We start from the raw sequence: 72,089 nt of genomic DNA on the forward strand, positions 1-72,089 counted from the left end.
CATCATCCATAGAATGCACAAAGGTAAAAAGAGCCTTGAGCCTTTACAACCACTTTAAATATAACTTATTTCCATGATATACTTTATTTTAGATCCAGTGACATCTTTACTTGATCTATATGCAATGCAGGCATATCATTGCTGGCGAGAGCCACCAGCAGGGCGATGTACAAATTTTCCTGAAAACACAAAGCAGTAGTAATGCCCACAAGTGATGCTGAGCCTCCATGTTTGAAAGAACTGAATTCCAATGAATGAAAGGAGTGGGCCAGGGACAAATCAGGCTTGGGAGGAAAGGGCTAGACAACCTGGGGGCCCTCCAGCTGTTGCAGAATTACAAGTCCCATCATGCCTCTGGGAGTAATTGTAACTGCCAGCCTTGCAATGTCTCATGGGAAATGTAGTTCCACAACAGCTGGAGGGCCCCAGGTTGCCTACCCCTTTCCTCCCAAGCCCGATTTGTCCCCGGCCCACTCCTTCATTCATTCATTGATGCTGGACTTCCTCCAGCCAGGAAATACAAGCCAATAAAGCCAGATCTAGGTATTGTTAAATGCAGTTCATGACTCTGACTCCGAGCTGGAATCAGAGTAGTCAGGTACAAGGCAGGAGGGAGTAGCTGGCTGTATGGAAGGTCTGTCCTTGGGTGGTGTCTCAGGCGGAGAGGCGTCTGTATTACGGACAGTCTGTAAAGCAGCGCTCTGGTTCGATATTAGTTCATTGCTCTCCCGCTGCTTCCCGTCAATCTCCTCTGTCGTTTCTTCTTCACATTCAGCCGAGGAAACAATCTTTTCCTTATCATTCCCCTCCTTCGATTCCCTCCGTACCACTCCGAGCGATAATGCCAATGCTACGGGGCTGGGTACGGGGCTGGGTGGAGGTTTAGGTCGGATCTTGAGATTCTTTAAGGAGTTATTTGTTGTCTGGATCTTCACGTCACTTCCCCGAGAAAACCAAGAGCGGCTGGAGATCTCCGAGCGTTTCTTCTGCTGCCTTTTGTCATATGCTGGGAAGTGAAGGAATATTACAATCTCAGTAAACTAATCATCTCTTCCTTATAGCTGGTCACACAACCCAATCACGGCAAAAAAAAGGATAGTTTAGACTTAGGCCGGTGCATTGCCATGAATTGCGATTTGCCATGAAATGTGATGGTCCGCCTCCATCACATCCTATTGGCTCACTCCTGTCACGTGACATATTTAAACGTCATCAGTCTCAGCTAGGCTATCATAGGGAGAGGATCTCCTCTCCCTGTGATAGCTGAAGCTGCACGGAGCTGGTGCTATGCGCATGCGCGAGTCTACGCTATTAGCTCTGTGAGGAGCAGCCTGTGTTGCAGTGAGTGCATTGCTGGTGTAACAATGTATAGAAACAATGATCTCACACACATCTATAGGCTGCCTCTCCCCTCCTCCTGCTCTCAGGCTGTGTGGCCAGCAGCACACACACACCATGGGCAGCCTCCCATCTGCCTGCCCCCCTCTCCTCTCTCTTAGCCCTTTGAAGAGCTGCACGGGGGTTGACCTCCCTGGGTGCGCGAGTAAGCTAAATTTACTACTGCGCATACAGGTCTACGCTAATAGCGTAGACTCGCGCATGCGCATAGCACCAGCTCCGTGCAGCTTCAGCTATCACAGGGAGAGGAGATCCTCTCCCTATGATAGCCTAGCTGAGACTGATGACGTTTAAATATGTCACGTGACAGGAGTGAGCCAATAGGATGTGATGGAGGCGGACCATCGCATTTCATGGCAATGCACCGGCCATAGACGGTTCAAATCTCAGCCGGTTCAGCAGGAATCGGATGAGATTCGAACCGTGTATGAGCAGGCTGAACGTACCAAGTTGATCGATTAACTTGGGTACAACCAGCCTTCTGGATTTTACTTGCGATTATTTTCTAGCAATAGTCACTGTCTTCTCCCGGCAGGATGGCTTTCATTTTCGGGGCACCACTAACATATACGGTAGGTCTTTTCTCCCTTGACTAAATCTTCTAAAGAACAGGTTTATCAACACTCCATTAACTACTTGAGTCCCGGGCAATAATCAAAAGATGGCCTCAAGGTGGCTCTATAAATCCAGGACGACGTCTTTTGACGTCTTCGCGTCCTCCGGCCACTGGGGGGGCGTGCGCGCACCCGGCGCGTCCCCGAGATGCCGATGCGTGTGCCTAGCGGCCGCGATGTCCGCCAGGTACCCGTGATCGGCAATGACAGAGCAGGGACGTGAAGCTCTGTGTGTGTAAACACAGAGCTCCACATCCTGTCAGGGAGAAGAGACTGATGCTGTGTCCCTTGTACATAGGGACACAGCATCGGTCACCTCCCCCAGTCACCACCCTCCCCCCACAGTAAGAATCACTCCCAGGATACACATTTAACCCCTTCCTCGCCCCCTAGTGTTAACCACTTCCCTGCCAGTCACATCTATACAGTAATCATTGCATATTTATAGCACTGTTCACTGTATAAATGTGAATGGTCCCAAACATGTGTCAAAAGTGTCCGCCGCAATAATCGCAGTCCTGACAAAATTCGCAGATCGCCGTATTACTAGTAAAAAAATAAATAAATAAAAATATGTCAGAATTCTATCCCCTATTTTGTAGCCACTATAACTTTTGCGCAAACCAATCACTATACGCTTATTGGGATTTTTTTTTTTTACCAAAAATATGTAGAATACGTATCGGCCTAAACTGAGGAAAAAAAATATATATATATTTTTTTAAATGGGATATTTATTATAGCAAAAAGTAAAAAATATTGTGTTTTTTTTTCAAAATTTTCGCTCTTTTTTTGTTTATAGCGCAAAAAATAAAAACCGCAGAGGTGATCAAATACCACCAAAAGAAAGCTCTATTTGTGGGAAAAAAAGGACGTCAGTTTTGTTTGGGAGGCACGTCGCACGACCGCGCAATTTTAATTTAAAGCGACGCAGTGCTGAAAGCTGAAATTTCGCCTGGGCAGGAAGGGGGTATATGTGCCCAGTAAGCAAGTGGTTAAACAATCTGGGGGTATCTGGGTGCACCCCCCAGTGCTTACACTCCAGGCTGCGGTACTTTAGTAGAGATGCTATCTTCTTATCTTCCTCTGTCTCTGGAAGGAGCTTCAGATCCAAGGAGGCTTTCTTCAGGAACGCCTGGTCCTTCTGTTCCTCCTCCAGAATCTGCTTTTTCTCTTCCTAAGTTGGGAAAACAGAATACATTCAAAAGGAAAGAAGGGAGTGTAACTAAAATTGTAGAATTGGGTACTGGGCTCAATTTCATAAAACTATAAAACCCGCCCCGCACCGCTACCACCCCTGGTCCCTGCAATCGGCTCCATCGAAGTCTATGGGACTTCCTGACTACCAAAAGCATAGTGCAAGGACCGGAACAGCACAAGACAGAAGAAGGAATGAAACTACCAGCATCACTAGTAAAAGACACCGGGGAGGTAAGTGTTACTAACATACACTTATCTCACAAACCTTGGCACAGTGATGATGTTTTCTAGCATTACCATTTAAACAAATTGGATTTCTATCTGCTGGACACAAAACTACAAGTCCCATCATGCCTCTGCCTAGGCTGTCAGTCTTGCTATGCCTCATGGGACTTTCTGCAACAGCTGGATGTCCGCTAATTGCATATCCCTGCAATAGAGTGTCACTTGAGTGACAGCTCTGGTTCAGCCGACATTACATCCAACATGGTGTCACCCAGCAGCAGACTCAGAGCTTTTGGATGTCTACACGTACATAAAACATGTTGAATGCATATATAATTTTAGACGGACGACCATAAGTAAAGCAGAAGTACAGCCACCGCTCGTTTGGTTATACTTCTCCTGTGGATCACAGGAGTGCAGTTCGTTCTGGACTCCTGTGACCTGTTTTTAGCAGACTGGGCTGAAGCCCACCGTCGGCTTATGTCACAGAGCCAGTCCAGGTTTGGGCAAGATCGTGACAATAAAGTTGGGATCCACCCATATGCCTGGAAAAGCACCCAGCTCAACCTCTCAGCCCAAGCCAGCTGCTCCCGCCCCACCCACAGCCGAGCGAGGATGGGGCAGAGCAGAGAGCGGTGACTGACAGTCTCTGCTCATGAAGCTGTCAGAACCGAGCGATCAGCGGTTTCAGATCACTTAGTTCTCAGTCTAATGTAGCATACACACGGTCGGAAATTCCGCCAGCAAAAGTCCGACGTGAGCTTTTGGTTGGAAATTCCGACCGTGTGTATGCTCCATCGGACTTTTGCTGGCAGAATTTCCACCAGCAAAAGTTCGACAGCAGGTTCTCAATCTGTCCGACCGGAAAAATTGTAATCGTCTGTAGCAATTCCGACGTGCAAAATTCCGACACGTGCTCAAAAGCATTGAATTTAATTTTCTCGGCTCGTCGTAGTGTTGTACGTCACCCGCGTTCTTGACAGTCGAAAGTCCAGAGAACTTTTGTGTGACCGTGTGTATGCAAGCCAAGCTTGAGCGGAATTCCGTCGGAAAAACCATCCAAGGTTTTTTCCCGACGGAAAATCCGATCGTGTGTACCAGGCATTAGAGCCGGCGGGGGAACAGATGCAGCATTGGACCAAAAAATAAAATCCATACTTCTCTTTTAAAAGAAATGGTCTCTAAAAACAAGGGCCCAGATTCAAGAAGCTGTTGCGCGGCGCAATAGCTGTTTTGCTCCCGCGTAGCGAATGCCCCTGATTCAGGAACATCGCTACGCGGACTGCAGCCTAGGATATGACAGACATAAGCCTCCTTATGCCTTCATATCTCAGGCTGCATTCTTGCGTTGGCCGCTAGGGGGCGAGGCCATTGTGATCGGCGTATAGTATGCAAATTGCATACTACCACCGATTCACAAAAGTTGCGCGGGCCCTGCGCACGCAAGGTACGGAGTTTCCGTACGGCGACTTTAGCGTAAGGTTGCTCCTGCTAATAGCAGGGGCAGCTAATGCTAAAGTATAGCCGCCCTTCCCGCTCGTGAAATTTAAATTTCACGTCGTTTACGTAAGTGATTCGTGAATGGCGCTGGACGCCATTCACGTTCACTTAGAAGCAAATGACGTCCTTGCGACGTCATTTGCCGCAATGCATGTCGGGAAAGTTTCCCGACGGAGCATGCGCTGTTCGCTCGGCGCGGGAGCGCGCCTAATTTAAATGATTCCCGCCCCCGGCGGGATCATTTACATTAGGCGCCCTTACGCAGGGCTAATTAGCATAGCGCCCGCGCAATTTACGGAGCTACTGCTCCGTGAATCGCGGGCAAATCGAAATATTTGCGTGGGCGCAGAGCAAAAATCGTTGCCCTTTGCCCACGCAAATATTGCGCGAATCTACCTGAATCTGGGCCAAGGCCTGCAAGTCAGAGAGGCTTATTTGCTCAACAAGCAAGTACAATTACCAAAAGCCACAATATTTCTACTTCCAACAAGACTTAACATAGTTACAGAGGCCCAGATTCACAGCCGAGTTACAACGGAGTATCTCAGATAGTCTGTCGTATCTCTGAGAGTATCTATGCGACTGATTCATAGAATCATTTACGCATAGATAGCCCTTAGATCCGACAGGTGTAATTGTTTTACACTGTCGGATCTTAGGATGCAATACCGCGGCCGCCGCTGGGGGGAGTTTGCATCGTAAACCAGCGTCGGGTATGAAAATTAGTAGTTACGGCGATCCACGACGTTTTTTTCGCGTTCGCCACGTCGCTGCTAGTCTAGTTTCCCGTCGCAAAGTTAGTCGTCGTTTTTGGTGCCCTAACTTTACACAGCACCCGTATGTGCTGTATAAAGTATGGCCGTCGTTCCTGCGTCGAAATTTGAAAATGTTTCCTTCTTGCGTAAGACGTCCGGGAATACGGAAGTACGCTACGCACGTCGCCGTTCGAAAAAATGACGTCACTTCGCGCAAAGCACGGCGGGAAATTCAAAAGGGAGCATGCGCAGTAGGTCCGGCTCGGGAGCGCGCTGAATTTAAATGGCACACGCCCCTTTGAATTACGCGGGCTTACGCCGGAGGCCGCCGGCGGAAGTTTTCTCGCAAGTGCTTTGTGAATCAGGCACTTGCGAAGAAAACTTGCGGCGGTGTAACGTATCTACGATACGTTACGCCGCCGCACTTCTACGTGAATCTGGGCCAGAGTTAGAAAGTTGAAAGAAAATAAATAAATAAAAAGGTCCATCTAGTTCAACCAATAGTAAAAAAAAAAAAAAGAGAATAAAGAGATAACTTCTATTAACAGGACCACATACCCACAGCTGACCAATGAGGAAAGGCATAAACTTTTGAAGCATGATCTAATTTGCTTAAACAGAAAAAAAAAAAAAAATGGATTTCCTGATCTAAGGAGGTGGTCTCCAAACTGCGGCCCGCAGGACGGATGCAGCCCTTTGCTTGCCTTCATCTGGCCCTTGGGACACTAATCCACTGACACAATGCACTATTCCTCCCACAGAAAACAAAGCAGCACTCCTTTCACTGACACCCAACAGTGGGGCACAATTCCTCCCACAGACACCAAATCATGGGGCATGGTTTCTTCCATTGACAACAAAAATGGGGCAACATTCCTTCCACTGACACCAATGATAGGCACTATTCCTTCAATTGACACCAACAATGGGGCACTATTCCTCCTACTAATACCAATAATGGGGTACTATATTTACCCCCATTGACCACCAAGCCTGAGGCATTGTTTAATCCCACTGACACTGGGGCATTTTCTTACCACACTCGCCACAATCTGGCGCATCTAAAGTCCAAAAGGACAGTAAACACGCCCTTTGTTTTCAAAGTTTGGACACCCCTGATCTAAGGTAATCGGTTATTCCATGGATCAAAAATCTCCAGAGTTATGAAGTTTAAATAATAATAGAAAGTTATATTTTTTGTGCATTTAGGAATTCATCCAGCATTAAAAAAACAAACACAGACACACACACACACACACACACACACAAAAACGAGCTGTCCAGAAGCAATTCCTCTTCCACATTTTCACAGCTATTACTTTATATGTGGAGGTTAAACCTCCTTTAGTCCAGATGCACAAGGAGAGCCCCCAATGCCTCGTACACACGGCCGGTTTTCCTGGCAGGAAATATGCCATGAGAGCTTGGCCGGTAATCCCTGCCGTGTGTATGCTCCATCGCAGGGTTCCCCATAGGAAAACTGCAGGGAAAAAAACGCTGGGAATCTCAGCAGGAAAAAAGAAAACTTGTTCTCATTTTTCCCATCGGTTTTCCTGTCGGGAAAACTGCGATGGAGCATACACGCGGCCAGGATTCCGGGCCAAAGCTCTCATGGCAGTTTTCCTGCCGCGAAAACTGGTCGTGTGTACGAGGCATTAGTCCTTGGCAATGATGAGCTTTCACAAGGTGAACTATTTATGTATTTATTCTTGGTGACCATGCCCCCCTTAGACCCCTTTGACACTAGGGCGGTTTTCAGACGCTTTAGCGCTGGAAATAGCCTCTGCTAAGTGCCTGAAAACCGCCTCCTATTCATTCAATTGTGACTTTCCACACAGGGGCGGTGCACTTGCGGGACGTTCTGAAAAGTCCTACAAGCAGTATTGTGAAGGACTTTTATGCAATTGCCTATATGCTTCAGTCTAATTCCCTCCCTGCTAGTTTAAGGTCTGTGTGTTGTGTGGAGAAGACCTGTGTTTACCCTTTAGAGATGTGTATTGTATCGTCAGGCTAAATGATTAGATAAGTGGCTCATGTTTATTATTCTGATTGCTTCATTGTGGTAATTACCTCTTCTATATGCAGGGCCAAGCTGTCTAGATAACGTATTCTGTTACAACTAGTAAGTAACTTCACTGATGTCATTATCTAAAGAAATGTGTCTTCAGGGTCAGGCTCCAAAGTGTCTGCCTATAATCTGTATGGGAGCCCCCACTGTGTGAGGGGGGGGGCGGAGATTGTCATTGTAACAGTTTGTAACTACATATAAGCTAGGTGTTGTACCATTAAAGTGTCTCTTGTTCCAGCAGTAAGCTTGGGCTCATGTGTGGCTTATTGGGCGATTCCAGGAATATTTCTCCACGTGGAATATTGGGTAATTTTCGTTATGGGAAGAAGGGAATGTTTGACGGGGATATCATTCTACTACCGTCACAAGTATCTTTGGGGTGGTTTGGGAGCGCTGTATTCAGCGTTCCGAAAATGCCCTGCCCATTGGAATGAATGGGCGGTGCTTCCGAAGCGACTGAAAAGCACTTTGGAAGCACCGCAACACAGGAGTTTTAAAAGCACCCCACTAGCGGCCAAAAAAAGCTGCTAAAAAGAGCAGTGCTTTAGCACTCACGCGGCCCCAGTGTGAAAAGGGTCTAAAAGTGCATAAAACATAAAAGTTCATTTTTATTTTTTTGCCCACAAAAAGGTGCCCCTGTTAAAACCAGGAGGTATGGCAGTAAACTGAAAATGGTCTTTAACCACTTAAGGACAGAAGGTGTTTTTCAGATTCGGCGTTTACAAGACTAAAACATTTTTTTTTGCTAGAAAATTACTTAGAAAAAAAATATATATAATTTTTGGGGGTTTTAACACCCTAGAGAATAAAATGGCGCTCATTGCAATACTTTGTCACACCGTATTTGCGCAGCGGTCTTACAAGCGCAATTTTTTGGAAAAAATTCACTTTTTTTAATTAAAAAATAAGACAACAATAAATTTGGCCCAATTTTTTTATATATTGTGAAAGATAATGTTACGCCGAGTAAAATGATAGCCAACATGTCACTGTTAAAAATTGCGCCCGCTCGTGGCATGGCGTCAAACTTTTACCCATAAAAATCTCGATAGGCGACGTTTAAAAAATTCTATAGGTTTAATTTTTTGAGCTACAGAGTAGGTCTAGGGCTAGAATTATTGCTCTTGCTCCAACGATCGTGGCGATACCTCACTTGTGTGGGTTGAACACCGTTTTCATATGCGGGTGCTACTTGCGTATGCGTTCACTTCTGCACGCGAGCTCGTTGGGACGGGGGCGCTTTAAAATTATTATTTTTTTGTTTTCTTATTTATTATTATTGATTTTATAATTTTTTACACTGAAATAATAAAAAAATAATTTGTTATCACTTTTATTCCTATTACAAGGAATGTAAACATCCCTTGTAATAGAAAAAATCATGACAGGTCCTCTTAAATATGAGATGTGAGGTCTTTTTGACCCCAGATCTCATATTTAGCCTTAAATGCAAAAAAAAAAAATGGAAAATTTGTCATTTAAAAAAATGAGAACAAAAAAATTGTCTCTTTAAGACGCTGGGCGGGACTGACGTTTTGACGTCACTTCCGCCCAGCAAAGCTATGAGGACGGGTGGGGGCCATCTTGCCCTCACACGAGTCCTCACTGATCAGGCAGCAGCACCCGATCTCCTCCGCCGCTACCGACGGCTCCGGTAAGCGGCGGAGGGCGCGGGAGAGCGGCGGGAGGGGGGGCCCCCTCTCCCGCCACCGATAACGGCGATCTCGCGGCGAATCCGCCGCGGAGACCGCCGTTATCGTTTACATGGCCGCCCACTGAAAAGATGGATACCTCGGTTGTGGCAGCAGCTGCTGCCGTTACCGAGATATCCATCTTTAAAAACAGGACGTACATATACAGTGGGCGGTCGGTAACTGGTTAAGAATAATCATAACACTGTGAGAAATGGCAAGCAACAATACACAAGGCAGCTCACTCTAAACTTGGTGCGCAGAAGACTGTTGAGAGCAAAGTCATCCTTCCAAGCGTCCTGTGCTTCCTGCAGCTCAAACAGCGAGGGTATGGCCTTCTTCAGCTTCTCTTTATCTGCAGCACCGTGTTCCAGCCGGTACATGGAATCCGTCTCCAGTTTTTGTTTCTGTTCATGTTCTGTAAAAGGACAAGAAAATAATATGATGTAGGAAAAGAAAGCCAGTTGAGCCCCAAGCAGTGTCAGCCTTTGGGGGGGCGCAGCACGTCTCTGCTCCAAAGCTCCGCCCACCACACTGACCTGTTGTTAGGATTTGCTCGTTCTCGCCCATGTCCCATCGCTCCTCCTTCCTCTGCGCTCCGCTCACAATGACATAATCGCAAGAAGCTGGATCAGTCTGCATCTCAATGTAATTCACACACAAATGACACTTCATCTTAAACCTAATGAATGAATATAATATAGGGAACACACCTTCATTAATCACATGAGAGACGGCACTAAACACCTAGAATAAAAAAATAAAAAATGTAGGCCTTAGCAGCCAAATTCAATGTGTCACTTTTCTAGCACAGTAGAAATGCTACACCATGATGCTAAAGGCCTACATTTTTTTTTTAACCACTTAAAGCGGTTGTAAACCCACTTTTTGTACTTTTACCTACAGGTAAGCCTATAACAAGGCTTACCTGTAGGTATAAAGAATATCTCCTAAACCTGCACGGTTTAGGAGATATTCCCCTCGCAATGCGCCGCTGCGCATGCGCAGGGGGGATCTACGGCGAAAGGACCGGCGGCAGCCGCCGGACCTTGCCGAGTTTTAAATCTCCCGCGCGGGAGTGACGTCATCGCCGCTCCAGCCAATCACAGCGCTGGAGCGGTGATACCCGGAAGACACGCCGAGGCAAGATGAAATCTCACTCGGCGTGAACCAGGTAAGTGCTACGCACCTCGTTCCGAGGTAAGTATTTCATAATGAGCTAATATGCGGATAATATTAGCTCATTATGACTTTTCCCTTACAGGAGGAAAAAAAAATAAAACATTTTATGCGGGTTTACAACCGCTTTAACTCCCGGACGCACTTTTTGCGATTCGGCACTGCGTCGCTATAACTGACAATTGCGCGGTCGTGCGACGTGGCTCCCAAAACAAAATTGGCGTCCTTTTTTCCCCACAAATAGAACTTTCTTTTGGTGGTATTTGATCACCTCTGCGGTTTTTAGTTTTAGCGCTATAAACAAAAATAGAGCGTCAATTTTGAAAAAAAATTATATTTTTTACTTTATGCTATAATAAATATCCCCCAAAAATATATATAAAAAAAATATTTTTTTCCTCAGTTTAGGCCGATACGTATTCTTCGACATATTTTTCGTAAAAAAAAAAAAAAAAAAAATTGCAATAAGCGTTTATTGATTGGTTTGCGCAAAAGTTATAGCGTTTACAAAATAGGGGGTATTTTTATGGCATTTTTATTAATTTTTTTTTTACTAGTAATGGCGGCGATCTGTGATTTTTACGGTACTGCGACATTATGGCGGACACTTCCGACACATTTTTGGGACCATTGGCATTTTTATAGCGATCAGTGCTATAAAAATGCATTGATTACTATAAAAATGCCACTGGCAGGGAAGGGGTTAACACTAGGGGGCGAGGAAGGGGTTAATTATGTTCCCTGGGTGTGTTCTAACTGAAGGGGGGGGGGTTGTATGAACAGACGATAAGTCATTTCTCCCCCTGACAGGACCGGGAGCTGTGTGTTTACACACACAGCTCCCGGTTCTCGCTTTGCAACGAGCGATCGCGGGTGCCCGGCGGTGATCGCGCGTGTCGGCATCAGGGGCGAGCGCCGCCTATGGCTGAACGGCGAGTTGACGTATACCTACGTGATCTCGCCCAGCAGAGCCGGCATGCCGCCATATAACCTGCGGCTGATCGGCAAGCAGTTAAAGGGGTTGGAAAGGTGCAATTTTTTTTCCCTAAATAGCTTCCTTTACCTTAGTGCAGTCCTCCTTCACTTACCTCATCCTTCCAATTTGCTTTTAAATGTCCTTATTTCTTCTGAGAAATCCTCACTTCCTGTTCTTCTGTCTGTAACTCCACACAGTAATGCGAGGCTTCCTCCCTGGTGTGGAGCGTCGTGCTCGCCCCCTCCCTTGAACTACAGGAGAGTCAGGACGCTCTCTACGTTGCAGATAGAGAAAGGAGCTGTGTGTTAGTGGGTGTCCTGACTCTCCTGTCATCCAAGGGAGGGGACGAGCATGACACTCCACACCAGGGAGAAAGCCTCGCATTACTGTGTGGAGTTACAGACAGAAGAACAGGAAGTGAGGATTTCTCAGAAGAAATAAGGACATTTAAAAGCAAAATGGAAGGATGAGGTAAGTGAAGGAGGACTGCACTAAGGTAAAGGAAGCTATTTAGGAAAAATAAATTGTACCTTTACAACCCCTTTAAGGTTTGACCTCATATTATATGGTTTTGGTAAAATTTGAAGACAAAAATCTGCAGAAAATCGAATAGTGTGTATGGGGTCTAAAGGTTTTTTACCTTCATGCATAGAATGGATGAAGGCAAAATACCTTCAAGTTTTAAACTACTTAAATGTTTTAGTTTGTTTCTAGATGAGATATACAGCCTAAATATAAGAAGTTACCTGTATATTGGAGTTGTGTAATAATTGCCCACTTTCGTCTTCTCTGCATTATATCGCACACCTGAGGGACACACAGTGCACAGATCAGTCAGTAAGAAATAATGACAGAGCCACAGCACAAGAGGTGAATAAAGGAGCACATACCCATTCCAATGTGATTCTTGCAGCCATCACACCATATGTTATAAGGCATTTCAAACCTGTCAAGATGAGAGGTAAACAAGAATCAGACAAATCAAAAACACCTTACGAGGGCCCTAGGGCTTGGGTCACACCTATGTGTGTGGCTGCAAATATAGAAATTGCAGCGATTCCTGAACCACCCACGGTGAAAACGTGCTGTAAGAAAACGCGCAGGGTGGTCATTCATTCTGAATGGCACCCCCACGCATGTAAAAACGCAGCGCGTTTGCAGGTGCAGGAACAGCAGGGAAATTGCATGGTCAACATGACTAGGGTTGTCCCGATACCACTTTTTTAGGACTGAGTACAAGTACCGATACTTTTTTTCAAGTACTTGCCGATACCGAATACCGATACTTTTTTTTAAATGTGTCCCCAAATGCAGCCATGTCCCCCCACAAATGCAGCCATGTCCCCCCCATATATGCAGCCATGTCCCCCCCATATATGCAGCCATGTCCCCCCATATATGCAGCCATGTCGTCCCCCCACATATGCAGCCATGTCGTCCCCCATATATGCAGCCATGTCCCCCCCCCCCATATGCAGCCATGTCCCCCCCCCATATGCAGCCATGTCCCCCCCCCCATATGCAGCCATGTCCCCCCCCCCCCATATGCAGCCATGTCCCCCCCCCATATCCAGCCATGTCCCCCCCCATATCCAGCCATGTCCCCCCCCCCCCATATGCAGCCATGTCCCCCCCCCATATGCAGCCATGTCCCCCCCATATGCAGCCATGTCCCCCCCATATGCAGCCATGTCCCCCCCATATATGCAGCCATGTCCCCCTTACCGTACATGCTGCCGCGCCGCATCCCCGCTTGGTTAATACGGGCTGGGAACATTACAACTTTCATTTGAATAGCTGTAGTCTTTCGCCCCGCCCTGCGTATAGACACTCCCCCTTGCTCGGGATTGGACAGTTCACCCGAGCAAGGGGGAGTGTCTATACGAGGCGCGGCGGGAAAGACTACAGCTATTCAAATGAATGCTGTAATATTCCCAGCCCGTATTAACCAAGCAGGGATGCGGCGGCAGGGGGGGGGGGGGGGTATTCTATTTCGGTATCGGGGGTATTTGCGGGGGTACGAGTACTCCCGCAAATACTCGGAATCGGTCCCGATACCGATACTAGTATCGCTATCGGGACAACCCTAAACATGACCATGCGATTTTCCTGTAGGCCGCGTTTAAAAAAGAAAAAGGTGCATGCACCTTCTTTTTTGAGAGAGAAAGGTAGGCACGGCGGCCCATGCAAATGCAAATGAATGTACTGCTATGTCTGTGCAAACGTGGACCAGAGAAACACAGAGATGTGACCTAGGGTCAGAGATAGGAGTGAGAGCGCCCCCTAAAGTTTGCCAATTGCCGCTCTGACAACTGCCTGATCTCACGCTGACAATGTATGATGTCATCTCAGTGGGACGAGTGTGGATCAAACACATCAAAATGTGATTGTGCAATGTTCCTTCCATTCACCAACTCTATAGTGCAAAGCCGGCCTGATCTGATACAGATTGCATTGTGTAGGTTGGGGCCCTCACATTATTTGTTTTGGTAATTTTAGTGGAGAGTGTATCATCAGATTACAACCTGTACGACCAGGTTAACCGTAACGCATAATAGCAGAGCGCCCCTGTAGTTGAGTGAAGGTTGTAGCTGTTCAATACTTACCTTGGACGAACTGCCACAACCTCCTGTGCATGCAGGTACAGCCAGGACAGGTGTAGGGGGAACTTTCACACGGTAAAGCGCCGCTCGTTTTAGCGGTACTTTACCGGCGCTGTGCAGGTAGGAGTGGGGTGCTTTTAACCCCAAATAAGGGTTTAACAAGGGGTTACAAGCGCCGCTGTCTAATCGCTTTTTGCTGGCGCTTCGGCAGCGCTGCCCATTGATTTTCAATGGGCAGGGCGGTGCGGGAACAGTGGGCTAGATTCAAGTAGATTTGCGCATTTTTTACGGAGGCGCAGGGCAACGTTTTTGCCCTGCGCCCCCGCAAAATTACTGCGCTGCCCTTGATTCACGGAGCAGTAGCTCCGTAAATTGCGTGGGCTCGCCGGCAAAATGGCCGGCGTAAGCGCGCGCAATTTAAATGATCCCGTAGGGGGCGGGAATCATTTAAATTAGGCGCGTTCCCGCGCCGAGCGCATGCTCCGTCGGGAAACTTTCCCGACGTGCATTGCGGCAAATGACGTCGCAAGGACGTCATTTGCTTCAAAGTGAACGTGAATGGCGTCCAGCGCCATTCACGATTCACTTACGCAAACTACGTAAATTTCTAATTTCGCGACGCGGGAACGACGGATATACGCAACATTGGCTGCCCCTGCTAATAGCAGGGGCAGCCTTACGCGAAAACCGCCGTACGGAAACTACGTAAATTGCGTACGCAGGGCTCGCGCAACGTTGTGAATGGACGTTAGTATGCAATTTGCATACTATACGCTGAGCGCAACGGGAACGCCACCTAGCGGCCATCGCAAGAATGCAGCCTAAGATATGCGGGCATAAGAGCCTTATGCCGCGCATATCTTAGGCTGCAGTCGGCGTAACGAGGTTCCTGAATCAGGAGCATTCGTTACGCCGGGGCAAGTAAGCAATTGTGCTGTGTAACTATGGTTACACAGGCGCAATTGCTTCTTGAATCCAGCCCAGTGTATACACCACTACCGCACCGCCCAAAAGATACTGCTTGCAGGACTTTTTTTTTCGCCCTGCAAGTGCACCGTCCCAGTGTGAAAGCACTCTGGCTTTCACGCTGGGTGGCAGTTTACAGGTGCTTTTTTTTTTTTCAGCTAAAACATCTGTAAAGCACCTTCAGTGGGAAAATGGTCTCACTGTCCTGGCTACAACTGTGCATTACAGCTTTCAAGAGAATGAAGTCTACAGAGAAGTCTATAGAGCTGTAATGCACAGGCGCAGCCAGGATGTGAACACTGGATGCAGCGCCCATCAGATTTAGGTAAGTATGCATCTGTAGAGGGGGAGGGTGGATTAGGTGAGGTCAGGGCCAAAAAAGGTATGTACACTTTTAGCCAGATTCAGGTAGCTTTACGCCGGCGTATCAGTAGATACGCCGACGTAACTCTGGATCTACGCCGTCCTAAATTTAAGCGTATTCTGGAAACCAGATACGCTTAAATTAGGCTAAGATACGAGCGGCGTAAGTCTCCTACGCCGTCGTATCTTAGGGTGCAATATTTAGGCTGGCCGCTAGGTGGTGCTTCCGTTGAGTTTGGCGTAGAATATGTAAATGACTAGATACGTCGATTCACGAACGTACGTGCGCCCGGCGCATTTTTTTTACGTCGTTTACGTATGGCTTTTTCCAGCGTAACGTTAGTCGAACAAATAGCTGGCCTAGTCAATGTTAAGTATGGCCATCGTTCCCGCGTCGAAAATTGGAAAATTTTACGTTGTTTGCGTAAGTCGTCCGTGAATGGGGCTGGACGTAATTTACGTTCAAGTCAAAACCAATACATCCTTGCAGAGTACGTTGGAGCAATGCACACTGGTATATGCACACGGACGGTGCATGCGCCGTTCGTAAAAAACATCAATCACGTCGGGTCACCACCTATTTACATAAAACACGCCCCCTCATCCTCATTTGAATTAGACACGCTTACGCCGGCCCCATTTACGCTACACCACCGAAACTTAGGGGGCAAGTGCTTTGTGAATACAGCACTTGCCTCTCTGACTTACGGCGGCGTAGCGTAAATACGTTACGCTACGCCGCCTGAAAGATGCGCCGCCGTACCTGAATCTGGCTATTTGTCTTAAAGTGCACTTATCCTTTACACCACCCCAAAAAATGAAAACAAAATTGTGCAGCCCTCTTACCTGATGATAAGGATGCCCTGAGACAGCTTCCGGGCCCGTTCCCGCAGCGGGTGACTGTTCCGATAGCGATTGAGAGAGCCATGCTGACAGCAAAAGAAAAAAGCAGGAGAACGATAAAGATTAGATGAAGCTTCTAAAAACTTTTATTTTATCTGAGTGTTAACCAAAAAAAAAAAAAGTGGCTTATCAAGATGTGTTCTGCATTACTGTACACACAATGGGGGAGATTTACCAAAACTGGAGAAAGCAAAATCTGTGCATGGTAGCCAATCAGCTTCCAGGTTTTATTATTAACCACTTAAGGACCAGAAGATTTTCCCGCTCAATAACCAGGCATTTTTTTTTTGAGATAAGGCACTGCGCCGCTTTAACCAACAATTGCGCGGTCGTACGAAACTGTACCCAAACAAAATTGACGTCCCTTTCCCCCCCACAAATAGAGCTTTCTTTTGGTGGTATTTGATCACCTCTGCAGTTTTTATTTTTTGCGCTATAAACAAAATAGTTCGACAATTTCGGAAAAAAAAAAAAAATATTTTTAACTTTTTGCTATAATAAATATCACCACATAAAAAAAAATAAAAAAAATCTTCAGCCGTTTTTGGCCAATATGTATTCTTCCACATTTTTTTTTTTACCAAAAATATCGCAATAAGCATATATTAATTGTTTTGCAAAAAAGTTATAGCATCTTCAAAATAGGGGATATATTTATGGCATTTCTATTATATATATATATATATATATATATATTTTTTTTTACTAGTAATGGTGGTGATAAGCGATTTTTATTGGGACAGCGACATTGCGGCGGACAGGTCGGACACTTTTCTGGGACCAGTGACATTTTTACAGTGATCAGAGGTAAAAAAATAGCCACCGATTACTGTATAAAAATGACATTGGCAGGGAATGGGTTAACACTAGGGGCGATCAAGGGGTTAAAGTGGTTGTATACCCTTTTTTGTTTCACCTACAGGTTTAAAAAAAAAAAAAAAAATTGCGGGTTTACTACCGCTTTAAGTGTTCCCTAGGAAGTGATTCTAACTGTGGGGGAGGGGGACTGACAGGGAGTACAGAGATATCACTGTTCCTGATCACTAGCAACAGCAGATCTCTCTCTACTTCCCTGACAGCTCAATCACCAGCTTGCTAATATAAACTCCGTCATCTCCTGCTCCCACCTTCCACCCAGCACTGTGCCGTCTCCTGACCTCCACTCTGATGAACACACACTGGCATGGAGTTGCTACTTACACGGCGCCGTATGTATGTGGGGTGGGGGTACACTGTGGGAGGAGGGACAGCGGACACTATGGGGGGGTTTGATATGAAGGCGTTCAGGTGACACAGATTTGGGGGAGTGGTGTTGTGAAGGGGACATATGACACAGCATTGGGGGGGTACAGGGAGGAATGTGAAGGGGCAGAGGACACTGCGTTGGGGGGGGGGTACAGAATACTACTGTAGGGGGAGTGGCAGGGGACAATGCAATGGGGGGGGGGGGCAGAGGACAGTGACGCTGTCTTTTTATTGGCAGCTTGATAGATTTTTGTTTTTCAAAGGGCCCCGCATAGTAGACCCCCCCTTCCCCTTGGGGATCTTTGCCTTCTTCCATGTTGTCCAGGTAGATCTGAACCTCTGAAAGGTTGCCTACCCCTGCTTTAAGCCATAATAATTTTAAGGGTAACACACACTTCAAAGCAGAACTAAACAATCCTTTTCAGCCACGGAAGCTGCCATCTTGGCCTCTGTTTGACCTATAGCTGCCCTGATGACGCACATGTGATCAGTTATGACTCTAGCTACTTTATGGCTTGACAATGTGGTTGAGAAAAAAAGCAAATGTGACAGGTAGCATTTCTGGCTTGTTTTTTTTTAAAACCAATGTTTTTTTTGTGTATGTATTTTCGTTGTCCAATCATACGAAAGACCTTATGAGACTAAATGTAACTCAATGGCTTGTAAACTGTGCTTTACATCAATAAAGTTGCCCCCCCCCCCAAGTAAAAAAAAAAAAAAAACCTTGATGGGTTTAGGCCAGGGCTCGACAAATCCCGGTCGCCAGAACAACTAGAAATAGGGTCCTGGCGACTTGGCTTTTTTTTGTGAGCTGGCGCCATCTGGTGGTGGCCGTTGGTATTACAAGTTAAGCATTACAAGTTAAACAGCAATGCTAATGTAATTTTTCACTATTTTCACTGCCATCTTCTTCCCTCTAATTAGAACCCCCAAACATTACATATATTTTTTATCCTAATACCCTAGAGAATAAAATGGCGATCATTGCAATACTTTCTGTCACGCCGTATTTGCGCAGCGGTCTTACAAGCGCACTTTTTTGGGAAACAATTACACTTTTTTTAATAAAAAAATAAGACAACAGTAAAGTTATCCCCATTTTTTTTTTATATTATGAAAGATAATGTTACGCCGAGTAAATTCATACCCAACATGTCACGCTTCAAAATTACGTCCGCTCGTGGAATGGCGACAAACTTTTACCCTTTAAAATCTCCATAGGCGATGTTTAAAAAATTCTACAGGTTGCATGTTTTGAGTTACAGAGGAGGACTAGGGCTAGAATTATTGCTCTCGCTCTACCAATTGCGGCTATACCTCACCATGTGTGGTTTGAACACCGTTTACATATGCGGGCGCTGCTCACGTATGTGTTCGCTTCTGCGCGCAAGCTCGTCGGGACGGGGCGCGTTTTCTGGCTCCTAACTTTTTTAGCTGGCTCCTAGATTCCAAGCAAATTTGTCAACCCCTGGTTTAGGCTATAGACCCCTTTCACACTGAGCCACCCATAGCGTCGGCGGTACAACTCCGCTATTTTTAGCGCCGGTTCTATGGGCAGATTTGTGGCGCATTTCGGCCGCTAGCGGGGCAGCAGCGCATTTCCAGCGGTATAGCTTGATTTCAGTGGGCAGGAGCGGTAAACGCACCGCTCCAAAGATGCGGCTAGCAGGACTTTTTTTACCTTCCTGCTAGCGCAACGCTCCAGTGAGAAAGCCCTCAGGCTTTTACACTGGAATGAATGGTGCAGCTGTTTAAGGGCGTTTTGCAGACGCTATTTTTAACGCTATAGCGCCTGCAATACGCTCCAGTGTGAAAGGGGTCTTAGTCTTTAAGATAGCACTTCCCCATGTCAAATGTCAAAACCTGCCATTCGGTTTATAACCACTTCCGGACCGCCTCCTGCACATATACGTCGGCAGAATAGCACGGCTGGGCACAAGCACGTATATATACGTCCTGTACTTGTACCCAGCCGTGGGTCGCGGGCGCGGGTCCCACGGACCCGATCGCCGCTCGAGTGCGGCGATCGGTCCCCGGAGCTGAAGAACGGGGAGAGCCGTGTGTAAACACGGCTTCCCCGTGCTTCACTGTGGTGGCGTATCGATCGCGTCATCCCCTTTATAGGGAGACACGATCGATGACGTCACACCTACAGCCACACCCCCCTACAGTTGTAAACACTCGCAAAGTGAACCCTAACTCCTACAGCGCCCCCTGTGGTTAACTCCCAAACTGCAACTGTCATTTTCACAATAAACAATGCAATTTAAATGCATTTTTTGCTGTGAAAATGACAATGGTCCCAAAAATGTGTCAAAATTGTCCGAAGTGTCCGCCATAATGTCGCAGTCACGAAAAAAAAATCGCTGATCGCCGCCATTAGTAGTAAAAAAAATAAAGAAAATAAAAATGCAATAAAACTATCCCCTATTTTGTAAACGCTATAAATTTTGCGCAACCCAACCGATAAACGATTATTGCGATTTTTTTTACCAAAAATAGGTAGAAGAATACATATCGGCCTAAACTGAGGGAAAAAAAATTATATATGTTTTTGGGGGATATTTATTATAGCAAAAAGTTAAAAATATTGCATTTTTTTCAAAATTGTCGCTCTATTTTTGTTTATAGCGCAAAAACTAAAAACCGCAGATGTGATCAAATACCACCAAAAGAAAGCTCTATTTGTGGGGAAAAAAGGACGCCAATTTTGTTTGGGAGCCACGTCGCACGACCGCGCAATTGTCTGTTAAAGCGACGCAGTCCCGAACTGTAAAAACACCTTGGGTCTTTAGCCAGCATATTGGTCCGGGGCTTAAGTGGTTAATAACTTCCTGACCGGACTGTCGTCAGCCAGATCAGATAGCGATCACCTCTATAGGCATTCTGGTAGTAAATGAAGTCAGGCATTGTGAAGGAATTTATATTGTGAAGCGCTCTGCAAACTGCTGGCGCTATATAAATCCTGTATAATAAGGAACAGACCATTATGGGGTTTACAGACATGTAAACAAAAATCCGCTGCTACTTCAAAACATAAATCATACTTCCTTTAGTCACACTTACTTTGGCGGGATCAAAATCCGGAGGGTAATACTTGTTGGTTCCTTTTCTCTCCCCCTAAAAGACAAAACAAAGAGTTTATTATCTGTGATCATCCAGCGGGTCCATCACCGTGGGGGGAATCCATGTCCCGGCAGGCTGAGGCTCTATGGCAGACATGTGAGTGACTTATACGATATTATATTTAGTATTTGCAGGGGCTCCCCAGGCCATGCTGCAATACTCAGACACTCCATTATATCTGCCCTGACACTATGTTGCTTCCTCCTTCATTATATGAAGACAGGTTCTCTTTATATCCCAGCACCCTGAGACTCTAGCAATAGAAAACAATGCAATGCACTCACCATGTTCCCTCTGTGGTCTCCTCACCCAGCGCTCTCCTCCTGCACACCTCTGTTGTTGTCTGAACGTCACATAGACGCGACCCAACCTGTACAAGTTTACTTCCGGGTGTTCAGTGTCCCCGCTTCCGTAGCGCAGCCTGCCTGTGTAAGTCAATGGAGATTGGTCTTCAGAAACATGGCCGCCAACCTGAATCCAGGGGAGGTGCTTGGAGACAATAAGCTTATTACTAGAGTGATAACGGTGGCCTCTAAAGGGACAAACATATTGTCATATTTTGCTGCCTATCGTAGAATGCTGCGGAAGTCATGTATATGCCAACAATAAACATGGCCGATCGTGAGCTTCCTGGTTACACCGGAAGTCGTGTGTGCAAAGCCGGAAACGTGCGTAGATGTGCGAGGAAGACGATTTTCTGTGTTGTAACCGGATAATTCTGTGACTGGACCGAGTGAGGATCGAGACAGGAGCCCCGAATATACCGGTAATGTCCATCCTCACCCTTCACTGACATCTTCATCCCTGCCTGTCCTCACTGATCACCTGTATGCAGCCATTGTTCTTCATTCTCCCCATCCTTCTATCAGCTCTGATTGAGTCACCAGCTCAGGCCTTTCCATAGAGCAGTATCCGTGTCTCTAGTCATTTTTGTGAAGTGAGATGACCTGCCTTCTATTTTTTTGTGCTGTGCATCATGGATCTGGAGATGTAAAGAGGAGTCAGAGGACTCTTCACAGCGCTGGGTGACTGCAGCCCATTGATCCGGGGGGGTGACTCTGCGGCCCATTGATTGGGGGGTCGGGGTCGACTGCGGCCCATTGATTGAGGGGTCGGGGTCGACTGCGGCCCATTGATTGGGGGGTCGGGGTCGACTGCGGCCCATTGATCGGGGGAGCCCATGTTCAGGTGTTCTGACAGCGGCAGGTTCCCGGGTGTTGGAATACAATGGCTGTCAATGGAGATTGCTCTGTCTGTTTAGCATGGATGGGGGAAATGTTTAGAGTTCTCTTTACAGGCCGGCTAATGCTATTGCTATACCATGCCTGCAAAGTTCTACTTCTCCCCAAGTTTTGCCTAGACTTCCTGACTCTCTTGTATCCCCCTGAGACCTCCATCCTTGTATAATCCCCACCCCCTCCTCACCTGTGTATCATGTTTGCTCTTCTTCTCTTTCCTGTGCCCTCCTATTCATCCGTTTTAATTCCATGAATTGTATCCTCTGTATTCCAGGTGTGGAGCTTGGGTGATAATTGGTTTCCAACTATGACGTCCCTGGTAAGTGTCATTGTTACCATCAAACAGACCGTACACAGGATCTCCAAAAGTGGGTTCAGTCCCACGACTTGAGTTTTAGGTGGCTATTATTATTATTCAGGATTTATATAGCACCAACAGTTTACGCAACGCTTTACAACGTGAGGGCAGACAGTACACTTTTAGAATACAATTCAATACAGGAGGAATCGGAGGACCCTGCTCGTTATAGCTTACAATCTAAAAGGGAAGGTCAAGTAATGACTGTGGGGGATGAGCTGATGGAGAAAATAAAAGTACAGTTGTTAGATGGGGGCAGGATAGGCTTCTCTGAAGAGAAGGGTTTTCAGGGATCACCTAAAAGTGGACAGAGTAGGAGATAGACATATTGGGGTAGGGAGTTCCATAGGATGGGAGAGGCTCGTGAGAAGTCCTGGAGGAGAGCTTGGCAGGAGGTGACAAGGAAGCAGAAGGTCTTGGGACGAGGTGACAAGGGAGCTAGAGAACAGAAGGTCTTGGGAGGAGGTGACGAGGGAGAACAGGAGGTCTTGGGAGGAGGTGACGAGGGAGAACAGGAGGTCTTGGGAGGAGGTGACGAGGAAGCTAGCGAACAGGAGGTATTGGGAGGAACGAAGAGAATGATTTGGTTGGTATTTTGAGACTAGGTTAGGGATGTGGTTGGGGGTGGAGTTGAGGATGGCTTTGTAAGTTGTAACTGGATGAGTGCCAGCCAGTGAAGGGGTTGGCAGAGTGGGGTAGCTAGGTAAATAGTATGTGAGCCGCTCAGGCTTTGAAGGGGTTTTAGTCCTCTGTCCACTGCTGTGAGTGTCCCGGCTGGGGAAGGTGGTTGTCCCAGACATCAGTGTGTAGTGGGGTAGATGTCTCTGTATCCTCACATCAAAGCAGACCCACTAGTTATGGTGTAGGGCAACCTCAGCCTGGACTCCAACCAGGCCACACCTCCAACACGTTTCGACCCTTGGAGCTTAATCGTGGGGATGTTCTTCCATGATTAAGCTGACAGGGGCAGAGCAAAACATGCTGGGGGTGTGGCCTAGTTGGAGCTCAGGCTGAGGTTGCCATACACTGTAACTAGTGGGTCTGCTTCTATGTGCGGCTACAGGAACATCTACCCCACTACAGAGTGGAGTAGCTGACACTAAACAGGTGGCAAGGTAGATGAGTCTGGCAGCAGCGTTCATGATGGACTGAAGGGGGTATAGCCTATGTAAAGGTAATCCAATAAGAAGGGAGTTGCAGTGTCGAGGCAAGAGATGACCAGGGAGTGGATTAGAAGCTTTGCGGTGCTATTGGTTAGGAAGGGGCGTATTTTGGAGATGTTACGGAGGTTGTGGGGGCAAGATTTGGACAGTGATTGGATGTGGGTCCGAAAGGAGAGTTCAGAGTCCAGGATTACACCGAACACCCTGGCCTGTGGGGACGGATTGATATTTGTGCCATCGATCTTATCGGGGGACGGGGCACGTGGGAGGGAGGCAATATTATGAGCTCCGTTTTTTTTTTTTGGGATAGAATGGTGTGACATCCTAACTGATGTGTGGTTCGATCTTTGACATTGTTGACCGAACATGCGCCCAGCAAAATCTGCAAAGTTTCACTTTATGCATTTTTGCTGAAAACCTCTATTAGGACTTGAACCACTTAAGGACCCCTTCACATCGGCAGAAGGGCACGGCTGGGCACAAGCACGTACAGGTACGTTGCCTTTAAGAGCCCAGCCGTGGGTCGAGAAATGCTCGCGACCTAGTCCTGAGCTCCGTGACCGCGGGACCCACAGACCCGATCGCCGCCAGTGTCCCGCGATCGGTCACAGGAGCTGAAGAACGGGGAGAGGTGAGTGTAAACAAACCTTCCCCGTTCTTCTCTGTGGCTTGTCACTGATCGTCTGTTCCCTGTCGTAGGGAACGACGATCAGTGACGTCACATGTCCAGCCCCCCCCCCCCCCTCCAGTAAGAAACCCACAATATCACACACTTAACCCCTTTAGCGCCCCCTAGTGGTTAACCCCTTCACTGCCAGTGTCATTTTTACAATAAGCAGTGCATTTTTATAGCACTTTTCGCTGTGAAAATGACAATGGTCCCAAAAATGTGTCAAAATTGTCCGATGTGTCCGCCATAATGAAAAAAATCGCTGATCTTTACTAGTAAAAAAAGCAATTAATAAAAATGCCATAAAACTATCCCTTATTTGGTTTGCGCAAAAGTTATAGCGTTTACAAATCAAACACTTATTGCGATTTTATTTATTTTTTTGCCAAAAATATGTAGAAGAATACGTATTGGCCTAAAATGAGGCAAAACAACGTTTTTTTTATATATTTTTTGGTGATATTTATTATAGTAAAAAATATTGATTTTTTTTTTTTAAATTGTCGCTCTATTTTTGTTTATAGCACAAAAAATAAAAACTGCAGAGGTGATCAAATACCACCAAAAGAAATCTCTATTTGTGGGGGAAAAAAAAGGACGCCAATTTTGTTTGGGAGCCACGTCGCACGACCGCGGAATTGTCAGTTAAAGCGACGCAGTGCCGAATCGCATAAAGGGGCCAGGTCCTTTACCTGCATAATGGTCCGGGCGTTAAGCAGATTAAATCAACCAAATTCACTTAAACTTTATTGTACGTGATATTAAAAATGATAACGTGATGATCTGCAGCCATGACACATTGCCATGTTTGTTCCCGTTCTCACTTGGTCTTTGTCTTGCAGGGGGGAAGCGCTCAGTCTGTGACGGAGTATGTCGTTCGCGTTCCCAGGTGAGAATCAATACAGTGATCCAGGGACTATCCATGGAGGTCTGGCTTTGTTTTTTACAATCCCCAGGAAAAGACCGTGGTGTTTTCTCATAACTTGTCCAAAGCCAAGAAGCAGCTGCTGACGTCGGACATTTCTCACATGAGCAGTTTATGACGGTGATATGTGGTCCAGCAGGGGAGAATTTTAAAGCGACAACAAATAGGATGTACTGCAGAGATTTACTAATTGTGAAAAAGGATATATGTTAATGCGCAACCTGAAAGTCACATATCTCAGCGACTATGTGACACAGAAGAATTATGTGTAAATAATTATAGAAAAAAAAATATTTATATATATTATATATACCGTATTTATCGGGCTATAACGCGCCCAGGCGTATAGCGCGCACCCCCGAACTTGAAGGAAGATTCCTGAAAAAAAAAACCTTAGTTTGGATGCCCCTCGTCGGTGTTTTGCCCGTCGTCCATCGCATCCTGCCCGGCGGCCTCGTCCGGTCCGGCGTCCTTCTGCGGCCATCCCCGCTCGATCCCCGTGCTGTGTTCGAACCACTGCGCCGACATATACCGAGCGCAGTACACTCGGGTATAGTCGGGCGGGCTCGGCTCCTCCTGCGTACAGGACGTGACCGCGAGAGGAGCCGAGCCTGCCCGACTATACACGAGTGTACTGCGCTCGGTATATGTCGGCGCAGTGGTTCGAACAAAGCGCGGGTATCGGCGTATATCGCGCACCCACGATTTTGCCCTGATTTTCAGGGCAAAAAAGTGCGTGGTGTGTGTGTATGTGTATATGTGTGTGTGTGTGTGTGTGTGTGTGTGTGTGTGTATATATATATATATATATATATATATATATATATATATATATATATATATATATATATATTCAAATCCATAGAAAACACAAAAATTATATTGAGAGGTACTAATTAGTGAGTAAAACATCTATAGACTGTTATATCCAGCATACTGCTGACATCAACAGTATGCTGTATTTTTTTTTTTTTTTCGCCTGTACTTACGTTTTTTCGCCGTTTTCACCCTGCTTACTTGTTCTCGCTCCCCCGGGGAGTAGGCGTTCCTAAGACGACGCATAGATGATTGACGTGCGGGTCAATCGCGTCATCGCCTTCCGAAAATATCCGAGGGGGACTCGGCACTTTACGGCGCCTGCGCAGTCAGCTCTACACGGCAGGCGCAGGCGCCGTAAAGAGCCGAGTCCCCGTCGGATATTTTCGGAAGGCGATGACGTGCTTGACCCGCACGTCAATCGTCTCCTGGGAGGATCTACACTCACTCCCAGGAGACATTGCGCAGAGCTCCCCGTCGGGGAAAAGAACGACACGCCCACTCCCCGCAAGGAAGAAGACCCGGAAGTGCGGCTGAAGACAGGTAAAGTGTACACCTTAAAAAAAAAAAAATGACAACGTTACAAGCCTTTATTAAGGCTAGAGATAGGTTAGCCAAAAAGTTAATTTTAGGGTGAACCCCCACTTTAAATAGATAAGGTGGCCGCTTACCGGAACAGATGGACCCCCCATTACAGAGATCAAATCAGCTCCACACTTACAGGATGATTCGTCTGGCTCCAAACGTGGAGATCAATCCTCAGCAGGGAACAGCCTTTGGTTGTTTTCCCGCAACCTTCAGGGTGAATCGCTGGAATCCTGGGTGCACATACACCGTCTCCTCTCAGGACAGCAGATGGGGCGTTCAGTAGGCAATAGGTAGAATGATGAAAAAAAAAAAGAAGGAAAAACTTCATGGTGCAGTAAAAAACACTTGCCCTTTATTAATTGAGCAGGTTGCTGACATCCAAAAAAGTTACAAAACAAAAACTTAATCCAAGAACAAACACGAGATGAAAAAGTATTCATACCCCTTGAAATTTTCCAAATTTTGTCATGTTAGTACCAAAAACGTAAATGTATTTTATGTGATAGACCAAGAGAAAGTGGCACATAATTGTGAAGTGGATGGAAAATGATAAATGGTTTTCAATTTTTTTTTTTTTTTTTTTTTTTACAAATGTGAAAAGTGTGGGGGGTGCATTTGTATTCAGCCCCCCTGAGTGAATACTTCGTAGAACCTCCTTTCTCTGCAATTACAACTTCAAGTATTTTTGGGGATGTCTCATTTGCACATCTAGAGAGGGACATTTTTGCCAATTCTTCTTTGTAAAATATCTCAAGCTCTATCAGATTGGATGGAGAGCGTCTGTGAACAGCAATTTTCAAGTCTTGCCACAGATTCTCATTTGGATTTAGGTCTGGACTTTGACTGGGCCATTCTAACACGTGAATATGCTTTGATCTAAACCATTCCATTGTAGCTCTGGCTGTATGTTTAGGGTCGTTTCACTTTAAAGCGGTTGTACACCACTGGCCTTATTTTCCCCGAAAGGTGAACTTCTAATGTGCTAGTATGCGTCGCATACTACGACACAAGGGTCAGAAGGAATGTATATATTTTACACTGCCTATAGGTAAGCCTTATTATAGGCACAAGTCAGAGATGAGTTTACTTCCTCTTTAAGCAAGATTAAATATATATATATATTTGTGTGTGTGTGTATGTATGTATATATATATATATATATATATATATATATATATATATATATATATATATATATATATATATATATATATATATATATGTGTGTGTATCTATTAGCTAACAGGTTCACTTTGTAAGTATCATTTCATAATGTGTACAGCGGTAATTTCATATGTCCCTCTCTTATACAGGAACCCCAGTAAGAGGTACAACGTCATGGCCTTCAATTCTGCAGATAAAGTGGACTTCGCTACATGGAACCAGGTACACAACATATGCTGTATCTTCCCGATGTTTAACCGCAGTCATCTCTGCTTCTTTTAGTGCTTTGTTAACCACTTGAGGACCGGTTCACGTACATATACGTCTGCACTTTAAAGATGGATATCTCAGTAACGGCAGCCGCTGCCACCACCAAGATATTCATCTTTACTGTGAGCGGTCCTGTAAACGGTTGTCTCCGTGGTGAATTCGCCGCAGGATCACAGTTATTGGTGGGGGTAGAGGGGGCCCCTCCCGCCACTCTCCACCGCTTACCGGAGCCATCGGCGGAGGCGATCGGGTCCTTCAGCCTGCATTGCTGGGATATGAGTGAGGGCAAGATGGCCGTCTCCATAGCATAGCAGGGCGGAAGCAACATCAAAATGTCACTTCCGCCCATGCTTCTTAAAGGCATATTTTCCTGTTGTCATTTTTTTTCAAATGACAATTTTTTTTTTGTTTTTTTTTTTTCTAAATATTAGCTCTGAGGTCTTTTTTCATATTTTCATATTTAAAAGGACCTGTCATGCTTTTTTCTATTACAAGGGATGTTTACATTTCTTGTAATAGGAATAAAAGTGACCCTTTTATTAATTTTTACACTTTAAAAAAAAAAAATTTTTTTTTAAAACAAACACATTTTTTTTTAAAGCGCCCCATTCTGACGAGCGTAGCACCCGCATATGAGGTATTGCCACGATCGTTGGAGCAAGAGCAATAATTCTAGCCCTAGACCTCCTCTAACTCAAAAGATGCAACCTGTAGAATTTTTTTAAACGTTGCCTATGGAGATTTTTAAGGGTAAAAGTTTGACGCCATTCCATGAGCGGGCGCAATTTTAAAGCGTGACTTGTTGGGTATCATTTTACCCGGCGTAACATTATCTTTCACAATAAAAAAAAAATTGGGCTCACTTAACTGTTGTCTTATTTTTCAATAAAAAAAAAGTGATTTTTTTCCAAAAAAAAGTACCGCTGCGCAAAAACGGTGTGACAAAAAGTATTGCAATGACCGCCATTTTATTCTTTGGGTGTTAGAAAAAAAAATGTTTGGGGGTTCTAAGTAATTTTCTATAAAAAATGTTTTAATCTTGTAAACACAGAGTCTGAAAAACAGGCAAAGTCCTTAAGTGGTTAATGTAGCACAGGAACCATTTGAGGTCTATGTAAACTATGAACTGCTCTTATTTCCTTCCTTTAGGTCTGTTAAATATACCATTAAAAGTAATTGGTTATATAGGTTCAATAAAAGCAAAAAAAGCAAATGGTAATCCTGCCAGAAATCGTGTGAGCTGATAAACATCTGTGCTTTCTATCTCTACACATCACTTGCTTTGTTCTCAGCTTTTGAGTACGTACTTTCTCCCTCTCTATACTATGGAGAACAGGAGAGGGGGGATGTTCTGTAGCCTCCGCAGATACAGTACATTGAGTGTTGTCACCCTTGGACAGGAAATGGGTTTGTGAGCTTCTCACAATGTGCATTAGAAGCAGCAGCAAGTCAGAGCCGGTTTATTTTCTGTCTGGAATATGTCCGATATCCTCTAGCCCAAACTGTGGCCCTCCAGTTGTTCAGGAACTACAATTCCCATCATTCCTAGTCATGTCTGTGAATGGCAGTTTTACAATGCCTCATGGGACGTGTAGTTCTGCAACAGCTGGAGGGTCGTAGTTTGGAGATCCCCAGAGTCTAGCCTTTTGCTCCCCAGCTTGACTGTCCCTGGACCACCCTTTTCATTCATTGGATTTCAGGTCTTTTAAACATTGAGCCTTGATCACATGTGTAGGGGGTAGTCTGCATGCACCGACTCCTCCAGACTGACATCCACCCGTCAAGGCATTTTAACCACTTCCGGACCGCCGCATGTACATTTACGTCAGGAGAATGGCACGGACAGGCACATCAACGTACCTGTACGTGCCTGCCTAGACGTGGGTCGGGGGTCCGATCGGGACCCCCCCGTACATGCAGCGGTTCCCGTGGCTTCAGGAGCGATCCGGGACGAGGGCGCCGCTATTCGTTTATAGCCGTTCCGTCACGATCGCTCCCCGGAGCTGAAGAACGGGGAGAGCCGTATGTAAACACGGCTTCCCCGTGCTTCACTGTGGCGGCTGCATCGATCAAGTGATTTTTTTTTTTTTTTTTTTTTTAACAAAAATAGGTAGAAGAATACGTATCGGCCTAAACTGAGGAAATTTTTTTTTTTATGTATGTTTTTGGGGGATATTTATTACAGCAAAAAGTAAAAAATATTGCATTTTTTTACAAAATTGTCGCTCTATTTTTATGTTTATAGCGCAAAAACCGCAGAGGTGATCAAATACCACCAAAAGAAAGCTCTATTTGTGGGGAAAAAAGGACGCCAATTTTGTTTGAGAGCCACGTCGCACGAGCGCGCAATTGTCTGTTAAAGCGACGCAGTGCCGAATTTTAAAAACCCCTTGGGTCATTTAGCAGCATATTGGTCCGGTCCTTAAGTGGTTAAAGACCTCTTAATACTTTTCAGTCCCGCCATCCCTTTTTTGGATTCTGTTTAAGAGCTACAGTTCCCTGAAGAATCTTCACATCCACGCTTCCAAGTTGTTTCGGATGCCTGCGAACTCCTTGCACATTGGAGTTCCATCCAGCAGTCCCTGCATCACTAATGTGTTTGTGGCTCCTGAACAGCCACACCTTCGGCAAAGATCTCAGGCATGGGCAGTGGAACAAGGCGGTATAACAGGTCTCCTTTTTCAAGGGCTTTCTTTTAAAAAAAAAAAAAAAGCAACAGGGTCACTTTAACCACTTAGGACCCGGACCAAAATGCAGGTAAAGGACCAGGCCCCTTTTTGGGATTCGGCAATGTGTCTCTTTAACTGACAATTGCGCGGTCGTGCGACGTGGTTCCCAAACAAAATTGGCGTCCTTTTTTTCCCACAAATAGAGTTTTCTTTTGGTGGTATTTGATCACCTCTGCGGTTTTTATTTTTTGCGCTATAAACAAAAATAGAGCGACGATTTTGAAAAAAATGCAATATTTTTTACTTTTTGCTATAATAAATATCCCCCAAAAACATATAACTTTTCTTTTTCTCAGTTTAGGCCGATACGTATTCTTCTACCTATTTTTGGTAAAAAAAAATCGCAATAAGTTTATCGATTGGTTTGCGCAAAATTTATAGTGTTTACAAAATAGGGGATAGTTTTATTGCATTTTTATTAATTCTTTTTTTTTTTTTACTACTTATGGCAGCGATCAGCGATTATTTTTTAATTTTTTTTTCGTGACTGCGACATTATGGCGGACACTTCGGACAATTTTGACACATTTTTGTGACCATTGTCATTTTCACAGCAAAAAATGCATTTAAAATGCATTGTTTTACTGTGAAAATTACAATTGCAGTTTGGGAGTTAACCACTAGGGGGGCGCTGATGGGGTTATGTGTGACTTCATTTGTGTTTACAACTGTAAGGGGGTGTGGCTGTAGGTCTGACGTCATTGATTGTGCATCCCTATATTAGGGAACACACGATCGATGACGCCGCCACAGTGAAGAACGGGGAAGCCGTGTTTACGCACGGCTCTCCTCGTTCTTCAGCTCTGGGGACCGATCGCGGGACTCCAGCGGCGATCGGGTCCGCGAGTCCCGCGGTCCCAGTCACGGAGCTTCGGACCGGGTCATGGGAGCACGCCCGCGACCCACCGCTGGGCTTTATACAATCACGTACAGGTACGTGATTGTGCCCAGCGGTGCCATTCTGCCAACGTATATCGTTGTTAGGCGGTCCTTAAGTGATAAAAAGTCCTCCATGTAGCATAGATCAGTGTTTCTCAACTCCAGGCACCCCAACAGGTCATGTTTTCAGGATTTCTCTCAGATGAAACGGCTGTGGTGATTACTAAGGCAGTGAAACTGATCAAATCACCTGTGCAAAATAATGGTAAAAGCCTAAAAATATGAGCTGTTGGGGCGCCTTGAGGACTGGAGTTGAGAAACGCTGGCATAGATGTCTTCAGAAAAGGCCCACATTCTTCTGTTGAGTAATAAAGGTGGAAATGGAAGGAAGGGAAGCTGTTGGGAATTGTGAAATGGAATGTTGTAGATATTAGCAGGACTGTTCTATGACATAAACTTCCACTTTTATGGCGGATGTTTTTCTCTACAATCCAGGCTCGCATGGAGCGTGACCTGAGTGCTAAGAAAATGTACCAGGATGAGGAACTGCCTGACGCTGGGGCTGGGAGCGAGTTTAATCGCAAGCTGAGGGAGGAGTCCAGACGCAAGAAATACGGCATCATTCTCAAACAGTTCAAGGTGGACGACCAGCCCTGGATGCTGAGGGTTAACGGCAAGGCTGGACGCAAGTAAGTCTAAATGCAGGGAGATGCTCTCTGACAAGGTGAAACCGTGGCCTTTAGTTTAAGGACAGCAGTCAGTGCGTGTCTTGTCTTGTCTTCCCAGGTTTAAAGGAATTAAAAAAGGCGGAGTCACGGAGAATGCCTCCTACTTCATCTTCACCCAGTGTCCAGATGGAGCGTTTGAAGCGTTCCCAGTCTCCAACTGGTACAATTTTACTCCAGTGGCCAAGCATCGGACGCTGACTGCAGAAGAGGCCGAACAGGAATGGGAAAGGTAAGGGCCTTGCTTAGTGATAAAATATGCCAATTTTTTTTTTTTAAATGGGCCATTAAAGCGGAATTCCACACAAAAATGGAACTTCCGCTTTTCGGATTCCTCCCCCCCCTCCGGAGTCACATTTGTCACCTTTCAGGGGGGAAGAGGGAGCAGATACGTGTAATCCAGGTATTTGCCCCCACTTCCGGGCATAGATCGCAACAGTATCTGCAGCGATCTAAACCATGTCCGGCCCCTCCTCCGTCCCCCCCTGCTGTCTTTTAGGAGACACACAGGTCCCAGAAGACGGCAGGGACCAGTGAAATTGCGCAGGCTTCACTTCCCGATTCCCTTACTGAAGGTGGCAGCGCCTCCCCCCCAGAGCTGAGGGACAGATCGGCTTCGGGTGCCGACATCGCGGGCGCCCTGGACAGGTGAGTATCCATATATATTAAAAGTCAGCAGCTGCAGTATTTGTAGCTGCTGACTTTTAAATTATTTTTTTTTTGTTGGGGCGAAACTCCGCTTTAAAGGTTAAAGCAAAAGTGTAGTTGCGTGTGTGTGTGTGTATGTATATATATATATATATATATATATATATATATATATATATATATATATATATATATTCCACAGAGAATAGCGCACACATACAAAAATGCAAAATGAGTAACTTTTAAATCTTACAAGGCTGCTTAAAGCAGAGGTTCACCCTAAAAACATGTATATACCATTCCATTCAGCATACTGTCGACATGTACAGTATGTTGTTTTTTTTTTTTTTTCGCTGTACATACCGCCGTATAGCTATTTTCCCCCCCGGCTTCCGGGTAGTGGATCCCGCGGGACTGGGCGTTCCTATTCAGAGACTAAGTGATTGACGGGATGACAAAAGCTTCCCCTCGGCGCATAATGCGCGTCACCAGTTTCCGAAAGAAGCCGAACATCGGTGCGCAGGCGCCGTATAGAGCCGACCCGCAGTTCGGCTTCTTTCGGAAACTGGTGACGCGCTTATGCGCCGGGGGAAGCTTTTGTCATCCCGTCGATCACTTAGTCTCTGAATAGGAACGCCCAGTCCCGCGGGATCCACTACCCGGAAGCAGGGGGAAAAAATAGCTATACGGCGGTATGTACAGCGAAAAAACAGCATGCTGTACATGTCGGCAGTATGCTGGATGGAATTCGCTTTAACCACTTCCCGCCCGCCCAACGTCATATGATACTGTAGACTTTGAGTGGGAATATCTGAATGATGCCCACGGTTACAGGCATCATTCAGATATCTTCTTTTAGAGACGGCGATTCCCTACACTGTAAGATCAATCGTAACGGTTGTTCAGCCACTTGATTCGTTCTTGCAGGCAGCGGGAGGGTATGTCCCATTCCCCCCCGGTGCTTCTACTGACTCACCCGTGCGATCGGTGAGCCGGAGAAGGAACCGACCGGCACGCTAGATGTTGACAATGGAGATTACCGGCAGCCCTGACTGTCCTCAAAGTTTCTATGATTGTTCAGGGGCCGGGCGTGATGTTATGCCGTCATTTGAAAAAAAATTTGCTACCTCAGCTGGGAAGCTGAGATTTTTTATTTATTAGCCTAGAGGTGAGATCTTGTAATAGGAATACAAGTGATCATAATTTAAAAAAAAAAATTTTTTTTTAATCAAAATAGAACAATAAAAGTAAAATTACTATTAAAAAAAAAAAAAATTTAAGCGAACCTGTCCCCGCATGCTCGTTTGCAGAAGTGAACGCATAGGTAGGTCACGCCTGCATATGTAAACGGCATTCAAACCACACATGCGGTATCGCCACAAACATTGGATAACATAGTAGTAAACCCCTGTACACACGATCGGGTATCTGAATCGGGAATCTAATCCGATGGATTTTTTTCGTTGGATATCCGATGAAGCTGACTTTCATCAGTCTTGCCTACACACTATCAGTCAAAAATCCAACCGCGCCAAAACGCGTGACTTAAAACACTATGATGTGCTGAGAAAAATGCTTCTGAGCATGTGTGGATTTTTAACCGATGGACTTCCACACAGACGATCGTTTTTTTTATCCATAGGAAAAATTTAAAACATGTTCTATTTTTTTTTCACCGATGGAAAACAAACCAATGGGGCCCACACACAATCGGTTTGTCCGATAAAAACAGTCCATCGGTCTGTTTTCATCAGACAAACCGATCGTGTGTACAGGGCTTTAGACAGCCTAGTGAAGAAAACCGGCTGCCACAGGTGTTGCATTCATCACAGAATTCGTTGGGGGACCATTCAAGAGGAATGTCGGTGTTGTGTTATGTGCATTACCATGCAGTCTTGCAATGCAAAAATTGTAAATTGGCCCTATGGCCTGACAAGCAATTGGTGAGTGTTTACATTTCCCTAAGTAAGGAAATCATGCAGCACTTGAAATACATGCCTGCAAAATTGGCCTTGTATGAGAGATGCAGGAACTAAAGTGACCACAAAGTGGTGCTGTTTTCTTTTCTTTTTCTTTTCTTTTTTTCTTTTCTTTTTTTGTGTTATTGAGCGTTATCGTTTTCCAAGAAGCAAACTGGCTGCTTCTTTCCTCCCAACACAGAATAATGGCAACATCTAAAGAAAAAAGCCCACGGTGGCACCAGCAACGGCAATCCAACACGCCTTAAATCTCCCTTCAATGTTTTTGTTTAGGCGAAACAAAATCCTGAACCACTTCACCATCATGCAGCAGCGCCGCCTGAAGGACCAAGGCGGAGAGGGTGATGATGATGAGGAAGGTGGCGGAAAACAAGACAAGGGTGGGAAAAGCAAGAAAAAGAAGAAGAGTGACCTGAAAATCCACGATCTGGAAGATGACCTAGAGATGAGCTCCAGCGAGAGCGAGGGCAGCGGAGATGAAGGTGAGGGAGCAGAGGAGATCAAGCTATGGGGTCGTCTGTAAGAAGGAATTGGTGGGTGGAGTCTTGTGCCTTCAGTAAAAAAAAATGAAAGCGGTAGTAAAGCCTGCTTTATTTTTAGGTAGAGGTAATCTTATAATAAGGCTTACCTACAGGTAAACGTGCGCGTTTAGGAGATATTCACCCTGCATGCAGCCGCTGACATCACCGGCGCATGCATCTGAAGGCCTGGCATACCGTGTCAGAGCTTCTTGTACGCGGGAGTGACGTCATCCCGGTTTCGGCCACTCACAGCGCCGGAGCCCACAAACCTGGAAAAAAGGCAGAGGCAGTGTTGCTAACCTACCAGATTGAAATTTACTGGCACGACACACGAAATTTACTGGCGCTGCCACGTTTTTACTGGCATTTCTCAAAAGTTACTAAATTACATTTTTGGGTGCAAATTTCAGTATTTAGGCCACAAACAAGTACGCTTGGCAAATAGCAATGTGATTTTAAGGTCGATATTAAGGTAAAAAAACATATTTTTGTTATTTTCGATATAAGGGCAAATTATTTAGTCGCATCACCCCCTGCCTCCATCCCCCTCTGCCAACAACACCCCATGCCTTCACCCCCCTCTGTGGTGTCACAATCTCCCCCTGCTTCCAATCACCCCCTGCCTCCTTCGTCCCCTGCCGCCATCCCCCTCTGCGGTGCCAACAACACCCCCTGTCTTGAATCCTCCCCCTCTGCGGTGCCACCCTCCACCTCTGCAGTGCCACCAACACCCCCTGCCTCCATCATCCCCTGCCTCCACTCCCCTCTGCAGTGCCACCAACAACTCCTGTCTCCACCCCCCACCCTCTGCAGTGCCACCAACAACCTCTGTCTCCATCCCCCACCCTCTGCAGTGCCACCAACACCCCCTGCCTCCAATCTCCCACCTGCCTCCATCCCCCTCTGCGGTGCCACCATCACCCCCCTGCCTCCAATCTCCATGTGCAGTTCCAAGCTGAACCGATCTCGGCTATTTTTACTGGCACATTCCCACAACCACGGACATTTACGAACGGGGGGGAAAAAGTGACCGTTTTTACGGACTGTCTGTAAATATACGGACGGTTGGCAACACTGGGCAGAGGGAAGATCTCGGCGGTGACTGGGCGACGCTGGAAGGGCTTTATGCCATGGTCTTCCAGGGTTTATTTTTGTGTGCTGTGTGTGTTTTTTTTTTTTTTTTTTAACTACTGCTGTATAGGATCTGGTCATCCAAGGGAGATACTCAAGGCATGGGTTCCCTCTGGTGGGCTACAGTACCCAGCAGATTGTATTCTCTTCTGGCCTTTATAAATAAAGTTCTAACTTCTTTTTTTAAATCAAATTATGTTTTCATAAAAATCCAATTTATTTTTATTTTTTTTACAAAGGATTCCAAGACCATCAATTAAAGCGGAGTTCCACCCCCCACCCCAGCAATTTTTTTTACATAGTGTAGCCGCTTTCGTTTTTTTTTTAAATATTAGAACACTTACCTGTCCTGGAATCCAGCGATGTCAGCACCCCAGCCAATGTTTCTGTCGGCTCTCAGGTGTTGCCGCCGCCATTGCCTGTAAGGGAAACCAGTCTTTAGAGGTGTCCTGCCGCTGCAAGATCCTTCACCGCTCCAAAGATGCTGCTAGCAGGACTTTTTTTTTTACTCGGGGGCTTTCACATTGGAGAGACGGCAGCGGCTGTTTCAGGTCGGTTTGCAGGCGCTATTTTTAGCGTTATAACGCCTGCAAACCAACCCAGTGTGAAAGGGGTCTTAACATTGTGAGCGTAACTCTCTTGTTTTTACAGTAAAACTACTGCTTGTATATCGAGACAGGGTTTTTTTTTTATTTTTATATGTTGCTCGTCTTTCAAAATGGTTGTATAACGCGTTACTCGTAAACGGAGGTATTACTGTATTGCATTACGTTTAACAGACGAATGAGCGCCGCAATCCGCTCTCCACTTACTTTTATAGAAGCATCAACAGTATGGCCTTGTGATCAAGTAATCTGGTAGTGAAACGCGTAAGAAAGGGAGTGGTTTCTTTGGATGGAGACGCCATATTTGCAGCCATACTGTTGATGTTGGAATAAAAGTAATTGGAAGAGTGAAGACTATTACTTATAACGGTGAGCCAGGATGAGTTTCTTTCTCGGCACCCTGTTTATCTGTGGACAGGTGAAAGGAGCAGGTCTGGTGCAGTGGTGCGGCTCTGCGATCTTGCAACTATTGCATTACATTACTATAGATCCTTTGATCCATACAAGGGTTTATAGATGTGCAGTACCCATCATGCATTCATTTTTCTTTCATTCAAGATGAGCAACGGACAAAGACTAAGAAGAAAAATGCAAAAAATAAGAAAAAGAAGAAGAAGCAGGCTGACGAAGGCATAGAGGACAGTGATGATGGCGACTTTGAAGGACAGGAAGTAGACTACATGTCCGATAAGAGCAGGTAATAGAGACTCGCGTTTCCAATGATTTATATCCTCAGCATATGGCGAGTAAAGACAACTGACCTTCACTTTATATTTCTGCAGCAGCTCAGATGAGGAACTTCCTGGCAAGCCCAAAGTCACCAAGGAGGATCAGGATGTTCCTAAAGGTAAAAGCGAAATCCACTAGGTGTATTCTAACCTGGGAATCTTTGTTTAACCACTTCCCGTCCGGCCTATAGCAGAATGACGGCCGAGCGGTGGTTCTTTTATCCTGACTGGACGTCATATGACGTCCAGCAGGATAACAGCCGCCGCGCGCCTGTGGGGGCGCTCATCACGGCGATCGGTGGTGCGGTGTGTTAGTCTGACACACTGCTACACTGATCTCGGTAAAGAGCCTCTGACGGAGGTTCTTTACCACGTGATCAGACGTGTCCAATCGCGGCTGATCGCGATGTAAATGGGAAGAGCCGTTGATCGGCTTTTCCTCACTCACGTCTGACAGATGTGAGTAGAGGAGAGCCGATCGGCTGCTCTCCTGACAGGGCAGTCTGTGCTGATTGTTAGCGCAGCCCCCCCTCCCCCCTCGGATGCTTGCCCAGGACAGCCAGGGATGGCCACCCACACTGGACCACCAGGTATGCCACCCTAGACCACCAGGGATATGCCAATCGATGCCCAGGCAGCTGCCAATCAGTGCCCATCCACAATGCCTGCCAGTGCCATCTATCAGTGCCACCCATAAGTGCAGCCTTTCAGTGCCGCCTACCAGTGCCCATTGTTGCCGCCTTGTCAGTGCCGCCTTATCAGTGAGGGAGAAAACTTACTTATTTACAATTTTGTAACGGAAACAAAAGAAAACCTTTGTGTTTTTTTGTTTTTTTTCTTTTAGCAAAAAATAAGAGGTGATCAAATACCACCAAAAGAAAGCTCTATTTGTGGGAACTAAATTATAAAAATTTTGCTTGGGTACAGTTTAGCATGACTGCGCAATTGTGCGACAGCGCTGAAAATTGGCCTGGGTAGGAAGGGGGTGTAAGTATCTATCTGGTATTGAAGTGGTTAAAACAGAGTTCCACCCATTTTTGAGAGGTGGTCTTAAACGGAAGACCACCTCAACACCTAATTTTTGGATATTTTAATGTTTTTTTTTTTTTCTTTCTTATCTTTTTGGAAGTACCGAGTGTACCACGAAGTCACATCCTCCTCTTCGGTGAGCTCCCCCCGTTGTCTTCTGGGACCTGTGTGTCCCAGAATACAAGCTGGCCATTCACAAAGCGCCGCGCGACTTGCGCAGTAGGAAACATTTTTGGATTTGGATTTTGCTATTTATTTTTATGTCGCACTGTATTTGTACAGCAGTTTTTCAAGCGCATTTTTTGGGATAAAATTATTATTTTTTTTTTTAACCACTTAAGCCCCGGACCTTTAGGCAGCTAAATGCCCAGGCCAGGTTTTGCGATTCGGCACTACGTCGCTTTAACAGACAATTGCGCGGTCGTGCGACGTGGCTCCCAAACAAAATTGGCATCCTTTTTTCCCCACAAATAGCTTTCTTTTGGTGGTATTTGATCACCGTTGCGGTTTTTATTTTTTGCGCTATAAACAAAAATAGAGCAACAATTTTGAAAAAAATGCAATATTTTAACTTTTTGCTATAATAAATATCCCCCAAAAACATATATAATTTTTTTTTTCCTCAGTTTAGGCCGATACGTATTCTTCTACCTATTTTTGGTAAAAAAAATCGCAATACGCGTTTATCGATTGGTTTGCGCAAAATTTATAGCGTTTACAAAATAGGGGATAGTTTTATTGCATTTTTATTAATTTTTTTTTTTTTACTACTAATGGCGGCGATCAGCGATTTTTTTTCATGACTGCGACATTATGGCGGACACTTCGGACAATTTTGACACATTTTTGGGACCATTGTCATTTTCACAGCAAAAAATGCATTTAAATTGCATTGTTTATTGTGAAAATGACAGTTGCAGTTTGGGAGTTAACCACAGGTGGCGCTGTAGGAGTTAGTGTTCACCTAGTGTGTGTTTACAACAGTAGGGGGGTGTGGCTGTAGGACTGATGTCATCGATTGTGTCTCCCCTATAAAGGGGATGACACGATCGATGCGCCGCTACAGTGAAGCACGGGGAAGCCGTGTTTACATACGGCTCTCCCCGTTCTTCAGCTCCGGGGAGCGATCGCGACGGAGCGGCTATAAACGAATAGCCGCGCCGCCGTCCCGGATCGCTCCTTGAGGGAATCCGCCCGCCGCACGCAGGGGGGGGGGGGTCCCGATCGGACCCCCCACCCGCTAGAAGGCAAGGACGTATATATACGCCCATCTGCCTGTCCGTGCCATTTTGCGGACGTAAATAGTCGTGCGGCGGGCGTTAAGTGGTTAATCTTAATGCAAAAATAAAAACACTATACGTAACCCAGTTTTTTGGTAAAATATAAAAGATGTTGTTCCGCAGAGTAAATAGATACGAAACATGTCACGCTTTAAAATTGCGCACACCCATGCAACGGCAACAAATGCTGTACATTTTACTGTTCATAGGCAATGCTTTTAAAGCCTTTACAGGTTACCACATTAGATTTTCGCAGTTTGTGTGCCTGTGTAAATGTAAACCTCCCTTGTGACAGTAATAGACAGTGACAGGTACATTTATAGAAAGATATGGTGTCTATAAGACCCCAGATCCCTCCTCCTGCCCCTGTAAGCATTTAATCACACCAAGATCAGTATGATCCAAATGCTTTCCATTGATGATGTGACGTCATAGCTTCCATTGTTCTATATGGTAGAGCTCAACAAAGCCGATCCGTTCTTTGGCTGGATTCACACCTATGCAGTTTTAGTGCTTTTTGCATTTTGCAGATTTTCGCTGCAGTCCATTTAACATGGAACACAATTTGTAGTACAAATCTGCAAAAAGCACTAAAACTGCATAGGTGTGAATCCAGCCTTTGTTGGGCTCATTGATCAGCCGGTGGAAGTGCTGGCTGGTCATTCAGGACTCTCGGTGTGATGGGAGATCCTGGTAAAGCCGTGGTGGGCGCTGCTTGTAAAAGCAATCCAGTAGCTAATTAGCCACTAGGATTGTTTTTACAAGAGAGCAGACCGTCGCACTAGATGCGGTGCAAATTTACAGCCAATTTGCTTCAAATTCGCGCTGCATCAAGATCGCAACCTGTTCTTGCGAGCTGGTTGCAGAGTGTATGTTAACGACACCCCACAATCGGTTTGCAGAATCGGATCGCATGGGTGTGAACACCCATGTGATCCGATTCCGGTGTTGACAAAGGGTCCTGTGCGAGTTTGGTCCGAATGCAATGCAAATTCAGCCATAAAGTTTTTATGGCCGAATTTGCAACGCAGAGACATTGCATGTGGCTAAAAAATGATACTGGGATGATGCCTGCAGTTGCCGCTGCCAGTTACCTAAAAGCCGGTGGGTGCTGTGCCGTAACGGGAGCCGGTGGGCGCCATGCGGCAAAGTGCTGTGAACCCAACACCTAACGGACTACTTGTGTCTGAGGGAGGTTTTCTCATGGGATGGGGAGAGGATTCAGGGAGCAGCTACCAGTGTGACAATGACCATTTCCTATGCAGTGACACCGAAAGCTGCACTGATCAAAAGAGGTGAAGTAGGCAACAAGCCTTGTAAATGTAATAGTAGGCAAGACAAGCTTGTATATTTTGATTGGCTGGAACTCTGCTTAAATGTCTATAGGGATTGATGAGGCAAGCTCGAGTAGCGAGGAGAGCGAAGAGGAGAAGGTGGAGGAGGAAGAGGATGAAGAGAAGAAACCCGCCACACCTCAGGAGAAGAAGAGGAAGAGAGGTGAGGCTGAGGATAAGTCTCTCCGGAACACTTTGGGGGGTGTTAAGTCTCTCTAATGACACTTTGTGTTTTTCTACCACAGACAGCAGCGAGGAATCGGACACATCAGATGACAGTGATATTGACAAAGAGGCTTCCTCTGCTCTTTTCATGCAGGTATGGCTTATTAAATTACATGCAGATGTTGAAGGTAGTTTTCCCGCCCGCGCTATAGTCGAAAGACAGCTACAGTGTGGCCTAAATAGCCGGGAGGGCGTCCTTGTACGTCCACTCGTGCATGAGCTGCCTGTGCACCCCGCACTTTGTGATCAGAGTTACATGTGATCAGCTCTCAGCCAATGACAGCGGATCATGTAATATAAACAGAGCCGGTAATCTGCTCTATTATTTATTGCCATATGTATTTGATCACCTCTGGGTGTGTTTTTTTTTTTTTTTTGTTGTTTTTTTGCACTATAAGCACTAAACAAGCACTTTTGTGTGTGTATGTGTGTGTATATATATGTGTGTGTGTGTGTGTGTGTGTGTGTGTGTATATATATATATATATATACACATATACGCGCGCGCACACACGCACACACACACACACACACACACACACACACACACACACAATTTTTTACTAGTTATGGCGGTGATCCGCGACTTATAGCGGGACTGCGATATTGCGGCAACAAATCGGGACAATAACTGACACTTTTTTGGGGACCAGTAACACTAATGCACTGATCAGTGCTAAAACTATGCACTGTGACTGTAATAATAACACTGGCTGCGAAGGGGTTAACAGGGGCGATCAAAGGGTTAACTGTGTGCCTGACCTGTGTTTTACTACTATGGGGGAGATGTTTTTACTAGTGGAAGACATGAGTTGGTGTTTCTACTTTACAGAAACACAGGATCCATGCCTTGTGTACTGACAGAATGACAATCTGCCTTCTTTACATAGACCAGGGGTCTCAAAGTGGCGGTCCTCGAGCTGTTGCGAAACTACAAGTCCCATCATGCCTGTGGTAGTTATGCTTGTAACTGTCAGCCTTGCAATGCCTCATGGGACTTGTAGTTTCGCAACAGTTGGAGGGCCACCAGTTTGAGACCCCTGACGTAGGCAGACTGCCATTCTGTCAGTGTCCCAAATGATCGGCGGGTCACCGCTGATCAGCTCCCGTTGTGTAAAATCGCAGTGGAAGCGAGCCACCGGCGGTGCACACTCGCGCCCAAAACCCGGAAGTGCGGAATCACGTGTGTGTGTGTGTGTGTGTGTGTGTATGTGTATATACAGTATATATATATATATATATATATATATATATATATATATATATATACATACATACATGATTCTGCACAGCGCGGCCACACTAGCAGTAAATCTGCTATGGGGTGGTGAGCAAGCGGTTAATACCCAGTGCATTGCATCATACTTCTCTGGGCCACTCGCTTGGTCATCTAGATTGTTTTGTTTTTGGAAGTGGGTGAAACGAGCTGAAATTGCATGGGTGGGGTAAAGCCAAGTCGTCGCTGATGGCTCGCTTACCTCGGTCCTATTCTGTTTGCGATGGCTCCTCTTTAGGAAAAGCTGTATTTATAGATGCTCTTCTGTTTTGCGTCTTCAAGCTGTGACATGTTTTCTCATCTTTCCTAGAAAAAGAAAACTCCCCCAAAGAAAGATAAAAAGGGGGGCTCCAACAACAGCTCCCGCGGTAACAGTCGGCCTGGCACACCGTCTCCTGATTCCGCCAACACTTCCAACACTCTCAAAGCTGCAGCCAGTAAACTGGAACAAGGTGCGTCCAGCAAGCTGTGATCATCAGTCCGAGTCTTCAGTTGTCCCCTCTGCCCATTTCTAACAACTTTTTCATCTTTCTGTCCACTAGGTAAACGTGGCGCTCTCCCTCATACGCCGGCCGCAAAACGTCTAAAAATGGAGGCCGGGCCTCAGAGCGCATCTGGAAAATCGACCCCACAGCCGCAGTCAGGAAAGTCCACACCAAGCAGCGGGTGAGTGATAACGCCATACATATCTCATATTGTCACACGAAAAACTATTTCCATCCCGCTGAACGTCATGTGATGTCCTGCGCTTTCAGTGGTGATATCTGAATGATGGGTGCAGATATCATATTATTTTTTTTTCTACTGGCGATTTCCTGAACATTAAGAAAAAAATCAATGGCCCGGATTCAAAGAGATCTGCGCTCTATTTGCGGAGGCGCAGGGCAACGATTTTGCCCTGCCCCCCCGCAAATATTTTGCGCTGCCCTCGATTCACGGATTCTCCGTAAATAGCGAGGGCGCGCCGGCAAAATTGCCCGGCGTAAGCGCGCGCAATGTAAATGATCCCGCCGGGGGCGGGAATCATTTAAATTAGGCGCATTCCCCCGCCGATCGTAAAGCGCATGCGCCGTCGGGGAACTTTCCCGACGTGCATTGCGGCAAATGACGTTGCAAGGACGTCGTTTGCTTCAAAGTGAACGTGAATGGCGTCCAGCGCCTTTCACGTATCACTTACGCAAACGGCGTGAAATTCAAATTTCACGACGCGGGAACCGAGGGTATACTTTAGCATTGGCTGCCCCTACTATTAGAAGGGGCAGCCTTACGCTAAAGACGCCGTACGGAAACTCCATAACTTGCGTACGCAGGGCCCGCGCAACATTGTGAATCGGCGTAAGTATGCAATTTGCATACTATACGCTGACCACAATGGGAGCGCCCCCCTAGCGGTCAACGCAAGAATGCAGCCTAAAATCTGCGTGGCATAAGAGCCTTATGCCACGCAGATTTTAGGCTGCAGTCGGCGTAACGAGTTCTCTGAATCAGGAGAACTCGTTACGCCGGCGCAAGTCAGCAATTGCGCTGCGTAACTATGGTTACGCAGGCGCAATTGCTTACTGAATCTGGGCCAATATCGGCAGTTCAGCCGTTTTTTTTAAATTGTTTAATCAATATCGGCAGTTCAGCCGTTTTTTTTTTTTTTATTGTTTACAGGCAGTGGGAGGGGCGCCCTCCAGTTCTTCTACCGGCTCGTCCATACAATCGGCAAGCCGGAGAAGGAATCTGCCGGCGGTGGAAGTTTACCATATAGCTGACCGAGGACCAGATGTAGACCACATCTCTGCCTCTCGGAGGCTGGGCGTGAGGTTATGAAGTCACGTCCAGCCCCGGCAGTTGTAAACACTGCCGTGTGTTCGGCCTTTTTTTGGACCCCACATCTCTCCATAAAGGGGACCTGTCATGCCCTATTCCTATTACTGTAATGTAATAGGAATAAAAGTGATAATAAAAATTTAAGGAAATTTAAAGGGAAAGTGTAAATTCTAAGTGTAGCCTATGGAGATTTTTAAGTATCAAAGTTTGGCTCCATTCCACGAGTGTGCGCAATTTCAAAGCGTGACCTGTTGGGTATCTATTTACATCATCTTTCACATTATAAAAAAAAAATTGTCTAACTTTAAAAATCAATCACGTTTGAAAAATTGCTGTGCAAATACCGTTTGACATAAAAAAAAAAAGAAAAAATTGCAATGACCGCCATTATATTCCCTAGAGTCTCTGCTAAAAATATATACATATAATGTTTGGGGGTTCTGAGTAATTTTCTAGCAAAAAATGATTATTTTTACATGTAGAGGAATGCCAGAATTGGCCCGGTATGAAAGCAGTTAAAGCGGAGTTCCACCCAAAAGTGGGACTTGCGCTGTAATGACTCCTGACCCCCTGATATTACATATTTGGCATTTCATTTCTTGGGGGGGGGGGGGGGGGGCGGGTGCAAAGTTCCCACTTCCACGCAGGGCGAAAGTTCTCCTCTTCCCCCTTCCTCCCTGTAATCTTCTGGGACACGTCGCAGGTCCTAGAAGATTGCCTGGCCATTCAGAACAAGCAGTGCGACTCCACACTTGCAATGCCGGTGCCACATATGAGGAGAGAAGCGAGGCTTCGGGCCACCGCAGTGCTGAACTGTGGGACATATGAGCGTTTATTAAAAGTCAGCAGCTACACGTTCATTTGCTTATGTGAAATGGGGGGGGGGGGGGTGTCCCTTTCTTCCAATCGGCTCTCTCAATGTAAGTGCATTTCCCCCTTTTTTTGGGTAATGATTTAAAGGGGTTGTAAAGACAAAAATATTTTCCTCTTAAATTAAAGTCTGACAGTAGCTGATAAAGTAAAAAGTAATGTTATGCATTATAACTAGTTTGATACCTGTTGAAATCGAGCTGTTTTATTCACCTCCAGCACTCCTGAATCATTATTCTCACTGACTTCCTGGTTTGCGGTGCTCATTCATTCTTGCTACATCACAGCCTAATGGGAACTACAGTTCCCATTAGGCTTAGCCTCCATGCCTGTGAGGGATAAGAGAGCATCTTCACGCAGGGCTGTAGTCATAGGGAGGGGGTGAGCACATTCTGCTTTCCACCACGCAAAACGGCTCAGATGCTGGTGGAAAGCAAGAAGTGGAGAGACAGGAAATGGCATTTTCAAACATGGATTACTGTATTTTGGAGGTCAAAATGAAAAAATGATTGAAGTGATATTTAAATGCTCTAGCTCACAGCAATCACTCTAATTAAAAACAAACCTTTAGTGTTCCTTTAAGGTCCAAAATGCCAGCCTTCCCTTCAGTCTTGCCCAGGTGTACCGGCTCCTTTCCTCTACTTAAATTGCTTACTCTGATTCCACTGCATAGAAGCAGGTAGAGCCGCCTCATTTCCTGGCTGGGGGACATCCAGCATCACCTAGCCCCTTTTTACCCAGCCTGACTCTCTAGCCCACCTATTTATTCATTGGATTTAGATTATTTCAACAACGGAGGCTCAGCCCCAAATGTGGGCATTTACTATGGTGGTGTGCATGCTATAGTCTGCTTAGGAACATCCATTCCCTCAAACCGACATCCACCCATAAAGGCATGTTAATATTTATATATTAGCCGGATTCAGGTAGAGCGGCGTATCTTAGATCGGCGTAGCGCATCTCATTTGCGCTACGCCGACTTAACATAGAGAGGCAAGAGCAGTATTCTCAAAGCACTTGCTCCGTAAGTTACGTCGGCGTAGCGTAAATGGGCCGGCGTAAGCCCGCCTAATTCAAAGTAGGCAGGTAGTGGGCGTGTTGTATTAAAATGAATCGTGACCACATGTAAATGAAGCGCCGAACGAACGGCGCATGCGCGCGCGCATGCTCAGAATCACGTTGAATTTACTCCCTAAGATACGCCTGCTCAATTCATAAGACGTGAACGTAACCTACACCCAGCCCCATTCACATACGACTTACGCAAACGACGTAAAATCCGACGGCAGTTCCGACGTCCATACCCTACACGACTTAGACCAACTATTTGGTGGTTTATCTTTACGCCGGACGTACGCCTTACGTAAACGGCGTAGCTTACTGCGACGGGCATACGTACGTTCGTGAATTGGCGTATCTTGCTCATTTACATATTTGATGCGTAAATCCACGTACACGCCCCTAGCGGCCAGTGTAAATATGCACATAAGATACGACGGCGTAGGAGACTTGCGTCGGTCGTATCTTAGCAACAGTGAGGCGTATCTCATTACGCCATCGTAAGTCTCTCTGAATCCAGCTATAAGTCCTCCCATTGCTTGCATCAGGGCTGAGGGCCCTTGAGAGGATACTGAGGCAGGATGCTATGATATTTTCAGGAGGTTATGTACAGCACCCTGCTTGACCCTCCCACCAGGCATGATCTACCTACATTGCCACTGGATCTAAAATAAGGTCTATAATGAAAATGGAGGTTTTAATAAAAAAATAAAAATAGACATTTGCGAGAAGAGATAAGAAAAGCAACAATATTAGCAGATTAAATTTCGGCTTTAAAGCGGTTGTAAAGTCACATCTATTATATTCTTGTATTCCCTTCTGTTTTAGGAACATATTAAATACAAGTGTGTGTGTGTGTGTGTGTGTGTGTGTGTGTGTGTGTGTGTGTGTGTGTGTGTTAAAAAAATTATAACGCTAAATCCCTTTTTTGCCCAGCTCTGCTGTGTGGTCACATGTCCTCCCTCTGCTCTCCTTCCTGATCTAAGGGAGTACAGTGGGAGGGGCTGAGATTCCCCTCTGACGTATGCAAGCTGGCAGAGGGAGGACATGTGACCACACAGCAGCCCTGGGCAAAGGAGGTGTTTAGCTTTATAACATAAATAAAAAGCACACTGTACTTGCTATGTTCCTGAAACAGAGAAGATAAAAGTATATAATAGATGCTACTTTACCAAAGGGAAGGGGCAGATTCAGCAGAATACTTAATCAACGGAGGAGGTGAGGGGAGGAGATTGGCTTCCACACAGATAGGTGGATTCAGATAGCTTTACGCCGGCGTATCAGTAGATACGCCGGCGTAACTCTGAATCTACGCCGTCGTAACTCTGAATCTACGCCGTCGTAACTCTGAATCTACGCCGTCGTAACTCTGAATCTACGCCGTCGTAACTCTGAATCTACGCCGTCGTAACTCTGAATCTACGCCGTCGTAACTCTGAATCTACGCCGTCGTAACTCTGAATCTACGCCGTCGTAACTCTGAATCTACGCCGTCGTAACTCTGAATCTACGCCGTCGTAACTCTGAATCTACGCCGTCGTAACTCTGAATCTACGCCGTCGTAACTCTGAATCTACGCCGTCGTAACTCTGAATCTACGCCGTCGTAACTCTGAATCTACGCCGTCGTAACTCTGAATCTACGCCGTCGTAACTCTGAATCTACGCCGTCGTAACTCTGAATCTACGCCGTCGTAACTCTGAATCTACGCCGTCGTAACTCTGAATCTACGCCGTCGTAACTCTGAATCTACGCCGTCGTAACTCTGAATCTACGCCGTCGTAACTCTGAATCTACGCCGTCGTAACTCTGAATCTACGCCGTCGTAACTCTGAATCTACGCCGTCGTAACTCTGAATCTACGCCGTCGTAACTCTGAATCTACGCCGTCGTAACTCTGAATCTACGCCGTCGTAACTCTGAATCTACGCCGTCGTAACTCTGAATCTACGCCGTCTTAAATTTAAGCGTATTCTGGAAACCAGATACGCTTAAATTAGGCTAAGATACGAGCGGCGTAAGTCTCCTACGCCGTCGTATCTTAGAGTGCATATTTACGCTGGCCGCTAGGTGGCGCTTTCGTTGAGTTTGTCGTAGAATATGCAAATGACTAGATACGCCGATTCACGAGCGAACGTGCGCCCGTCGCAATTAGTTACGCCGTTTACGTTCGAGATACGCCAGCGTAAAGATAAAGCTGCTCCCTAGGTGGCGTAGCCCATGCAAGGTATAGACTTCGGAACAGGCCTATCTTTTTACGTCGTTTGCGTAAGTCGTACGCGAATCAGGCTGGACGTAATTTACGTTCACGTCGAAACTGCATACTTTGGAGCAATGCACACTGGGATATGTCCATGGACGGCGCATGCGCCGTTTATAAAAAAACGTCAATCACGTCGGGTCATGAGTAATTTACATAAAACACGCCCCCCCCCCCATGATCATTTGAATTAGGCGTGCTTACGCCGGACCATTTGCGCTACGCCGCCGTAACTTAGGAGGCAAGTGCTTTGTGAATACAGCACTTGCCTCTCTGACTTACGGCGGCGTAGCGTATATGCGATACGCTACGCCACCGCAAAAGTGAGCCGCCCTACCTGAATCCAGCTATGAGTATAGAAATACAGGTAGTGGGAGGAGTCAAGTGGAGCCAGCACATCACAGCAACAGTGATTGACATCAAGGGGAGTCCTATAAGACACTAGACCAGATGCTGCGGGTTTCAGGGTTTGCGATCCAGATAATTTTGCACGCCATAAGACACTCGTCAACATACTAGCTGCTGCACCTTGGCCATGGAAAGATATTTCTATCAACACAGGTGAAGCCCAGGTAGATTTGAGAGAGTCTGGGCGCCATGGCTAGATACCCCTGGACTAGGTCCCAGGGAATTGGTGATGTCCAGAATCTTGCAATACCCTACGGAAGGACCACATACCTTCATCACAGTGCCAAATGTTTTCTGCTGCACCACTGGCATAGTTATATCCTCTTAGTCCTCCATAAATTTAGCAGAACTTTGTGCTTAACCACTTCCTTACTGGGCACTTAAACCCCCTTCCTGCCCAGAGGACTTTTTGCGATTCGGCACTGCGTCGTTTTAACTGACAATTGCGCGGTCGTGCGACGTGGCTCCCAAACAAAATTGACGTCCTTTTTTTCCCCACAAATAGAGCTTTCTTTTGGTGGTATTTGATCACCTATGCGGTTTTTATTTTTTGCGCTTTAAACAAAAATAGAGCGACAATTTTGAGAAAAAATTTTTTTTTTTACTTGTTGCTATAATAAATGGCTCAATTTTTATTTATTTTTTTATCCTCAGTCTAGGCCGATACGTATTCTACATATTTTTAGTAAAAAAAAAAAAAAAGTTATAGCGCCTTCAAAATAAGGGACAGAATTATTATTTTTTATTATTTATTTTTTTTACTAGTAATGGCGGCGATCTGCGATTTTTATTGCGACTGCGACATTATGGCGCACACATCGGACACTTTTGGCACCATTCACATTTATACTGCGATCAGTGCTATAAATATGCACTAATTACTGTATAAATGTGACTGGCAGGGAAGGGGTTAACACTAGGGGGTGAGGAAGGGGTTAAATGTATTCCCTATATAGTGGCCCAGATTCAAGAAGCACTTGCGCCCGCGCAACCATAGGTTGTGCGGCGCAAGTGCTTACTTGCTCCGGTGTAACGAGTGCTCCTGATTCAGGAACCTCGTTACACCGAATGCAGCCTAGGATCTGACAGACATAAGCCTCCTTATGCCTTCACATCCCAGGCTGCATTCTTGCGTTGGCCGCTAGGGGGCACGGTCATTGTGATCGGCGTATAGTATGCAAATTGCATACTACCACCGATTCACAAAAGTTGCGCGGGCCCTGCGCACGCAAGGTACGGAGTTTCCGTACGGCGACTTTAGCGCAAGGTTGCTCCTGCTATAGCAGGGGCAACCTATGCTAAAGTATAGCTGCGCTTCCCGCTCGTGAAATTTGAATTTTTTTACGTTGTTTACGTAAGTGATTCGTGAATGGCGCTGGACGCCATTCACGTTCACTTAGAAGCAAATGACGTCCTTGTGACGTCATTTGCCGCAATGCACGTCGGGAAAGTTTCCCGACGGAGCATGCGCTGTTCGCTCGGCGCAGGAGCGCGCCTAATTTAAATGATTCCCGCCCCCGGCGGGATCATTTACATTAGGCAGCCTTACGCCCGGCTGTTTAGCATATCGCCCGCGCAATTTACGGAGCTACTGCTCCGTGAATCGCTGGGCAAATCGAAATATTTGCGTGGGCGCAGAGAAAAATCTTTGCTCTTTGCCCACGCAAATATTGCTCCATTCTACCTGAATCTGGGCCAGTGTTACCAACTGTGGGGGGAGGGGGGTGACTGGGGGAGGTGACCGATCTGTGTCTCTATGTACAAGAGACACAGATCGGTCTCCTCTCTCCCTGACAGCACCGCTGTCTGTGAGAGCCGGCAATGAGAAATGATCTCATATGTTAACATATGAGATCATCTCTTATTGGTCGCACAGATCGCCTAGCAAACGGCCGCTCCGATTGGCCGTTCACAGCGATCTGTGATTGGCTGTGTCCAAGGGACACGGCCAGCACAGAAGTTCCCCGCTGCGCGCTCGGGGAACGCGGAAAGGGGCGGACGTCAAATGACGGCGCCCCAGAGAAGTAGAACCACCCTGCGGCCGTATATAGTTGTACGACCGTCGGGAAGTGGTTAAAGTAGAACTATAGGCAACACTTTTGGGAGAGGAGGGGGAGAATGTTAGAGAAGCCATTTTCCACCAAGAAAAAGATTGGACAGAAAGCGCCAAGGTCCTGCTTTAAACATTTTTCTTCTTCTATTTCCAGGGACGTCCAGCTTACGGAAGAGGCCGTTCGGCGGTACTTGACTCGCAAGCCAATGACTACAAAAGACTTGCTGAAGAAGTTCCAGACCAAGAAGACGGGACTGAGCAGCGAGCAGACCGTGAACGTGTTGGCCCAGATTCTGAAGAGACTGAACCCCGACCGTAAAACCATACACGACAAAATGCACTTCTACCTGAAGGAATGAATCGCATCCTTCCAGCAAGAGCTCGTACTTCCTTTTTATACTCATTGGAATCTGATTGGTGACTTGAGGGTGACGCTGGTTATTACAAAGGAAACATATACTGTATATGTATACGGCTTGTGGCATTTGTAATTTTCAATCGAAATCACTAGGGCTGGGTGACTGGTTGCTTAGGCGCCAAGTTTTATCTAGTTTAGGTAGAACGTTCTGAGCTCTGTGTAAGCTCCGGATCACGACTTGGAGCTTACACAAGGCTTGCTGTCTTTGTTCTCAGCGACTAAACGGATCAATAAAGGAGAAAAAGGATACGGAGTATGTGCAGCTGATAGCACTGCTATTAAAATGAACCTGTTACTTTTTATTATGTGCAAATTTAACCTTTTATTTTCCAAGACTCTGACCTACATAGGTTAGAGTTCTATAGACAGCCAAGCAAACGTGCATTTCCAGAAGCCACCCTCCATATTTGAGTTCTTTAAAATGCTTCAAGTAGCCAGCAGCCATTTAGATTCCAAACATTCTTTTTTCAGTTAGAATTGAACGCAAGCGTTGGATTGGTTCAGAAAGCCTCTTCATCTCCGCAGACCAAACTTCAGGTGTGAAGAGAGTCGGGGATGACGTGTTCGGAGAACATGTTTTGATTTATTGTGTGTGACGGCGATGAATGTTCAGTACCTGGACTATGTTGTTGTTCTTTGAGTGATAATTATTAAAAAAAGGAATGAATTTTTATACTTCCTCTCGTGTTTTGTCTTTCGGTCTGATCCAGTTGTCTGGCACTGGAGATTCATTCCTAAAAGATGTATGTAGCGGGGGCAGGGCCTGCCGTGATTGGCTGCAGTCCTGTCTGAATATTTCACATATCTGAACAATAGCCCAGATCCATTCTCTTTCCTATGTAGGGAGAGTGATCGGACTCTGCGTGAAATGTGATGGCCTTTAAAGTGGGGGTTCACCCTAAAAACAAATTTCTAACATTACATCCAGCTTCCTAACGACATTTACAGTATGCAGGTCTTTTTTTTTTTTTTCTCCGTACATACCGTTATGTTGTGATTTTCTCCCCGGCTTCCCGGTTCTGATTACTGCGGGACTGGGCGTTCCTATCCCTGGGTTAGATGATTGACGTCTGGTGAAACAGTTCCCATGTCGCACAAGGCGCGTCACCAGGTTTCCGTAAATAGCCGAGCTGCGAGTGGGCGCTATATGGCGCCAGCGCAGTCAGCTCTACACGGCGGGCACAGGCGCCGCATAGCGCCGACTCGCAGCTCGGCTATTTACGGAAATCTGGTGACGCGCCTTGTGCGACATGGGAACTGTTTCACCAGACGTCAATCATCTAACCCAGAGATAGGAACACCCAGTCCCGCGGGAATCAGAACCCGGAAGCCCTGGAGAAAATCGCAACATAACGGTATGTACGGAGAAAAGAAAAAAAGACCTGCATAATGTAAATGTCGTTAGTATGCTGGATGTAATGTTAGAAATTATTTTTTAGGGTGAACCCCCACTTTAGGAACCTGTGGGGTTGATTTAGGGCTCTTTCACACGGAGCGGATCCATAATTGATCCGCTCCGTTAGCCCGTTTGGCTCAGCGGGGATTCCTCCGTAATCCCTGCTGAGCTGTCGGCGGACAGGGCGGTCCCCGCACACTGTGCAGAGACCGCCCTGTCTCTCCTCCGCTCTCCCCTATGGGGAATCGGATGAATACGGACCGGGTTATCCGTATTCATCCGATCCGTTCCGCCGGACGGAAGAAAAATAGTGTTTTCTTTATCGTACATCACGGGACACAGAGCGGCATTCATTACTATATGGGTTATATGGAGTACCTTCAGGTGTAGACACTGGCAATCTCAAACAGGAAATGCCCCTCCCTATATAACCCCCTCCCATAGGAGGAGTACCTCAGTTTTTACGCCAGTGTCTTAGGTGTTAGTCATGGTTTAGCTTGCCTCCGCATCCTTGGGATTAGGTGAGCTAACCGGTTCTGTCCAAAAAAGCCTCAGCGCTAAAGTGGTCAGTAACCGGACCCCAAACCCTTGGGGTATAGCCCATAATGCTTTTCTTTTTAGAGAGCTGGACCCTGGGCCCAGAACTTAGAAACCTTTGGGTACCTAAAGTTTTCTGTTGCCAGGGTGCTATATGGGCCCAGGACAGTGGATCCTTCATAGGAACCCAGGGCCTGAAGGTCTAGACATCCCCACGGAGATGGGGGAAGATTGGGCCTCTTGCTTGGCAAAGTCCTGCGGCATGGAGCAGGTAAGTGAGGGGAAAACTTGCGGAACTTGGTTCTTAGCAGGTTTTTTTCTGGGGGGTCACAGGGGACATGCCTAAAGTTATGCACTGCATCTGGCAAACTAGTCACATATCATAAAGATAGGATGGCTCTCTATGTATTATTCCCCATAAGATGTGACCTCCCTTGTAGTGTTGGAAAAGCATTGAGTGGGGCCTGTGTTATATAAAAATATATGTGTGTGTCAGAGAGCTTTGCTTACCTGCAGGCCTCCAGGCGATGCTCCATTCAGTCTTCCTCCTCAGAGCCTGCAAGCAGGCAAAACGCTGACCTCCTCATGGTTCCAGGCTGCAGGCTGCAGTTTGCTGGAACAGAGAGGTCCCTTCCTCCCAAAATCCCCCCTCCCCCTGTCGGGAGGGGCATTTCCTGTTTGAGATTGCTGGGGGGGAAGGGCGGGTCAGTGGCTTAAAGGAAGGGGCGGCCCTTTCTTGTTTGTTCCATTCAATACTTTGGAACTGAGGAGAAAGACCAGAGCGGCAGCACGGGGCGCCGAGGACACACAGTGGCCAGAAAGGATATTGCAGTCTTCAGAGGACTGTTTTTCAAGCCTAGAAATAGGCTGTTTCTTTTCCATCTCATAGTTTTTCTTTGCAATACTACTCAGGGGGACAGAATGTTTTTTCTTTCCTGGATTTGAAACAAAAACGAAAAAAAAAAAAAAAAAAAGTCATCTAGGGGAGAGGAAGCATTTTTTATCCCCCAAACAGGTGTTTGGGCAATTAACTTTTATAGTTCCAAATACCAATAGGTAGCAGGTGTACCTCGGTATTGTACCATGGCATCCGGGTCAGAGGGTACAAGAGGTGGGGATTCCCCCAGAGAGTCTGAGGTCTCAGACATATGCCGCTGCTTTCCCTACAGGGAGCCTTGGGGCCATCGGGATCTGGGGCTGGAGCTGACGCGGGTCAGTCCAACCCTAAGATGGTCACGGAGGAGGTATTACTCACCTCTTTAAAAGAGATGCAGAAAAGCATGGGAAAAAATGATAGCCGCAGCTATGCGGGGCAGTAAGCGGAATAGATCTCCGTCGCCCGAGCGCGGACCCTCGGAAGAGGAGGTCCTTTCCTCAGGGGAATTGGACGACCTCTTGGACAAGGACCAAGTAGGTTCAGGGATCGAAGATCCGGATACAGAGGAGTCTGGGGCAGTCTTGTCGGACTTGGTCCATAGGGCATTCAACTTGCCAGTACCAGATCTCCAGGTATCGACGGTTTCAGCTTTGGGCTCACTGAGGGCGCCTCAAAGCAATGCTGTGTTTCCGATCCATCCTCTATTAGAGGGAATTTTGTTCCAAGATTGGAACAAGCCAGATAAGATCTTCTTACCACCTAAAAGGTTCTCTGTCCTATATCCTATGGAAGAAAAATTTTCCAAAAGATGGGCTACTCCTGCAGTGGACGCAGCCATCTCATGTATTAACAGATCGTTAACATGCCCTGTAGAAAACATACAGGTGTTCAAGGATCCAGTTGATAAGCGCTTGGAAGCACTACTTAAGAACTCCTTCACTACTGCAGGGGCAGTAGTACAGCCAGCTGTGGCTGCGATTGGGGTCGCTCAAGCATTATCGGATCAATTTAAGCAGATGCTTAAACTTATTCCGGCCCAGCAGGCAGAAAAATTTTCGGATGTCCCTAAGGCCATATGTTTTACGGTAGACGCAATCAAGGATTCTATCCAGCAAGCGTCACGTTTATCGTTATCCCTTATCCATATGAGAAGACTCTTATGGTTAAAAAGCTGGGAGGCTGAGCCCCCATGCAAGAAGCTCCTGGTAGGGTTCCCCTTCCATGGAGGACGACTCTTCGGAGAAGACAGGAAGAAGGTTCAGGGACCTGCGTTTAAACGACAGTATTCCCCTGGGCAGGGGCCCTCTAATGCCAAGCAGTATCGACGGCCTCCTGCAAAAGCAAACTTCGGCTTCAACAGCAGATCACAAGGACAGGCTGTTAGAGGCAAAAGGCAGTGGTTTCGCAAACCAGCAAAACCAGCCCCCAAGCCAACCTTATGAAGGGGCGCCCCCACCCACGAAGGTGGGGGGAAGGCTGCGACTCTTTTCAGAGATTTGGGAAGCCAGCATTCCCGACGAGTGGGTACGGTCTTCCGTGGCCACAGGCTACAAATTAGATTTCCTAAGGTTTCCTCCTCCTCATTTCCAGAAGTCGAGGATTCCAAACGATCCGGAAAAGGGAGCCGCATTAAGATCGGCATTAGATCATCTACTTTCCCAGGAAGTAATAGTAGAGGTACCAGTCCTGGAACAGGGGCTGGGTTTCTACTCCAACCTATTCATCATCCCAAAATCCAATGGAGATGTCAGGCCAATTTTGGACCTAAAGATGGTAAATGCATATCTAAAGATCCGCTCATTTCGGATGGAATCCGTGCGGTCAGCAGCTGCCACACTCCAGAAGGACGACTTCATGGCGTCCATAGACATAAAGGATGCCTACCTTCATGTTCCAATTTATCAGCCACATCAAAGATATTTACGCTTCATGGTGGCTTCGCGTCACTTCCAATTCGTGGCGCTTCCCTTCGGGTTGGCTACGGCCCCCCGGGTGTTCACGAAGGTCCTAGCTCCAATCCTAGCCAAACTAAGGATCCAAGGGGTCACGATCCTAGCATACCTGGACGACCTCCTAGTCATAGATCACTCGTCTCCCGGCTTGGAGCGAGCAGTGGCCCTCACGGTCCAATACCTCGAGAGGTTCGGCTGGGTCCTAAATCGAGAAAAGTCAGCTTTCCAGCCCACAAGGCAGTTGGAATATCTCGGCATGAGATTAGACACAGAACAACAAGGAGTGTTCCTACCTCTGAGGAAGGTAAAAGCCATCAAGGAATTAATCCTACTGGTTCTAAGCAAGAAAGAACCGACTATTCGCCTATGTATGAGGTTACTAGGCAAGATGGTGGCCACATTCGAGGCGGTACCATACGCCCAGAGCCACACTCGCATCCTACAGGCAGCCATCCTGTCAGGCCTTGGATATCCCGTTGCCGCTCTCATCAAGAGTCCGACAAAGTCTGTGTTGGTGGTTAGACCCCCAGAATCTACTGAAGGGGAAGTCTTTCAGCCCAGTGGCTTGGAAGATAGTGACCACAGACGCCAGCCTGACGGGCTGGGGAGCAATTTTGGATGGTTGCACTCGCCAAGGTACTTGGGCAAAGCCAGAGAAGCAGTTGCCCATCAACATCTTGGAGCTCAGAGCTGCTCGACTAGCCCTCAGGGCTTGGACGTCAAAATTGCAGGGGTTCCCGGTGAGAATTCAATCGGACAATGCCACGGCCGTGGCATACATAAATCACCAAGGGGGAACCAGGAGTCAAGCCGCTCAAAGAGAGGTGAGCTTGATTCTCCTATGGGCAGAGGCTCATGTGCCCTGCATATCGGCAATATTCATTCCAGGAGTGGACAACTTTCAGGCGGACTTCTTAAGCCGCCAGACTCTATGGCCGGGGGAATGGTCTCTGCATCCACAAGTCTTTCAAGCACTCTGCCAAAGATGGGGAGTGCCGGACGTGGATATCATGGCATCGAGACTCAACAAGAAACTAGACAGGTTCATATCCCGTTCAAGGGATCCAATGGCCTGCGGAACCGATGCGTTGGTTTGCCCTTGGCATCAGTTCAAACTTCTTTATGCGTTTCCCCCGCTCCAGTTACTACCCCGCCTGCTGCGCAGGATCCGGGTGGAGCACATACCAGTCATCCTGGTAGCTCCAGCATGGCCCAGAAGAGCATGGTACTCACTAATCTTAAGGATGGTAGTGGGAGACCCGTGGACTCTTCCTCTACGGCCAGACCTGCTATCGCAAGGTCCGATCCTCCACCCTGCCTTACGGCATCTAAATTTGACGGCCTGGAAGCTGAATCCCTGATTCTCAGGGGTAGAGGTCTGTCTCAGAAAGTAATCTCTACCCTAATCAGAGCCAGGAAACCGGTCTCTAGGGTGATTTATTACAGGGTCTGGAAGGCCTATGTAGGCTGGTGTGAGTCCAAGCGATGGCTTTCTCGCAAATTTACCATCGATAGAGTATTACGTTTTCTCCAGCTAGGAGTGGATAAAGGATTGGCATTAAGCACAATCAAAGGACAGATTCTGCTCTGTCAGTGTGGTTTCAGCGGCCGCTGGCCACCCACTCGCTGGTTAAGACCTTCCTTCAAGGGGTCTTACGTATTAGACCTCCAGTTAAATCCCCGCTTTGTCCGTGGGATTTAAATCTTGTTCTGTCAAGTTTACAGAAACAACCGTTTGAGCCGTTGGCTGATATTCCTTTGGTTCTACTGACAAGGAAGTTAGTATTTTTGGTTGCCATAGTTTCCGCAAGAAGAGTTTCGGAGCTGGCAGCCTTATCCTGTAAGGAACCATATCTTATTTTACATAAGGACAAGGTCGTTCTCCGCCCTCATCCTTCCTTCCTTCCGAAGGTCATATCCAGTTTTCATTTGAACCAGGATTTGGTATTACCATCCTTCTTCCCTAAACCTACTTCCAGAAAGGAAGGGTTGCTGCATACCTTGGATATTGTCAGGGCCATGAAGGCCTATCTTAAAGCTACAAAGAAGATCCGGAAGACAGATGTGCTGTTCATTCTACCGGATGGGCCCAAGAAGGGGCAGGCAGCTGCAAAGTCCACCATTTCTAGGTGGATTAAGCAATTAATCACTCAGGCCTACGGCTTGAAAGGGTTGCCTCCTCCAGTATCATTAAAGGCTCATTCTACTAGAGCCATGGGCGCCTCCTGGGCAGCACACCACCAGATCTCTATGGCTCAAGTTTGCAAGGCGGCAACCTGGTCTTCTGTCCACACGTTTACAAAATTCTACAAGTTGGACGTAAGAAGGAATACTGATACTGCCTTCGGGCAGGCAGTGCTGCAGGCTGCAGTTTGAGACCCTCGGATTCCGGGGGCTCCTCTTGTTTGAGTTAAATTTAAAAATTTTATTTTTCTCAACTAAGTTGGATTTATTATGATTTGAGTATATCTCTAAATTAAATCCTTTTGTCTTGGAGATGTTCTCCCTCCCCTCATTGTAAGCATTGCTTTGGGACATCCCATATAGTAATGAATGCCGCTCTGTGTCCCGTGATGTACGATAAAGAAAAAGAGATTTTTAATACAGCTTACCTGTAAAATCTTTTTCTTGGAGTACATCACGGGACACAGAGCTCCCACCCCTCTTTTTTGAGGACCATTTTGGGAGGCATACTGCTTGCTACAAAACTGAGGTACTCCTCCTATGGGAGGGGGTTATATAGGGAGGGGCATTTCCTGTTTGAGATTGCCAGTGTCTACACCTGAAGGTACTCCATATAACCCATATAGTAATGAATGCCGCTCTGTGTCCCGTGATGTACTCCAAGAAAAAGATTTTACAGGTAAGCTGTATTAAAAATCTCTTTTTCTTCCGTCCGCAAAAGCGGAACTTTGCGGACGCAGGTGGTTGCGGACGTTAGCGGATGCATCATCCGCTAACGTCTGCAATCCCATAGGGATCCATTACAAGTCCGTAAACGGACTTGTAATAAACGGACCGTTTGTCCGCACGTCTGAAAGGGGCCTAACTAAAACTGGAGAGTGCAAAAACTGGTGCAGCTGTGCATGGTAACCAATCTGCTTCTAACTCCAGCTTGTTCAATTAAGCTTTGATAAAAAAAACAACCTGGAAGCTGATTGGTTTCTGTGCACAACTGCATCAGATTTTGCACTCTCCAGTTTTAGTAAATCAACCCCCAAGTGTTTAATCAGCCTGGCTAATCTTGCTCCTTGCCTATAATTTACACCTTCTTCATCCACTGTGTTTTCCCCAGGTTGTAAAATCCAACGGGTAACATTTTTACTGCACATGTCACATTAAGCACACCCCGCCCAACCTATAGAAGAATGACAGCTGGGCGGGGGATCAGTCATCCTATCATATGATGTCCAGCAGGATAAGCAGCTTGCGCACCCCTGGAGCCTGTAGTGTAGGCTCTTTACCATGTGATCAGCTGTTCATAGTGGTAATCAAGAAATGCAGGTAATCGCCTTTCCTCAATTTGCGCTGATAAGGCACGAGTAGAGGAAAACCAATCAGCAAAGCCCCCATCAGAGGTGCCCATCACGCATGCCTATCAGTGCCCATCAGTAATGCCTGTCAGTGCTTATCACAGATGTCAATGAGTGCCCATCAGTAATGCATATCAGTGCCGCTGATCTGACGATATGGTTCCAGCTATCGAGATGGTTCCTGTAAGGACTGCGCAGGCGCAATCCTTGCCAACAGAAATCTCCGAACCTCGACCGGCATCCAGGGCGATGTGGAATTTGAGGAAAGTGGCTCTTTTTTTAACATCCTCCAATCCACAGGGATTTTAAGGAATGAGCCTGGATGCCGGCCGAGGTTCAGAGATTTCCATCGGCAAGGATTGTGCCTGCGCAGTCCTTACAGGAACCATCTCGATAGGGGAACCTTAATGACAAGTCACCGCCTCGCCAGGGCCTGCCAGTGAAGGAGAAAACTGATTTACAACATTTTATAACCAAACTCTTTTTTTTTTTTTTTTTTATAACTGCACCTCAAATCCGATTTAAGTATTCAGTGGCCTCACTGTGGGAGACATGCATAGTATAACACATGCGTGCTTGTGACAACGGCCATTTTTTGACTCTAGGTTACCACCATGGTGTTTATTTAACATTTATCAGAGACACTTTTTAAGTCTTTTACAGTGCCTTGAAAAAGTATTCTTACCCCTTGAAATGTTCCACATTTTCTCATGTTGCAACCAAAAACGTAAATGTATTTTATGTGATAGACCAACACAAAGTAGCACATAATAGTGAAGTGGAAGGAAAATGATAAATGGGTTTTCTTTTACAAAAGATTTTATTAGCATGTAATCCAACATAACACAACAGTTTTTCTCTGATGATTACACTGCGTGGTAAGCAAACGGGGAAATAAGGCCAAAAAATGCACAATAGTACATAGGCATGTGTTATACACACATACAGGTAACCAACCCAATGTGCATAAAATTGAATATAAGACCAAAATTTTCCTTTTTTTAAAATGTCCCCGGTGTGGATAGGGTGTCTATGGTCAGAATGTCCAATTTTTATGTTGCCTAGACATGTCAGCGAAGTTTGTGGCAGAAGAAAAGATGTCAATTTTATTTGGGAGCCACGTCGTATGACCACGCAATTGTCAGTTAAAGCGACGCAGTGCCGAATCGCAAAAAGGGGCCTGGTCCTTTAGCAACAAAATGGTCCGGAGCTTAAAGTGGAGTTCCACCCATAAATATAACATTGCATCAGTAGTTTTAAAAAAATGTCATTAGTCCTTTACAAATTTTTTTTTTTTTTTTTAGATGCTTTCAAAGTGTTGTTGCTAGGCAGAATAGTTAATCTTCCCTCTTCCTGCACCTAGGTGCTTAATGCTTCCTAACCTACACCGCACAGACTCCTGGGAATTTAGTGGGTGTAACTTTCCAGGAGTCTGTGCACTCCCCAGTCTCAAAGAATCATGTGACTTGGACAGCACAGGTGCTGAAACCTGATCTGACACTGCTTGTGCAGCACTGAGCATGTGCGAGATTTGCAAGGCTGAAATCCAGGAAGTCATACAGTCTGGCTTCATGATGCCCACACTTAAGATGGCCCCAGTCAATTTCTATTTTATAAACTGTCTAAATGCTGTAACAACCTAAGAAAACGGACCTTAGTTTACAGACTAGCTTTACTAGAATACATTAAGCTTGTGTATTACAGGGGTATTTATATTTAAAAAGTGAAATTGTGGCCGGAACTCCGCTTTAAGTGGTTAACAAGCAGAAGAGATTCTGGATCTGTTGAGAGCACTTTTGGTAATAAAAATCGCAAGGAGGACCTGTATCGCTGGAAATGTACGGCAATCTATGCCCATCAATTTCTATACGGACTAGGGCCCTGATAACAACAGTTGGCAGTAATCCCCATCTTGATCACCTTTGTTTGCTCCTGTCTCTTTCATCTTTACCTATACTTTTTGCTTTCTCATTTTTTTCCAACTTTCCCTCCATACATTTTTTTCCCCAGGTCATTTATTAAAATTTCACATGGACATTCATTGTTCAAATTATATTTTTGATGGACAATATTTTATTTTTTCCTATTATCACCCCCCCCCCCCCCCTTTTCAAGCAGTAAATCTTGACCACCTGTTTTTTTTTTTTTTTTCTTGACATATGTTGGTTCTGTTGTAAAATAGCCTCTCCCTTCAAAAGCCCATTGGCACAGGTCCTTATGCTGTCCCTGGGCTGTATGCAGCCTCCTGCTCTGCACTATGTGCTCTGCGTTGGCCCGGTGCTCTTTCCAGTCTTCGGCTGTTTCGCCATGTTGCTCAGGTCACGTTTCCCTCCTGCTGTATTTCATTGCATAGTATTGTTCTCCTCTTTCCTCCATCAATTCATCTTCCCTGTCCCAGGTGCGCCTCTGGCCCGGCAGATATAATTCCTTTTGTCTCCCTCTTCTCTGATTTATTTTGACGGGAGGAATTGCAAGATCGTGGCATCTCTGATATTTTCTTTTTTTTTATGGCTGGCCTTACTGTAAACATCTCCATCATTGTCTCCTGCCAAAACTTCCCATATTTTAACTGTTTTCTGCTCGTGGTTCCACCGCTCATTCATGTTTCCATAAAAGGGGAATTCATCCAGCAAGAAATGCCTAGTGTTCTCCAGATGGCTATGGTGGCGCCTGGGTCAGCAACGCATCCTTATTCACCCATTGACAGATGACTCCCGCTACACTAGATTAATGGTACAGACATTGGGCTAGATTCAGGTAGGGGGACGTAAGTTTGTGCGGGCGTAGCGTATGGTATTTACGCTACGCCGCCGCAATTTAGAGAGGCAAGTGCAGTATTCACAAAGCACTTGCTCCGTAAGTTGCGGCGGCGTAGCGTAAATCTGCCGGCAGGGCTGGACTGGGACAAAAATTTGGCCCTGGACTTCATCCAGACTGGCCCACTTTGACAGGTCTCTCCCATGGCGGCCGTACAACTCCTGCACCCCCCCCCCCCCCGGCCACCCAAGCCCCCTCTCTCCCTTCACTAGCCACTAGCCGTTCTTCTTTATTAGAGTAGAACGACTGGTACCGGTACTCTTATAGGCAGTACCAGTGGGGAAGCTAGAGATTATTTCACCTGGGGCAAAGAATCAGTTTGGTCCCCCCCCTAATGGGACAAGATTAGGCAGAAGTGAGAAACTCCCAGGCCATAGCTGTTGAGTCAGCTGTCTGTCCCCTCCCCCATGCTCCTCTGTCGTCGTCCCTGCTCTTCTGGTCCTCCCCCCTGCTTCTCTGTTCCCCCCCAGGTGAGCGCTGTGGGCAGGGAGAGGAGGGGAGCGCTACGGGAAGGGAGAGACAGAGGAGCGGAGGGGGGCGGCTGTCCGCTGTCACTGAAGCCGGCCCACTGAGCCATCAGGCCCACCGGGAAACTCCCTGTAGTCCCAATGGCCAGTCCATCCCTGTCTGCCGGCGTAAGCGCGCCAAATTCAAATTGTCAAGAGGTGGGCGTGTTTTATGCAAATAAAACGTGACCCCACGTAAATGACGTTTCTCACGAACGGCACATGCGCCGGCCGTGAACGTATCCCAGTGCGCATGCTCCTATTCACGTCGCAAATAGTCAATGCTTTCGACGTAGCGTAATTTACCCAAAGCCCTATTCGCGAACGACTTGCGCAAATGACGCAAAATTCAACGCTGGCCTGACGTCCATACTTAACATTGGTTGCTTCTCATATAGCAGGAGCAACGTTACGCCGGAAAAAGCCTTACGCAAACAACGTAAAAAATTCCCCCGGACGCACGTACGTTTCTGAATCGGCGTATCCAGCTCATTTGCATATTCTACGCTGAAATAGACGAAAGCGCCACCTAGCGGCCAGCGTAAATATGCAACTAAGATACGACGGTGTAAGAGACTTACGCCAGTCGGATATTGGCCTAATTTCGGCGTATCTTGCTTTCTGAATACAGAAAGAAGATACGCCGGCGCAGCTTTGAATTTACGCGGCGTATCAATAGATACGCCAACGTAAATTCTTGCTGAATCTAGCCCATTGTGTTATGAGCATCATCATGAGCAGTGGTAGTGAAAATCATCCATGCATAGACTGTAAAAAAAAAAAGGGAAAAAAAGCCTTCAGTTTAATCCAGTTAATTTTCTTTTTTTTTTTTTTAAATGCAGTTAGTGTAAATACCTTAAAGTGGAGGTTCACCCGGAAATTACATTTTTTTTAACATTAGATTCATGCTCATTTTGTGAAGGGGAATCGGGTAGTATTTTTAAAATCAAAGCCGTACTTACCGTTTTAGAGATACATCTTCGCTGCCGCTTCCGGGTATGGTCTGCGGGACTGGGCGTTCCTATTTGATTGACATTCTTCCGACAGGCTTCCGACTGTCGCATACATCGCGTCACGATTTTCCGAAAGTAGCCGAACGTCGGTGCGCAGGCGCCGTATAGAGCCGCGCCGACGTTCGGCTTCTTTCGGCTACTCGTGACGCGATAGATGCTACCGTCAGAAGCCTGTCGGAAGACTGTCAATCAAATAGGAACGCCCAGTCCCGCAGCCCATACCCGGAAGTGGTAGCGAAGATGTATCTCTAGAACGGTAAGTACGGCTTCGATTTTAAAAATACTACCCGATTCCCCTTGACAAAATGAGCCTCAATCTAATGTTAAAAAAAATTTTTTTAGGGTGAACTCCCGCTTTAATCTGTATTTATATCGGCCTCCTGTCATGCCCCGTCTAGCAGCACTCTGACTGGGAGGGGGAAGAGAATCATTCTGAGCCAGTCAAATTCTACAGCTTTACGCAGTGCTCTCACCAGATCCAGGATCTCCACCACTGCTATGTGTAACCCCCGGGGGCACTTCTGCCTGTTAACCACTTAAGCCCCGGACCATTTTGTTGCTAAACGACCAGGCCCCTTTTTGCGATTCGGCATTGCGTCGCTTTAACTGACAATTGCGTGGTCGTGCGACGTGGCTCCCAAACAAAATATAGTCCTTTTTTCCCCACAAATAGAGCTTTCTTTTGGTGGTATTTGATCGCCTCTGCGGTTTTAATTTTTTGCGCTATAAACAAAAATAGAGCGACAATTTTGAAAAAAATGCAATATTTTTTACCTTTTGCTATAATAAATATCCCCAAAAAATGTATAAAAAAAATGTTTTTCCTCACTTTAGACCGATACATATTCTTCTACATACTTTTGGTAATGAAATTGCAAAAAGCGATTATTGATTGGTTTGCGCAAAAGTTATAGCGTCTACAAAATAGGGGGTAGTGTTTTTTTTTTTTGAAAACTTAAATTTTATTGAATTTTCAACATTTTCCAGGTAAAGGATAAACAAAAGAAGGGACCAGGAAAGAAAAAAAAAAAAATAATAGAAAAAGACATAAAAGGACACATGGCATCATAAAGGGGCAGCACTAGGAGGGACAGACAAAGTTGCCAGTGCAACAACTGGATAATAAGACGGGTCAGTGCAAAATCCAAACTAGTTAACATAGGACCTAGTGTCTATATCATCACAGAATCTAGCCTGCCACAGTGTGTCTTAGCGACCAAGGGAACATAAAGTATAGTGGGGAAGTAAAGGACAGTCAGTGAAAGCGGAGAGAAGTATAGAAAGAGAGGTGAAGAGTGCAGGGGAAAAAGAGAGGAGAAAGGTCCACCATCCGCCCCGAACCCCCCCCCAGCCCGGGATACTCAACCAGGTCGCCCCCCCCAAGACAGGGGTTATCACGTGATCGGGGCCTCTAGCGCATTCCAGAGTTCCCATACCTGGTTGTGGGTGATAGGGGGTAGTTTTATGGCATTTTTATTAATATTTTTTTTATATTAGTAATGGCGTCGATCAGCGATTTTTTTATCGTGACTGTGACATTATGGCGGACACATCAGACGCTTTTGACACCATTTTGGGATCATTGTAATTTTTACAGCGATCAGTGCTATAAAAATGCACTGATTACTGTGAAAATGACACTGGCAGTGAAGGGGTTAACCTGTAGGTGGCGCTGAAGGGGTTAAGTGTGACCTAAGGGAGTGATTCTTACTGTGTGGGGGCGTGGATTGGCGTTTGACGTCACTGATCGTCGTTCCCTATGACAGGGAACAGACAATCAGACAATCAGTGACACTCTCACTAGGAAGAATGGGGAACGGTTTGTTTGCACTTACCTCTCCCCATTCTTCAGCTCTGTGACCCAATCACCGCCGGTGTCCGCGGGCACGGTCACGGAGCTCACGACTGGGTCGCGAGCGCGTATATCGTCATTAGTCGAACCTTAAGTGGTTAAACTAAATTCATTATTGCCGTTTCCATGGAGCGGGCGCCATCTTGCCCCGCATGGTCCGCCACCATTAAGGAGTCTTTACCCAGCCGGAAACATGCATGTTGTGCTGGATCACCAGGTACCGGAGGTATCTGATCGTGTGTACGGGGCCTAATAGAATGACTGACTCTCTATTTATTATTCCTGAGGGTCCCCGCAAAGGGGAACAGCTTCTCTATCCACCATTTCTTGGTGGCTCAGGCAGACCATCATTAAAGCCTATAAAGGATCTGTGAGTTCTTTTGGCATCAAGCAAATGTTTCCTAGATTTACAAGGCTGTCACCTGGTTTTCTGTTCACATGTTCTTGAGGTTTTACCTGGTGGATGTTCCGGTCTCTTCTGATATTAGCTTCAGGCCCCGTACACACGACCGAGTTTCTCGGCAGAATTCAGCCGAGAAACTCGGTCGTGTGTACACTTTTCAGCGAGGAAGCCGACGAGGAACTCGTCGGGCCAAATACATGTTCTCTATTTCCTCGTTGTTCAATGAGGAAAGTCGGCCCGCCGAGATCCTCGGCGCCTTTAACACTGAACTCGACGAGGAACTCGATGTGTTTGGCACGTCGAGTTCCTCGGACGTGTGTACGGGGCCTCAGACATAAGATCCTTCAGGTTGCTCTTCAAGCAGAAGCAGTCCCTGGATCTTTTGTTTTTTTTGTAGGCCTGTTAGTGTTTTGGTGCTGTTGTCTATCCCTGCTTTTGGACGTTACAACAGTCTCTGAATTCCTTGTTCTTCGGTGGACGAGAATACGAATGGGATTTTTGTACTTACTGTAAAATCTATTTCTTGAAGTCCTTTGAGGGACACAGATTCCACCCCTCTGAGTTTATGATCATGCCCTTGGTACTGCTTTACCACATAGCTCAGGCATGCTTGGGGTAGGATGGGGTTATCCTGGGCTGTACCACAATTTCTTTATTTGCTAGTGTCCAATCCTCCTGTAGGTGGCCATACATCAGTGTTGCCAACCTACCAGATTGAAATTTACTGGCACGACACCCAAAATTTACTGGCGCAGCAACGTTTTTACTGGCATTTCACAAAAGTTATAACATTTTTAGGTGTGAATTTCAGTATTTAGGCCACAAACAAGTATGCTAGGCAAATAGCAATGTGATTTAAGGTAGATATTAAGGTAAAACATATTTTTGGTATTTTCGATATAAGGGCAAATTATTTAGTCACATCCCCCTCTGCCACCAACACCCCCTGCCTTCACCCCCCTCTGCCGTGCCACAATCTCCCTCTGCCTCCAATCTCTCCCAGGCCCCCTGCCTCCAATCACCCCCTGCCTCCATCCCCCTCCACCAACAACCCCTGTCTCCATCCCCCACCCTCTGCGGTGCCACCATCCCCCTCTGCGGTGCCACCAACACCCCCTGTCTCCAATCACCCCCTGCCACTAACACCCCCTGCCTCCAATCTCCACCTGCCTTCATTGCCCCCCTGCCTCCATCCCCCTCTGCGGTGCCACTGCAGCCACCATCACCCCCGGCCTCCAATCACCCCCTGCCTCCAATCTCCATGCGCAGTTCCAAGCCAAACCAATCTCGGCTATTTTTACTGGCACATTCCCACAACCACGGACATTTACGAACAGGGGGAAAAAGTGCCAGTTTTTACGAACTGTCCGTAAAAATACGGACGGTTGGCAACACTGCCATACATCCCAGCAGTCTCTTAATTGTTGTGTCCCTCAATGGACTCCAAGAGATAGATTTTACAGTAAGTACAAAAATCCTATTATTTTGATTGTGAGTGAGTGAGTAAGTGTGTAACTTGTATAGCGCTACAAATGCAAACTAAATCGTCTCATGGCTCTTGTGTCCAATTTCGTCCAGATCCTTCAGAAGAGGTGGGTCTTACGTTTTTTTCCTGAAGGCCCGATGGTTTTCTTCCATGCGGATGTTTGTGGGTAGAGTGTTCCATAGCCGTGGTCCTACTGTAAGCATACATACCTAAACACAAAAATTTAAAATAATTTAGTGTTTCTTCAGTACAAAAATGGGCCTTCCATTATTCCATCCGCCAGGTGACAACTGAGAGACACCAAGGACAAATGACCCTTTTATTGTCAGTTATATAATCCTGTCATGCACCCAGTGCCGGCCCAAGACATTGTGCGGCCTGGGACCAAGATTGAAATGCTGCCCCCCCCCCCCAAAAAAAAAAAAATCACGCCAACCAAAAGGCTCCCACATTCATTATTTTATTTCATGATAACTAAAGGGGACCTGTCATGGCTCTATACATGTATAAAGGAGTATAAAGAGGACCTGTCATTACTCTATACATGTATAGGAGTATAAAGAGGACCTGTCATGGCTCTATACATGTATATAGAGGACATGTTATTACTCTTTACATGTAAAGGAATATCAAGAGGACCTGTCATGGCTCTATAAATGTATATAGGACTATAAAGAGTACTTGACATGGCTCTATACATGTATAAAGGAGTATAACGAGGACCTGTCATGGCTCTATAGATGTATAAAGAGGACCAGTCATGGCTCTATACATGTATATAGAGGACCTGCCATGGCTCTATACATGTATAAAGGAGTATAACGAGGACCTGTCATGGCTCTATAGATGTATAACGAGGCCCTGTTATGGCTCTATACATGTATATAGGCGTATAAAAGGACCTGCCATGGGCTCTATACATGTATCCAGGAGTATAAAGGGACCTGTGAATTGCCGGCGGCCACAATGTCTTTTGCGCAAACTAATCAATGTACGCTAATTGTGTTTTTTTTTTTTTTTGGTACCAAAAATATGTAGAAGAATACATATTGGCCTAAACTGAAGAAAATAGTTTATTTTTCAAAATTTTGGGGATATTTATTAAAGCAAAAAGTAAAAAAATATATATTTATAGCACAAAAAATAAAAACCGCAGAGGTGATTAAATATCACCAAAAGAAAGCTCTATTTGTGGGAAAAAAATACATCAATTTTATTTGGGTAGCGGAGCGGGCTGGCGGGCATCAGTATGCTGCCCCCCTAAAAGTGCTGCCTGGTACCCATGGTACCACCCGGTCCCATCATAGGGCCGGCCCTGCACGCACCTACAGGCGAGAATGCACTTGTCTATTGGTAACTGAATTTTTCCTTATTGTTTTTAGAATAATAAAATTGCAGTGCCCTTATATAGCAACAGCAAATCACATAATCAAGTAAATAATGAATTGAAACATCCACTATAAATCCTGTGCATAAAAACGTGAAAATCACACACAGGAAAATGCAGAAATGTCCGTGTATTGCTTCCACCGTCCAAAAAAAACGGGGCTACCACGTGCAACCTAGGGTAAGACCACACTCAACCAGTTGGCAATGCACCAAGTCATGCATTGAGAACTATAAATCTCAGCTTCCTCCGCTCCTTCGATCCACCTGAAGTCCTCTGACTGTAGTAGCAGCAGCCCACCACTGGGGGAGATTTAGAAAAACCCACAATGCTGCTAGATGGAAAAACGGCGCTCGTGCAAGGAGCCAAATACCAAATTGGACCACATACAGTGCAGTAATTTATTACTAAAACGGAAGAATCACATAAAAATGAAAAAAACAAAACATCCAGATGCCACATAGTAAAACCATATACAGCAGTGCACTTACTTGGATAGCTGCCAGCTCAGGAACCAGAAGTGGTGGTGGGACGTTAAGATATAGCTCCGCCCTACGCGTTTCGTGCCAATGCACATCTTCAGGCAGACACTAGTAAGATGCACTCTTGCCTATTGGTAACTGATTTTTTTTCTTGTTGTTCTCAGAAAACACAGCGGACTTCTGTAGGAGGGTCCAGGTCAGATAGCAAAATGTATGGAGAGCAATAGGCTTTCTGTACGTGGCAAGCAGCCTACAGAAGTGTGTTTGGGAATTTTCTGCAGGCAGTCTTTAGCGGGAGGAACTGTTTGATGACAGCACAGTGATGATATCACTGCTAATTTTTCAAGGTAATAACTGGACTTGCAAAGGCAATATAAGTTTACAAGTTAGATTTTTTATTCTTTGTGGCTATTGAGGTTTGTTATTTTAATGTTTTGCTTTAAATAGGCAACCCGCTACCTTGCATTTTTCACAGAGCGTTAATTTGTTGATGGTGGGCAAACCGGATATGCCTGCTTCGGCAATTACAGTGATGGAGAATCAGCCTCCATGATGGCTTTAGGCTTTATGTCTCCCTCTTGCCTTCATCCTCTCAGACTCAGACATGCAGGGGAATCTGCTTCCTGATTTACGGGAATTCCTCTCACATTCCGCGCGTGACTGGCAAGTTATCAGCAGGTTTCGTTGGTTAGACTGGAATGCGTTGGGAGAGATGGATGCTTCCATCCAGCTATCCAGATGCTGCTAAAAATAAAAGCAGAATGGAGAGGGTGTCACCCCGGCCGGATGCCGACTGACGCACTGGCGTAGCGAGAGCCACATCATAAACTACCTAGCGGTCTTTGAAGACCAACCTATTACAACATCTGTCTTCACAGCGGTCCGCCATTCTTCAATATTGCGTGTGTGCTCATGACTCATAGTAAGCCTTTAAATGTGGCTGGTTAGTAATAAAGAATTAAGTCAGATCAAATACAATGTGCTTGAAATGGAAGGACCTATCTGAGGAGGCGTAGGTTCAAATAGATCCAAGGAGACATACATATTGGATGTAGGCTACATTTTTCTATTTGGCTTTTATGTCAATAAACCTTTAACTCCGAAATGAATTACCAAAGTAGATGTAAACTCAGTCACTAAAATATCATATGTGTTTATAAGTTTAGGAATACCTGGTGATCCTACAATGGAGATCCTTATTCAGGCACTTCCCGTTATGGGGCAACAACGGTCTCCTTATTTTGACTTACAGCAACTCTGCCAACATGTGTACATTGCATAGGCATGATCTAGTTCTGTATACAGGTCATATTTTCTATTTGCCGCCTAACCACGTAGAAACTATTGTTTCCACTCATTGAAAATGGCCAACAAGTCTGGCACAGTTGTATGAAGTATAGTGTAAATGGCTCTATGTTAGGCTGTATTTTTGTTGTAAACATGTTGTTCTGTATACTTGTTGACCTTTGGGGTTTTATAATAATGATGCACTGAAACTTGATGCAACATACTTCTACATGAAATCCAAGCACAATGGCACTGGAACACTGACACTTGCAGTTCCAACACAGTGACACTTGTGGTCTCAGAACAGTAACACGCTGACACTTGTGGTCCCAGAACAATGGAACACTGACACTTGTGACCCCAGAACAATGGCACACTGACACTTGTGGTCCCAGAAAAATGGCACCAGTGGCGGTGCGTCCATAGTGGGCGCAGGAGCGCCGCCTCCTCTCTCCTGCACCCACTCACTCAACAATACATAGATTATTGCATTGCATCAATCTATGTATTGTCGCCGCTGCCGCCCACTATTAAGGTGGCCGACCCCCTGTTGAGCGCCGGCCGTCTGAAGAACAGGAGTGGGTG

The 72,089-nt window shown here is 46.1% G+C and overlaps 2 protein-coding genes across 2 annotated transcripts; one reads left to right on the forward strand and one right to left on the reverse strand.

The window, feature by feature from the left end:
* Positions 1–544: 544 nt before the first annotated feature.
* Positions 545–21,214, reverse strand: CCDC130 (coiled-coil domain containing 130). The gene is made up of 9 exons (XM_040346586.1): positions 21,097–21,214; positions 20,753–20,806; positions 16,385–16,467; positions 12,497–12,552; positions 12,353–12,413; positions 9,991–10,133; positions 9,697–9,869; positions 3,051–3,189; positions 545–1,006 (listed from the first exon to the last, which is right to left on the reverse strand). The coding sequence occupies exons 1-9, from the start codon at positions 21,097–21,099 to the stop codon at positions 561–563; spliced, it is 1,158 nt and encodes a 385-aa protein (XP_040202520.1). The 5' UTR covers positions 21,100–21,214; the 3' UTR covers positions 545–560.
* Positions 21,215–21,436: 222 nt separating this feature from the next.
* GTF2F1 (general transcription factor IIF subunit 1) lies at positions 21,437–52,651 on the forward strand. Its single transcript, XM_040346585.1, has 14 exons — positions 21,437–21,578; positions 22,325–22,369; positions 25,084–25,130; positions 27,884–27,956; positions 32,108–32,301; positions 32,399–32,569; positions 35,238–35,446; positions 37,780–37,918; positions 38,004–38,068; positions 41,645–41,755; positions 41,838–41,911; positions 43,404–43,545; positions 43,636–43,759; positions 51,713–52,651. The coding sequence occupies exons 2-14, from the start codon at positions 22,358–22,360 to the stop codon at positions 51,915–51,917; spliced, it is 1,566 nt and encodes a 521-aa protein (XP_040202519.1). The 5' UTR covers positions 21,437–21,578; positions 22,325–22,357; the 3' UTR covers positions 51,918–52,651.
* The last annotated feature ends 19,438 nt before the right edge of the window (positions 52,652–72,089 follow it).

This window comes from Rana temporaria, chromosome 3, assembly GCF_905171775.1.
Source record: "Rana temporaria chromosome 3, aRanTem1.1, whole genome shotgun sequence".
Taxonomy (NCBI): Eukaryota; Metazoa; Chordata; class Amphibia; order Anura; family Ranidae; genus Rana; species Rana temporaria.

Excerpts from the sequence above, each read along its gene's own strand:
- CCDC130 (XM_040346586.1), bottom strand. Across the intron at positions 16,468-20,752 it reads CGGATTTTGATCCCGCCAAA|CATGGCTCTCTCAATCGCTA; the intron begins GTAAGTGTGACT and ends TTTTGCTGTCAG. Across the intron at positions 3,190-9,696 it reads TTCTGCGCACCAAGTTTAGA|GAAGAGAAAAAGCAGATTCT; the intron begins GTGAGCTGCCTT and ends TTCCCAACTTAG.
- GTF2F1 (XM_040346585.1), top strand. Across the intron at positions 32,570-35,237 it reads GCCGAACAGGAATGGGAAAG|GCGAAACAAAATCCTGAACC; the intron begins GTAAGGGCCTTG and ends GTTTTTGTTTAG. Across the intron at positions 43,546-43,635 it reads AGCCAGTAAACTGGAACAAG|GTAAACGTGGCGCTCTCCCT; the intron begins GTGCGTCCAGCA and ends TCTGTCCACTAG.